Source organism: Camellia sinensis, chromosome 4 (genome assembly GCF_055761805.1).
Source record: "Camellia sinensis isolate YWXY chromosome 4, ASM5576180v1, whole genome shotgun sequence".
In the NCBI taxonomy this organism is placed as follows: Eukaryota; Viridiplantae; Streptophyta; class Magnoliopsida; order Ericales; family Theaceae; genus Camellia; species Camellia sinensis.
This window is the reverse complement of record NC_138964.1, coordinates 44,824,455-44,896,543: the sequence shown is the minus strand read 5'-3', so window position 1 is coordinate 44,896,543 and position 72,089 is coordinate 44,824,455. Positions and strand designations below refer to the sequence as shown.

Sequence of the window (72,089 nt, the reverse complement as noted above, 5' to 3'; positions counted from 1 at the left end):
TGCACAATGCAATGCAACCTAGGCATGCGAGCTAAGGATGCAACATGGAAATGCAATGTGTACATGCAAGTATGCAAGCAACCATGCGAGGTGAGCATGCAAACAAGCAAAGAGATGGACTTAAACATGATTAGGCAACTCTCAAACAAGCCTAAATCAGTGGCCAAAGTGCTCAAACATGGAGGCCAACGCACGCACACACATGCACATGTTAAAGGGCTAATACTTAAGCACAAAAGGGCAACTCTCAAGCACACTTGAAAGAGGCATAACATGGACAATTAGCATGTAAATTAAGCTTTGAAAATCATGCAAGAACATGGTGCCAAACCAACCCAAACAATGCAATCAAGGTATGCAAACAAAGTCCAAGATTCAAAGCAAGCTAAAGGGGTATTGAACCACACTTAACAAGACCAAACATTGCATGAATTCAATGACCCAAAACAGAGTTCTAGCGCATAAAACAAAGCCCAAAAGATTACTTAAATGGCATCTAAATGACTTGAATTCAAAAGCATGCACAATGACCAAAACATGGAGCATGCAACACAAGCCTTTGACACATCAAAGGGACCATGAAATGCAAGCATACAAGCATACTAAGTGGACTGAAATGACATGGAAAACGGTCCCAACCCACTAAATCAAAGCAAGTAATGCATGTTATACACTCACACCCTTAAGGCCAACAAGCCAAAATGCAGAGGGGCTATACAATGCATGCCAAAGTCGACCCAAACAAATAAGGACAGACCTTAATCATGGCAAAATAAACATGAAAGCTTCACAAAGCCAAGCCTAAAACATGCTAGAACAATGGTTTACAACCTAAGGCATGTTAAGGCAACAAAATGGCATTACAAGGCATGTATGCTAAGCAAGCATGGTGTACCAAAACCAACTTAAAACAATACTATTTCATGGCAAAATAAGCATAAATAATAGCTAAGGCATGGTCAACAAGAGCCTAAGCTAGGTGCTACCTCAAGAAGCAAAAATGGTCCTTTTCAAGGACAACAAGGAGAGGGGGTGGCCCTCTCCTTCTTGGAACCTCAAGGCACCATCCTTACCACTGAAATCCCTCAAGATTTCAGTGGTGAGGAGGCCCAAACACCAAGGTCCCGGAGCTCACACAAAATAGCACAAAACAAGGGCCAAACAAGGCTTAAGAGGGGTCAAACAACCCCAAAGCTTAAAACACTCTTAGAAAACTATTTAGAGGCCTTAAAAATAGAACTTTTATGTATTATATGCAAAGCCAAAAAACAGTTGCAAGATAGGCAAAAGTAGTGTGCAAAAAAAAAATGGGGTAAAAAGGGACTAGTTTCTTACCCTTGAAGTCCTCCTTCACAAATGATGATCTTGTTGCCTCCTTGAGCTCAAATCCAGTCAAGAACACCAAGAACAACCCTCTGGTCCCTTAACAACCAAGAGAAAGTGTAACACTATATGTTTGTGTGCAATAGTATGGACAAACACACACTAGACACACACAAGAGAGAGATATAGAGATAAGAAATATGTATCAACCCTAACCCTAATCCAGAACTCCCTCTGAAATTTTTGTAACCCTAATGCCAAGGGAGGAAGCTTCTTCTTATAGGCAACTCCCTCTTGTAAGGCTTCCAAAACAAGCCATCCAAGAGGGAAATCCCTCCATACACGTGTATGGAGGGGAGCAGAGTGGGTGCCAACTATCACAGCTGGCACAAAATATCTACTAAAAGTAGATGAACAGTGATCGGCCATTCAAAATTGCCATTTTGGCAAAATAAATGGCTGACCGGCAACAAAGAGTGCTGACCGGCAATATACATTGCCGATGGCATAAAATCACTAGCCGGTGGCCTCAAGCCATGGCCGGTGATGTGTGGGGATGCCTCACAAGGCATTCCCTGCCCCTCCAAGGCAAAACACAAGTGTTTGGTGCAAAACCAGACACAACACGGTCGAGTCGAGAGATCCTGAGGCAAGGCGCGCAACCGAGACCTCCGGGAACTCAAGACGAATACAAACAAGGGTAATCACCAAGTGTTCCAATGGTGACGTCCAAGTCTTGAGGACGGTCAAAAATGGGGTGTCTACAATATCCTTCGAGTTCGCAATCGTATGGTGAGTCGTTCTTTCTGTGTAACCGAGCTATATGACCCACCTTTTGTAATCATCTTCCAATTAATGAAAATTTTTGATCTCTTTGCTTGATTACTGTGTGCAAAAATAGCTTGGCCTTCCCTGACCCTGCATGTTTAGCCGAACTAATTAGTTTGGCCTTACTTGATCCTGCCAACCTTCTTTGGCCGAGATACTTATCTCGGCTGACGAAATCCAAAAATTTTGTTGGTCAAACCTGCCAACCTACTTTGGCCGAGGTAACTGTCATCCCAGCCAAAGAGTGCAAAAATTTTGTTGGTCAAACCCGCCAACTTGCTTTGGCCGAGGTAACTGTCATCCCGGTCAAAGAGTGTAAAAATTTTATTGGTCAAACCGGCTAACCTGCTTTGGCCGAGGTAACTGTTATCCCGGTCAAAGAGTGCAAAAATTTTGTTGGTCAAACCTGCCAACCTACTTTGGCTGAGGTAGCTGTCATCCCGGTCAAAGAGTACAAAAATTTTGTTGGCCAAACCTGCCAACCTGCTTTGACCGAGGTAACTGTCATCCCGGTCAAAGAGTACACAAATTTTGTTGGTCAAACCTGCCAACCTGCTTTGGCCGAGGTAACTGTCATCCCGGTCGAAGAGTGCAAAAAATTTTGTTGGTTAAGCTTGCCAACCTGCTTTGGCCGAGGTAACTGTCATCCCGGTCAAAGAGTGCAAAAATTTTGTTGGTCAAGCCTGCCAACCTACTTTGGCAGAGGTAACTATTATCCCGGTCAAAGAGTCCAAAAATTTTGTTGGTCAAACCTGTCAACCTTCTTGAGCCTAGATCCTTATCTCAGCTGAAGAATAAAAAAAATGTTTATCAAACCTACCAACCTTCTTGAACCATGATCCTTATCTCGGCTGAAGAATGAAAAAAAGTGTTGGCCAAACCTGCTAACCTTCTTAAGCCTAGATCCTTATCTCAACTGAAGAATGAAAAAAGTATTGGTCAAACCTGACAACCTTCTTGAGCCTAGATCTTTATATCGGCTGAAGAATGGATAAAGTGTTAGTCAAACCTGCCAACCTTCCTGAGCCTAGATCCTTATCTCAGCGTAAGGAAGAAAAAGTATTGGTCAAACCTACCAACCTTCTTGAGCCTAGATCCTTATCTCGGCTGAAGAATGAAAAAAGTGTTGGTCAAACCTGCCAACCTTTTTTATTGCCCTCTGGTCGGGTAAAGATTTGTTTAGAAAGAGTTGGTCAAACCTGCCAACCTACTTTGCCCCTAGTTGGGAAAAGATTTTTTGTGTGGTTGGTCTTTTTTGTCGACCGTGTTAACTTTTGCCGAAGGTGTTTCATCCGACCTCGCTATTGTGTCGGACTCTGCCTTGGTGCACATCCCATCTTCCTCTACCAAGATGTATTGGTACACTCTCTCCATCAGGGCTTTCATAGTAAGAGGCAGCATCATTGTCACCCTGCTTATACTGTGCGATAACTAGGTTTATGGGGCAATCTCCAATTTGATTAAAAATCTCCCAATATCGGTCATTGTAAGATTTCAATGTTTCATTCTCTCCCATGTCTATGGAGAGCAACTGGTCAATCTCCACTAGTGTCTTGGTGTTTGTTCTAAATCTGGTCACAAATGCCTCCGCAAGTTGCACCCATGTAGCTATGTTGCCTTCTAGTAACCTCTCAAACAATGTCAAACCCAGGTCGCCTAGGATGAAGGGAAACAGGATACACATTAGAGCCTCGTTTTGTTAGTACACGGCCATAACCTGGCGAAAGTGCATATAGGGGTCCGACTTCCCTTCATAAGTTGTGAATTTAAGCTGATGGAAGCCTAAGGGTAACGGTGCGTTCTCAATTGCCAGAATGAATGACGAGCTCTGCAACCTTGCTAATACTTTGTCTGCTAGTTCGTAAGCAAGGTGTGGTACTGGCATTCCGACCTCAACACTCTCATGTGTCCTAGGCACCAACCGTTGTAGAGCTGAGACCCTATGGGGGTCGCGAGCCTAAGTGTCTTCTTTCATTCGAGCCCTTTCCTCTAGCACTGTACGCAAGTCTGCCGACCTAAGCAACTCCTTGTGCCTAGATGTCGTTTGGTATGTGTGCGAGAGACGATAACTGCTTCCCTCCATACATGACCTTTCAGTCCTCGTTCTCCCAGACCTGGAGTAACGAGTCCTAAAGGTTCTTGACTGCGTTTCGCCTATCCCGAGGCTTCTGCTTTCTATCTAAAATGGTGTAACTTGCCTGTCACGATCTTTTAAGTGGCGAGAGTGCGCTCTGCTTTTGCCCACCTCTTCTTCTGCCACCCCTTTGCCCTTTATTTGGGGCTTTATAGTCTCCATGTCAGCTACCATTCTTCTTATTACTTCGTCTTGCTCCCTTATGCGATCTTCTAGAACCTGAGGATCCATCCTCCGCCTCTGTCTATCAAGATTTTGGGAGCGGCGTAGACTTGAGCCCCTCCTTTCTCGTGTGTCTCTCCGTGGGTTCCGTCGCTAGGGATCCAATTCTGCCATGGGCGGAACAAAAGGAAAACCTTTTCGCCTCCCGCCCCCTCCAGGGTTTGCCCATCAATAGTAGAATGCAACAAGTGTTCATCGTGCGCCATTGAATTTAATTGAAGATGAAACTCAATCAAAAGGTTTGTTCTCTGAGTTTTTCCTATAGACGGCGCCAATTGTAAGAGCACGAAATAATCTGTCTCGTATAATCCTGTTGATTAAGTTTGCGCTCCTCCAAACGTCGTCGTCTTACCACCTGACAACACAAATGTAAGCTAGCCGGCAGGCGTGTGCCGGAAACCCCTTCGATGCCCAAGTCAACAAATAGACAATAGACATAAAAGCTCTGTGTATTTGAGAATAAGAATTGTGATACTTGTACATAGATCGTGCCATGAGCTTTTATAGATTCCCCCTAGCACAATCCTAGTAGGACTCCTACTCTCCTTATAAGAAGTCCTCCTAAGAATCACACTTCCAAGGATAATGCCTATCCTGATAACACCCTACTCACTACCAACCAAGTGAGATGGTTTGCACAATCCTAGTAGGACTCTACTCTCCTTAGCAAAGTCCTCCTAGAAGTCTCATTTCCAAGGATAAAGATTATCCTTAAAACACCCTCATCACTGCAAGCTAAGTGAGATGGCCACACCTTCATGCTCAGATATACATTCCTGACCGAGCTGCCTCATCTCTGTCCCATACGGTTCGGGCCGTATGACTGGAAGCTGATCTACTGAATGGCACCCTACCGAGCTACACATAGCTCGGCCCTCTCCATTGACAACACCTCGGTCCAATAAAGGACTACCATTAGATAGCTTGGTCTAGGCTCTGGCAACCCATCTCTGACCGGCCTAGTGTCTTCTTTGCCTAAGATTGAGCTACACCAGCTCTTATCTCAACCTATTGCCCGGTCCAACTCCCAAAGAAGATTTTTTCTAGCTCGGCCCAATTTGTTCACAAATTACCCTCTCAATGTTTATTAGTAGGAAAATTATATGGTGTATCATAAGCAATTCTAATTATGACATTTTGTGTTACTTGATTATGACCTATTGTTGGATTAATTATGACTTATCATTGTAAATTTTTTTTTTTTATAGATATGACTCATTGTAATTTGAAAGGCAACTTCAGCAGTGTATTATATATTTTAGGTTTTATTACACTTTTCACTCTTGTAATTTGATTTAAATTTTATTTTAATCCGTATAGTTTTAATTTAAATAATCTAGTTCTCATATTTTAAGTTTAGTTTTATTTTGGTCGTTTCATCTAAATTGAAGATTAAAATTAACAATTTTGGAACACTTATCAATTTTTTAAGGTTTCAATTTGGTTCTTTCGTTTAAATTGAATGTTAAAAGTAATAATTTTGGAACATTTATCATATTTCTAAGTTGTACACGAAGACAAAATTATCAAAAATTTAGACGGAATAACCAAATTAAAACTAGACTTAAAGTGTAGAGATCAATGGTATGTTTGGTTTGTGTTTTGAGATAAATTTTAAAAAAAAAAAGATTGGGGAGAGAGTTTAATTTATTTATTTTTTTTGTTTGGTTGTATATTTTGAAAATAGTTTTGGAGTTTAGGATGATTTGATATTTTGTTATAGTTGAGTAGATATGTGTGAGAGAAAAAGTGATTGAGAATGAGAGAGAAGAGAGAAAAAGTGATTGATTGATGTGTAATAGAGAGAAGTAATTTTAGAATTTTTTTGAGAAAATTTGTAACCAAACATGTTTTTGAAAATTTTCGTCCAAAAACATGTTTCAAGACACAAACCAAACACACAAATTATTCAAATTGAAACTAAGGCAAACTTTACTTTACCCCCTTGTGATCTGGACAATATGTGGCAGGCCCCCCCTAACATTTAGAAATGACCACATAATCCTCTTGTGATTTGTGGACTGAAGTGCACTGTTAGGATCGTTAACGATTTAATAAAAAAACTAAAATACTCTTGTATTTTTGACATTTTTTTGGAAGATAAAATGTACTCTAACCCCTTGTGCTTATTTTATGTGCAATTTATCTCCTTGAAATTTGAAAATGAATATATAACCCTCTTATGTTATATGTTTCACACTTGCTGTTAAGTTGGATGAAATGTTTAACGGTGTTTAACGGTGCACTTCAGTCCACAAATCACGTGGGAGTTATGTGGTTATTTCCAAACGTTAGAGGAAACCCGCACATAACCCAAACTCCATGGGGTAATGTCACGACCCAAACCCGCCCCTAAAAGTTTGATCCATGACCGGCCTGTACGTAGGCCTCAAAACAGAAATTTTAGAATAATATTTAACCACATACGGGGCCTTAAGCGGAAGCAATAGCAATAAAAGGCAACATCCATTGAGCTTGTGCATACATGACGGCTTAATTAATTTAGCATTTAAGTACATTCCCATAATTACATATACAATCACAGAATTATGCAAATCTCACACAAACTTAAATAAGACTCCAAAATTTACATAACTCCCAGTAATCAAAATTAAGGCCTCAACACGGAGGCGTACCCCAGGCGGCTTGGCAAACAGGTTGACCCCAATACAATTCTAGTGTCAATCCCCGATGGCTCACCTACATAAACATACATAAAAACAGAGTGAGCAAGGCTCAATGAATAATAGTACGTGATAATCTAATAACTAACTTGAATCACAAGGTATATAAATGCAGAGAACTTGTAGTTAATCTGATTCTGTACTAATTTCAGAACGGCCTTAGGCCCAGTCTTTAAACAGAATGGCTTTAAGCCCTTGAACAGAGTGGCATTAAGCCCTTTAACAGAGTGGCATTAAGCCCTTAAACAGAATGGCATTAAGCCCTTTTTATGCATGTATGAACTCAAGAGGTGGCTCGCACGGATTCTAGAGGTGACTCGCATTGCAGCACTTAGTTCCGTGCAGCACTTTGTTTCATACTAACAGATCATACAGAATGGCCATAGGCCCAGATGTCACAGATTGGTCATAGGCCTCTTAACTTTCACAGAACGGCCATAGGCCTCTTAACTTTCACAGAACGGCCATAGGCCTCAGTTCATATATGTATGGACTCAAGAAGTGGCTTGTACGGATTCTAGAGGTGACTCGTATATCAACACTTAGTTCCGTACAGTACTTTGTTCCATACCGGAAATCCTCAGGTCTTAAAGACCGAATCATCCATGTGGTGTCATAGTATAGCATAACATACATGAACCACGGTATTATTACCCCCGAGCAAGGGCCATAAGACCACGGTATTTTTATCCTGGGGCAAGGGCCTTGTGCTAAGGATGCCATGAATACTTATATATATGTGGACAATCATTCATTTACATTCTTTGAATCATTCACATAGTTACATAATTGACATACGATAACAAAATGCTAATGGCCGTCATTAGCTGTAAGTAGTGCGTATGTTACAGATGGACACAGTTGTCTTACATATAATTGAGCATTAATAATAATTGTTTACAGAAACACATGCGTCATTACAGTACTATTCATGAGAGCGGACCAATTCACACCATAACATGGGTCATATAACAATGTTGTTGATATTCAATTCTTTGACGTATAAGGCAACCCATGGTTCTATCCGATTATTCATTTCGATTAGCCATCCTAGGCAGATAGCTATGTCATAAAGCATGCGTCGAATTAACCAGATTATAGGAGTCCATAATGGGACATTCAAAATATCATGTTTCCATAAGCGGGGTTTACATTCCCAATTCCTTTTTCATTAATCAATTGCACAGTATTAATAATTCGTATGTAATTCTTATACGGAGTAATAAGTAGCTTACAGGTTGTAGCACATTAATGCTAACTATTAATCGTAACCAGAATGCAGAGTAGTACCAGAGTCATGCCGATGTACACAAAGTCTTTCAACGTTCTTACCGATTTCCAAACAACATAAACGTTAACGTAATAACTTGTAAAGAACAGAGTTAATAATAAGAATTATTAACGGTAGCAAACATACGATTACAGTACTACTACTCACAGTGATCAGCTCCCGGTAGTAATGGGACGATGTCCTCGTCTCGACCTACAAGTATAGTGCACAACACATAATATGAGATTACACTCAATCCTTTACTTATTCTCTTTGATCATTCAATCAATTAGCCATGGTGGTACTAAGCTCATTATTCTTTAATAAGTTATAATCCATGTCTCAGAAAACAAGAGAAATCGATGGGAAATAGTTTAGGTGAAGAAATGGTACAAAACTGGTTGATAGAAAGTGAACAGTCGTCACTAATTTGAGCATAACTATTTTTGTATTTAGAATTTGGGAGTGAGACCACCACCATTGGAAACTAGACTTCCGGGGCTTGATTTTAGGCTCAAGAAGCATTCAAAACGGAGTCCTGAGGCAACAGATATGCTTGTTCAAAGTTGGCTGAAGTGAGCTGTCTCCCGCACGTGCAGGAAACAGAGCCGCACGTGCGGCCCTGGACAGTTTGCAGTCCGAAAATGGCTGAAAAAAATGAGACTTCTCATTTTCAAAATCAAACCTCAATTTCATGTAAATCAAAGCCCAAAACCCTTTAATACATGATAAATTTCATATTATTAATCTCCATCAAACATCATAACCTCAAAATATTATTCAATTCCCAAGCACATGAACACAAGAGTACCAAATAGCCATAGTTGGGGTTCAAAGTTCACATCTTCCATATCAATCCTTGATTTCATGTAATTGATGCTTTAAACATAAGGATTCAAGCTAGATGATCATACCTTAGTTCTATCCTTGTCTTTCTCTTAGCTTTCTTCAATTTCTCCCAAGCTTCCTATGGGTGATCTTCTTTTTCTTTCTTTAATTCCCTTCAAGCATCTTCAAAACCCCATGAGTGTTGAGTTTCCTCTTAGAAAAGCTTGCCTCTTTTTCTCTCATTCTCTCTCACGGTTCTCTTTTCTCTCCCCCAAATATTTTATTTGACTTCCAAATGATAAGTTCACCACTCACATAGCATAACCATATATATATATAACAAACACCTAAGCTTTTAACAATAGGAAGAGTCAAATACGCCCTTACGAATCGTGCAAAGTCAAATTTCAATTAAACGTCCCTGATGGCTATAAAAATTGTGTTGATCATAAATATGTCCCATGTTCTGATTTCCGAAGCCTCTAAGGCCTTCAATTTGCAGTACCAAGTTAACCACCCAAACGTGCATTAACGAATCAGACAAATTAGATTTCCAATTAATTTTCCCAAATAGTTCTAAAAATATCCATTAACACATCCAAGTCCTCAATTGTGATTTCTGAACCCGTAAAGGTCGGTAATTTCAATTTTAAAGTCGTGGCTCAACAGATAATTCCTCAATTTGAACGGATACCATTAAATTAAAATGCATTAACCCATAAGGCCATAAAGGTAATCTCTAATACGGATTTTGGGGTCGTTACAGGTAAAGTGAAGTTTGCAAACTATAGGAATTAAAGTGAAATTTCAATCAAACTATTAGGGTGAAAAGTGTAACTAACCCTATATTTTATTAATGTTGAAATTTAGTATGGTAAACATAAAAATTAGGATAAAATTAATTTTATTCCCTTGTGGTTAATAGGGGTAGACAAACATGGGGTCGGGCTGATTTCGGGCCAGAACGACACTACATAATTAGGTATTTTGTATTTGTTCAAGTCTGACCCAGTTCTAACATTGGGCCTTTATGATATGTCTAAACCCGGTCCAAAAAATAATTATAAATCTTGAACTCACCCATCGGGCTGTATGTTAAAAAAAAGTTAAATCATTCCATAAATAAATTCAATCACACATTATATTTATTAAATAAATATATTGACATCATTATAAATTCAAGGATTTTGTGTACAAATTCAAGGATTTCTTAAATAAATTCAATTACACTTCACCATAAATATAAGTTTCAATAAAATCAACAAAAATAAAGTCTAGATCCTAACCAAAAAAATATATATTTTAATGTATTATAAATAATTAATTAATTTAATAGCACGCCGGCCAGGCCAGGCTGGATTGGAAGTATAAATTCCAAACCCAACCCATTAATATTTCGGGCTGAAAATGTCAGTACAGCCTGGCCTCATGGGTAACCTTCTTAACTCCTAGAAAAATAAGGCTAAGCCGAGTAGGTTGGCTAGGCTGATGGGCTGATGTCTACCCCTAATGGTTAAAGGCTTGAGCAATTTACCCTTTTATTATTCAAATATAAGTAGAGACTTTCCCTATAAACTAGAGCAAAATTGCAATATTAATTTCGTTAAAGTTAACAAGAAAAAGTCATTTATATCCTCCTTCGTCTTCTTTTACATTATTCTTGCATATATATATAATTTTAAACCTTATAAGTATCAATTTAACTCCAATTTACTACCTTTTAAACTTAATTTGAAACACTTATCAATTTTCTAAACTTAATTAGAAATTATATTCATTCAACTCTTAAACTTAATTTCAAATTTAATGGTGTTTAATTCCACTAATTTTGGTGGTCAATTAGAATCTAGGTTGGAGATATGTGAGTCCATATCTACAAGACAATCACATATGTGCTTATGGACGATCCTTCTGCTAACAATAGATTACAAAAACAAAAAAGTAAAATAAACATGCAAATGAATTGAAACTGAAAAATTTTCAAATTTGTTTGATGTTCTATCTCCTTGAGGCAGGGTTGGTTCAGGGTAGAGAAGGCAACGGGGGTGGTTTAGGAGGGGAGATGTGGTGGCAATGGTGGAGAGAGACTAGAGAAGGGATGTACTTGCTATTAAGTTTCAAATCTTCATTTTTGGATTTTTCATTTGTGCTTGATTTTATCTTGCATTTCACTGATAGATAAATCCTAGGCCATGGAAGCTTCTCAACTCTTGTTTTTCATGGAGTTTAAATGGTTGTTCTCCTTGGTTTTCTACTCCAAGGATGGAGGGTGAGGTTCAGTTTTCTACTTTGTTGTATCTAAATTTAATTGAAAAGAAAAAAAAATGCATGAGAGAAAAAAAAAACTAACTACCTTGTACATAATTACACTGTAGAAATTATAGAATAATGTACAATTATAACTATTTTTAAATATGATAAATTTCACTTTGTACTCTTATCTTTTTGTCTATGTACAGATTACTCATCTCATTTGAAAATAATCACATAACCCTTTGTGATTTGTGAACGAAAATGAACCGTTAAATATTCTTAACAGTAAATGTGAAACACATGCCAAATATAAAGAGATTATATACTCATTTTCAAAATTTAAGGAGCATATGAAATCAAGGATAAGGGGTTAAAGTGTATTTTGCTTCCGAAGCAAATAACAAAAATATCCATAGTTCAGATACCTAGATTACTTATATATAAGAATATTTTTGTCTTTTTTATTAAATTTTTAATTGACCTAATGGTGTATTTCAGTTTATAAATTACAAAAGGGCTATACGATTATTTTCAAATAAGAGGAGTGTAATCCGCATATAGATCAAAATAAAATTTGGCCTTTCAAATAAAATAGATGGCTACTTTCTGTTGGACAATCTTCACTGTACTTAAATAAATTAATTCTGTTTGGGTACCGACAAACAAAATACAAAAGAAAAATAGGAAAGGAAAGAGAATGTATGATTACAAAAATCAAACCAACAAATAAAATAAATAAATAAATAAAAACAGATTTTTATTTTGTTACAAAAAACAAAATCAAAAATTTGATTTAAATAAATAAAAAATTAAACAGGAAAAGTATTAACTTACTTGATTAATTTCTTCGAATAATAATCTGATCAAGTCCACTGTTAGACACTGTGTCCTTAAGACAGATTCGTCCTCTCCAAGATGCTTTTAGAATGTGGACGTCTATCTCCCAAAATGAAATGATCAATAGCAAACAATAGCAGCGCTACAAATTGTTTGCCCAATGAACACACTAAGTGTTTACACTATTTCTCATAGAAATTATATGCAGCAAAATGCAGGGAATTTTAGCAGAGGAGAAGTATGAAAAATTGGAGTAGAAAACCAAATGAGGGACTGGTCTATTTATATAGATGAAGTGATGGCTTGGTGGCTGCTCAATTTGAATCTAACAGGTAGCAAATCTGTTTTGAACAGATACAGCACCTGTTCAGTTTGAATTTGAATAGATAACCGAATTTTATTTGAATCTCAAATAGTTAAAATAGTTTTGGGTTTGAATCGGACAGATTCGAATCTGTCTGTACAAAATTCTAAAGAGATGCAACAATTTTGAATTCAAAAATTGAAATTTACCAAAAAATAAAATTGAATTCAAATGTTTTTAGCCCAAAAAGATTAGTATTGAGCCGGACAAGCCCAACCCAACCTCACACCACGCGCCCAAGCCCAGGCCCAGCCCGTCCAACCGGTGGCGGCGCGTGTGTGGTGATTTTTGGGTTCAATGGGTCTAACCCATTTTGCCCATAACCTCCCTCTCTACAAAACTTGGGTACCCCTTGGGGCACACCCCAAGTTCCAATCCCATGCCCTATAAACCCACTCAAAACTTCCCACCAAATCAATGTGGGACAAGCCATTTTTCAACCTTTAAGGATTTTTCACCAAAACTCAATTTTCATGGAGCACACTTTGGCTTCAATTTCTCATTCACTCGATAATGGTTTTGAGCAAGCAAATATACCACATGAATCACAACGCAGCATAGAACGCGTTACCACTTTGACCTGCGAAAATCGACACACGGGTCCCACCTAAATAATAGACCAAAGTTAGGAAAAAATTTTGTTTTACCTAGAATTTTCCAACCATTTCTAACACTTTCTACCTCCAACCGCATCCATAAGGTTCCAAATATACACAACAGCAATGACTTCTAGCTACGGAAAGCAAGAAAAAAGAGACAAACTATGGAAAAACAAGAAAAACTATCAACTCAATGGATTAATGGCTACTTTCTACCCCCATCCACATCCATGAGGACTTATTACATAATTATAACAAGTATGGAACGAGAACAAAGCTAAAAATGAAGATCAAGAGAGAGAAAAATGGTAAAAAGTTCAAGAGTTTCATCTCTTGAAGATAATGAACTCCTTGGTTCCCAAACTCTTTCTTGGTACCCTCAAGGTCCTTTGGATGTGTCTTAGATTGTCTAAGATTCTCAGCAAGAAACTTAGAATCAAACTTTTATGGAGTTTGAATGGTTGAAGTTTGGAAAATATGGTTGAAGATGAAGAACAATGAGGGTAGCTCTTAATCTCTCTCTTAAGCCTTGGGTAAAACTTTTAACCTGCTATAATGGACGTTCGAGCTCTATTTATAGAGTTTCTGACGTAAATATCTAAGATATTTGTGGAAACTTCGCAGACAAGGTCAAATTTCTTGGAAATGCTCTATTTTCGGACAATTCAACCACTCGTACCTGTTTGTGTCTGGCCGAATGTATTTTCATGTGGCCATGATATGTTGTCCAGCCAGGTAGAAAATACATCATTGGATCAACAAGGTAAAGGTAACATGAGTTGAAAGGAGAAATATGTACTCTAGAGGATTTTACCCCTTCCATTCATTCACATTATATCTTTTGCTCGGTCTGTTTGAAAGAAAACCACACTTTGAGGTGGGCCTTAGGGACATTTTGGATATGTTTGGAATTACGCAACCAAATTCATTTTGAAAAAGGGTTTTCCCACCAGTGGAAAAGCATTTTGGCCAAAACAAATGCTTGGTTAGGTTCAAGGCTTGAATCTCGAGTTTCTTGGAACCCATAAGATTAACATATCTCTGTTTTCATCATTGGGTATCTAAGAAAAAGCGCCTAAGTCATAAGGCTGGTCAAAATGGAGTGTCTACACCAGCATAAGCACCTCAAGTGCACAAATTATGGCTTACTGATTCGCTGCAAGTTTCCTATTGTAAACCCCAAATCAAATATCCTTTTAACTAGGGATGGCCACGGGGCAAGTTAGGAGTGGGTTTGTCATCCCTCACCCCCACCCTCGCGTTCAAACCCCACTCTCGCCCCAACCCTACTATGGTTGAAATTTTTCAACCCCATCCTCGCCCCACGAATACCCATGGAAACTCAATACCCGCAGATGCCCGACCACATTTCAAATAGTCAAAAAAATTGAGAACTATTTAAATCCTTAACACACTAAATAATTCATCTTGTTTCCATATATATAAACAATGAGACTTTTAGGATTATTATTTATTTATATTTAAATAGAACCATAGACTTTTATTATTCCGTTATTATATCTAATTATATTATATTTATTTATATATATTATTAATTATATCGGATCAGCTTTAGATCGGGGGGCAATACCCGCCCCCACCCCACCCCCATTGTGGGTGACCAAAATATAATTCACCCCCAACCTATATAAGTGTCGGGTTTGGTAAAATCTGTCCCATTCGAGCAGGTATGGGCGGGCCCCCATGAATTAGTTTGAAATGGCCATCCCTACTCTTTCCCCTAATGAAAATGATTTGAAGAATGTGAAAGACAACACCACAATCCCAATTTGGATTATTCTGGTGTCATGTTGCCGAACAAACTAGATTTTTCCAATTATCTGTTGCCACACGTTTACAGATTTACTTTCCATATATATAAACAATGAGACTTTTAGGATTATTATTTATTTATATTTAAATAGAACCATAGACTTTTAGTATTCTGTTATTACATCTAATTATATTATATATATTATTAATTATATCAGTCAGATTTAGATCGGGGGAAGCAATACCCGTCCCCATCCCACCCCCGTTGCAGGTGACCAAAATATAATTCTCTCCCGCCGTATATAAGTGTCGGGTTTGGTAAAATCCACCCCATTCGAGCAGGTATGGACGGGCCCCCATGAATTAGTTTGAAATGGCCATCCCTACGTTTTACCCTAATGAAAATGATTTGAAAAATGTGGAAGACAACACCACAATCTCAATTTGGATTATTCTGGTGTCATGTTGCCGGACAAACTAGATTTTTCCAATTATCTGTTGCCGCACGTTTACAGATTTACTTTCCTTAAAATATCTAGCATCTATTAAAATATGAAGTGTACAAACATCTATAAAATTATTTATAAAATCTATCAATACAATTATCTTCAAATCTGTCAATAAAAGCATCTATAAAGACACACTAAGATATTATCACAATCCATCTATGTTGATAGTTCCAGTAGTTACTACATCAGAGCTGAAAAGTGTACGAAATTGATCAATACGAGTAGTATATGCTTTTTTCCATCCATTAGCACACGAGTGATGAAAGCGCATCCAATTATTTGCTATCGGAGGTACTGGATGACCAAGAAACAGATAAATCTAATAAACCTCATCTGTATAGTCCATTAACAATGCACTGGCCTTACTAAAATGAGTAGAAACATAATCCTTCAAAAAAAAAAATGTTAGAAAAATGAAACTAGAAATGTTTGGCAGTAAGTAACTAGACATGTACTTTTTGTTCGGCAGTAGGTTACTGAAACAAGTATTTTTTGTTTGGTAGTGGGTTATTAGATATGTATTTTTTGTTCGACAGTGTGATTCTAGGCTATTTGATTTTGTTTGGTTCTGGTACTTTGAACAAAAGCCGAACAACTCTCGTAAAAAATGAAATGAAAACATAAAAAGAAAGGAAAAAACTCACCATTTTACTTTTTGCTGATCATTCACACCATTTCTTCGTCCATTACTTTCTTCTATGATCAAAACACTATGATTCTTATTTTTTTTGAAAGTAAATGTACAGTAGAGAAGAAGAATAAAAAAGGAAGAAAATAAGTAAGGATTAAAGTGTAATGGGTATAAAGAGATAATCATATCTATTTAATTTTTTTATTTTGTCCTTAAAGGTAATTTCACATATGGGTAAAATTAAATAAAAAAAATCTCAAATAGAGGGTGTGAAGAGGGAAAATTCTATTTCCACACGCCAAATTACCTTAGTCCATACACTTAGGGGGTGTTTGGCATGTGCTAAAATAGTCAATGAAAGAGGTTGAGTCGCCAGATGAGAGGGGCCCTAAAGAGGAAGGGAGAGGACGACTTTGCTTAAGAACAGAATACTTACCTCAGCCACTATCGCCTACCCGATGCTGCTCATGGCTTTATGGTATATGAGACTTCGCTACCTTTTGCCTTTATAGTAGTAGGGGCTAGCCAGCCGTTACCTTCATTTCAGGGACTTCCTTTCACCATAAGTATTAGAGTTCTAAAGGAAAGAAGATATCTATTAAAAAGGAAGGGAATCGCACCTAAACATGAAACTCAATAGGCTGCTACCGAAATGCGCGACCGATGTCCCTATCCATTTGCTTTCTAGCTTGAATCCAATAGCTTTGCTTTATAGAAAAAGGGGCTTGCTTTCCTTCCTTTAAAGGACAAGGCTTTCCAAAGAGTTACTTACTCACAAGCATTAGAGTTATAAGAAGAGCTCAGCTAGTCTACTAACTTCTTTTATAAGTCTATTAACTTTTTTTATTATCTTATTTGGGTCAAAATCATCTTATTTGGGTTATATCACTTCTCTACTACATTAGTTCAAACCCAACCCATAGTTTTCATTTTTTTCGTAGAAAGTCAAAAAAGTATACTTATTTAGATCATCCTAATACCCCCTTAATGAATATTTTGTATATTACATTTTTGTCCTAAAATAAAAATACCAAAATGCCCTCATATTTCCAACAAAAAACCTAAGTTATTGTTGTCGTTACCCCCTCCCCAACCCTTTGCCTCCGGTCGTCGTCCCTCCACAGTTTCCCCTCTTTCTTGCCACCTCCATTAACAACTACACTTACTACCAACAGCAACCCAGACACTGTCGTCCTAACCCTAACATTGCTACACACCACTATTGTCGTCGCCACCGCCGCCATCAAACCATCGTTTCTCCTCCCAACCTTCCTCCTTCTCCAGCAACCTTTTTTAGCCCTCTTCCTAACTCCCGTTGTTCATTATCATTGAGATTGCTCTGTTATTGGTTGCAATCGCGATTGCACCGTCTTCACACCAGCACCCCCTCGCAGCATCTTTCTCACCCCTATAGCCAACCTCACCTTTCATCTCTTCTCCTTCTCTTTAAACCCTAGATCTGGGTTTTTCAAATCTCCCTTTCTGTTAGTAATGACGGTCGAGACTGTTATCGGTTGTCGGCGGTAGAGATAGGGCTACGATAGTAGAGGAAGACGACAGCCAGAGGTGGCAGTTGGGGACAACTGGAGGTGATAGAGATTGGTGGTAATGGTGGTGTGAAGAATGAAGGAGATAACGACATTTTTGGTAGAATAAGTTGTGTATTAAGTAGAAAATGAGATTTCAAATTTATTAAGTGTGTGTTTTGAGAAATGATGTACACAAAGAACATTTGATGTGTGAAAATAGAATCTCCTTGTGAAAAGATAAATGTGTTGTGTAAGTAAAATTTGCCTTTTTATTTACCCACAAAAGAAATTTTCACTCGAGGTTGATCCCACCTTCTGTCCTTAAAATATACTCTATTGCCTTGAGAGAGGGAATGAGAGAGAGAGAAAGTCTACCCATTGATCAAGTGCAGCTTGAAAATGTGAATGGATTAGGTTCAGTAATTTAGATAATTAAACATATAATTTAAAATTTATCAACAACTTTACAAATCAACCCAACTTGCCAAATTGCTTTGCACTTGTCCACACATAAACCTAACTCTAATACTATTAATAAGATGACATCCATCCCTCATTTTACTACATATATTCCTTTGCCTACTTTCATTGTTTTGCATATTAATTTGATTAGCCTCGTGTATTTTATTAACTTGCAAATTTTGTATTGAAATTGGTAATAAATAGAAAAATTTGATTAGATTTGTGAAGAAAATCAAGGATCATATTTATGACTATCCATTGAAACGTCAATAGAAATAAGAAAATATAAAAAAAATTAGCATTTAAATATAATTTTTATATCTTTATTACACATTTTGTACATACTTTTTACACATCTATCAAGATTTTTAACAATCTAAACATGACCATTTAAATCATTTTTCAAAATTTGAAGTTGTAGCCTCACTAAAGTTGTATATTAAAGTTGTATTCTCATGGCTTTTTCCATCTGAAAAAAAAAAAAAAAAAAAAAAACTCACATAATCTATTTAAACTGCTAATTTAAATCCCTCAACATATTAATGGGTTATTTTGAGAATGGGAAGAATTGGAGTGGGTTAGGGGTTAGGGCTTACCCAATTCGACCCGACCCGACTTGATCTGAAAATGAACCGCCCAACACCATTGAATATCTATACTATCATCTTCTATACTATTATTAAGTGAAGGCTTAAATTGATTTAGTAAAATTTTATTCTCCTCATACTACGTGGCAACTTTATATATATTAAAATAAAGGGTAAATTACACTTGCCTCCCCTGAGGTTTCTGACAAATACAGGGACCTCCCCTGTGGTTTCAATAATTACAATAATCTCCCTTACTTTACCTGACATTCTCTAGATTCCCCCAATCTTTTAATTTTGCACAAACAACGTTACTTAGTTATACAAAATGACCAAATTGCCCTTTCATTTGAACACAAAAAGACCAAATACCCTTTAATTCCTATATCTCTCATACCTACCTCACTAACATCATACTCTGTCCCCCTTTTTCCTTCATCTTGCCTCCTCTGCCCCTCCGTTCTCTCGTAAGCATCTCCGATCTTAGATCTGTGACAACTGTGGCTCCGAACCCGTCTCTGTCCGTTACGCCACCAACAACCTCCTCCTCTACAACGACTGCGACTAGGACGCCTACGACAGCTACTCTGTCTCCACCTCACACAATCGCAGTCCCGTCGAGGGTCTCTCGGGATCTCCCTCTACTCTCGAGCTCGTTTCAGCTTGGGGTGTCATCTCGTTGTCAAATTCCACAGCTTCGAAGCTTCGATCTCTACCTTCTTCACCGGTATTGAAGCCGCGACTATTGCTGCCGCCGCAGGCCGTTTCTTCTTCTCCTTTGAACCTTCCCTCAAAATCGCATCTTTAATCTTATTAGCCACAGTCTGGAGATCGAACATGTCACGACTCCATTCCGCCCCTAATAGAATGGTGCCGTGATGGCCAGTAATCTAAGATTACCAAAGGCCAACTTATAAGGATTCACACACAATCAAAGTATACATATGGGGCTTACAAGTGCGGAAGCGATAAGATTCAATCTAATTAGTTCATAAGAGCTGTGCATAGATTAAATGAAATGACATACATCTTAACATGGTCTATAAATTGAATACAGATAAAAGTAAAGTACATATTACATCTTGATCAAAAGGCTTCTCAAGCCGACATATACAAAAGAGGTGAAATACAAAGCCAAGAAGCATAATCTTCAAGATGCTAGCAAAAGTATGAATCCAAACATCATGCAAAACACATCTAGGCGTCATCGCCTTCTTGCTCGTCACCTACATATATATAAGGAGAGGGTGAGCTTGGATACTCAGTGAATGATATTAGAAATAAAGGTTTGCATGACTGATAATCAAGATCTTTATTAAACAATACATAACATATCTTGTACAAAATCAAAGGATGAACCCAGTCCATCTGTCAAATCTTTCAAAGCTTCAAGGGATGCTTACTAGCATCAATATGACATTCCGGACAAACAAACCTACGCGGAAAACCATTGGTGGCAAAACAAGGGTGCAGTTGCATTATAGTCCCCTGGTACTAAGGACTTTTAAAACAAGGGTGCGGTTGCATTATAGTCCCCTAGCACTAAGGACTTTCCCAGAATATCATCAAAACAATATAATACTAGATACAAAACTAGGGACAATCATTCATGCTTAATCAAATACTTTTCTAAAAACGAATTAAGGCTTTATCAAAACTTTATAACATAACTTTATTAAAAATACCACTCACATAGCTCTTTGGGTGAGAGGATTACAAGCAAGGATCCAAGGCCTACAAGCACATAATAAATTCCACTGAATGCATTTCAAGAAGACAAGAAGAGATGCTTAAAGATGGATATGAAATGCACCCTTAGAACCAGCTTTACATGACAGGAAATGATCTCAGCATTTCTTTCAAAACTAGGTCAAGTCAAAACAAAACATGCTGGAAGTTAAAACACTGCTTTTCATCTCAGAAAACATGTTGGGTACCAACCAGGTCTTGGCCGAGGTCCCACACCTCTTGGCCGAGGTATGGTCCCGATGACCACATTCAAGGGGAAATGAAGTCGGGAAAACCTGGGTTTCCCTTTGAAGAACACGAAGAACATGAATGCAAAAATCATAACTTGTTACTGCAAAATCTGAGATTTCATAGCATGAGTTCAAAAACATGGACCTGGGTACCCATACTTGAAGATCTTATGAAAACAAATACAAAAACATGGATCTTGATACAAACTTTCGGATCAAAACATGGTTTTATTTCAAGAACACAAGAACATCATTTTCTCTTTCTAAAACCGAACTTTAAAGCAATGCATGGCTCATGAATCATGCTAGATCATACAATGCGGTCAGATGAACGTAAAGAACAACAAGAGCATATCAAGAATCTAACCTCAAAATACGGATCTAATACTTCAAGATGTGAAGATCAAGCTTGGAAATCTATTCTCACTCTAAGAACTTCTTCATCTTCTTCCTAGAGCTTCTCTCTCTACCATGCAAAATATGACACACAATGATATGTTTTCTCTCACTGTCAGCTGACTTAACCCTCTGCTAGAGCACGTGGCACTGCTGGATTGGGTTTCCTAAAAAAAGTGACTGAATGACAAGACAAGAGCATGACGAAGGGTGTTCAGCAAGTAAGGTGACATGGGCACTCCGGCAGGTAAGGACCTCGGATTAGGACAAGGCTTCGGCAAGTAAGGTCTCAATGATCTCGGCTAGGAAGGTTAACACTTGGCCTAGCTGTGCCACACCTCGCCCTAGATGTGCCACACTTCGCCCTAGGTCATACCAATCCATGAACAAGATCACCAGGTGCAGGGATCAAAGATTTAGGATGTCTAGGTGATAATATCTCGGCCTAGATGATACACATCTCGGCCTAGGTGATGCACACTTCGGCCTGGATGACGACATCTCAGCCAATATGCCAGGGTGAAGGTGGAGGTCAGCCAAAGTGATTCCAAGATGGTCCTAGGTGTAAAAGGTCCAAAGGTGTGACCTAGGCTTAAGATGACCTCGGCTACACACACCAAGCAAGGGATAAGACGTACAAACAATACTCAGCCAAAACACATAGGTACAAAACAAGACGGAAACCTTACGTTAGGCAAAACAAGTCAAAACCACAAGTGCAAGCTTAACAAAACAAAACATGCAGATGCACATGAGCATGACTAAGACGAGAATCAGGGTCACTACAGAACAACAGCTTGGTCCTAAACGCTTCGATTCTCTAGTCTCTGTCACTCGATTTCCTCCGCTTCTCCGTTGGCGATGGTGACTTCTCGAACTCTTCCTTCCGACACGGCGTGATCAAACCCTATATATGTCAAACATAAAACAGAGAATTGAATCAATATATATCACACACACAGACACACACATATATATACCTTTATATATATATATATATGTATTTAATCAATATATATATCACACACATATATATACATATATGTATACATAAATATCTTACATATATATACCTTTATGTATATTTCTGATTTTGTGGGAGGTTCTGCAATCGTAAATGGGTTGGTATTGATGATGACAGGAGTAGAAGGTGAATTAGAAGGCAGTGAAGCTGTAGAAGTTGGATGAATTAGAAAGCAATAAGGGTATTTTTAACAATTCATAATTTATAATGAGTGACATCAGTACTTTCTGTTAGATCTTCTAACGGCAGTCACGTTTGGGGAAATCTTGATATTGTTAGGTAAGGTAAGGGAAGTTACTGTAATTATTCAAATTACATGGGAGGTTTCTATATTTGTCAAAAACCTCAGGGGAAGTAAATGTAATTTATCCTAAAATAAAAATAAAAATAAAAATTAATTTAGTGAAGTCTCCTCATACTAGGTGGCAACATTATATATATTAAAATAAAAAAATTATCATACAAAGCGTAAATAAATTTTAAACCTAAGGCATTGGATTTCATTAAATACATACTAATCACTTAACCAATATACAAATTATAATATTAAATTTATTATTATTTATTTTTAGTGTAAATTACAAACACACCTCTTAAGATTTACTTAAATTATAAATTATTCCTGTGATTTTAGAAATTATATTATACCTCCTAAGGTTTCTAATTTCATAACAAATAGGTCATTTTTTAATAAATCATCAAGTTAATAAACAGTTTTTAATAATATTAAAATTTTACTTCAATTAATAATTCAGATAATTTTATTATTGTATAGGTAGACAATTAGAAATTTTATATTTTCAATTAATTCTATTAAATAAAAAATTCTGACAAAAATTATTTGTAATTTTCTAACAAGAAATAATTCATGTCTTAAACGAATTTCATAGGCTGTATTTGGTGCCGTTTGGTAACACTTTACATTTTCAGTTTTCTGTTTATATTTACAAAAGTTTTAAAAACTCAAATAAAAACTTGTTTGGTAAATTTTTGATTTATAAATCAGTGGTCTCAGTTTATAAATTTGGCCAAAAAATATAAACTCAAAAAATGTGTTTCCGTTTTGAGTTTTGAGGTTTTTTTTTTTTTACCACCCAACACTAGCCACCACCTGCTACTATTTTTCACCACCGTCTTCCGCCATCACCACCTACCCCCCACCACCACTTGCCACCACCACTCACTACCCACTTGCCACCACCATCCACTACCCATTACCACTAGCCACCACCAACTTGCCACCCACTCGCCACCACCACCATCACTACCATCACGACCCACCTGCCATCCACCTGCCACCACTCATCACCCGCCACCACCACTCACCACCCACCTGCCACCACCATCCACCACCTGCCACCACCAGCTACCCACCACCACCAGCCACTTGCCACCCACCCGCCACCATCACCCACCACAACCACCACCACCATCACCCACGACCCACCCGCCACTACCACCCACCACCAACCACCACCACCACTACCACTATCACGACCATCACCTACTCGCTACCACCCGTCACCGTCACCCACCCACCCACTACCACCACCACCCGTCACCTACCCACCACTACCCGCCACCACCCGCCATCCGCCACCCACCTGCTACCACTCGCCACTGTCACCACCACCACCACCACCACCCACTCGCTATCACCAACCACCCGCCACCGTCACCCACCCACCATCACCACCCATCACCTACCCGCCACCACCCACTACCTGCCACCCACCTACCACTACCACCTACCACCCGCCGCCACCACCACCCACTCGCTACTACCACCACCACCACCACCCACTCGTTATCACCAACCACCCGCCACCGTCACCCACCCACCATCACCACCCATCACCTACCCGCCACCATCCACCACCTGCCACCCACCCATCATCACCACCCATCACCTACCCGCTACCACCCACCACCTGCCACCCACCTACCATCACCACCTACCACCCGCCGCCACCACCACCCACTCGCTACTACCCACCACCGTCACCCAACCACCCACCACCACCACCACCACCCGCTACCACCTACCACCACCTATCCGCCATCCGCCACCCACCTGCCACCACCACCCACCATCCGCCACCGCCGCCGCCACCACCACCACCACCACCCACTCGCTACCATCCACCACCCACCCACCCACCACCACCATCCACCTACCTACCACAACCACCCGCTACCCACCACCCACCGTCACCATCCACCTACCTACCACAACCACCCGCTACCCACCACCCACCGTCACCACTTTTCACCGCCGTCTTCCGCCGCCACTTGCCATTTCTCACTCTTTTTATATTTTTAATTTTTAAAAAATATTTTATTAATTATCAAATGCATTTGTAATTTATATTTTTTTAAAAATAAATAAAAATCAATTTATAAAAATTTTATAAATATAAATTTAAAACGTGAAGTTTACCGAGCAGACCGTAATTCTTATTTTTATTATACTTCATAATTCTCCCTAGTATTGATCATCCGAGTGAGCAACGTTCCTCGAGTAAACCATTAGGGCTTGATTTGCTTCTTCAAATTTCAAACCATCCCCAACTTTTTTTCCAGCGAATCGCAGCGCAGAGGTATTTCTTCAAAGGAACCGTTCAATCTGTGTTCTTCACTACTCTCTCTCTCTCTCTCTCTCTATACATATATATATATATATATATATATGTATAAATGTATCATTGTAGTAGCATATCATAGATCAGCAACAACAGCAACAAAAGAATCAAGTTGTTATTACTTGAATTCTAAGCAAGAAAAGGTCCGGGGACATGACGACGACTGGGCGGGTGAGCAAAGCAGCAGTTGAGGAGGAGATGGAGCTCGATCTGGATGCGTTTCTGGTTGGCTCACCGACTACCAGCGACGAAGACGATGACCAACTCCTTCACATCCCTCGTCGAACCGTCGACGAAATCCTCAACGATTCCTCCTCCTCCTCCTCCACCTCACCTTCTACTTCCTTCAATCACTCCTTCCTTCGACCTCCTCCTCATCCACATCATGAGGACAATTCTAATACTAATACTAATACTAATACTAATACTAATAATAAGCCCTCCTCTTCCTCCTCTCGATTCGATGATGATGATGAGGCCCTTAACTCGATTCCTTCCCATTCCCACTCCAATTCCAAATTTAAATTTAGTCGGATGGAATCGGGTGGAGATTCTTTTTATTTAGGTGGTCGGAGTAATTTGTTGTTCGGCGGCGTTGGCGTTAGGTCAACTGCGAAGCCTGGTGCTGCACTTGCTGCTGCCGCTGCTGCGTCCCGATCCATTCCCACTCCTCATGCTACTGCACTTCTTAAATCCAGAAGAGAGACAATTGGTGCTCTGCGTAATGTTTTAGAAGACAACAACACTCCTCCACAGCAAGAATTGACTTCAAAAACTAGTGCTGATTCCGATGCCTGTGCTGCTCAACCTGAGGCCTCTGCTGTCTCCAATGATGATGGTTCCAATGGTGTTGCTTCTTCTGAGATTAGTCACAAGTCATCATCATCATCAGAAGAAGATGTTCCATGGGATAATTATAAATCTGCAGTGCCGGTGGATGGGGAGGCTTTGACAGACTGTGACAGACAGGAGGAAGAACTAGCAAAACAAGCATCTCAAGTGCACAAATTATGGGTTAATGATTCGCAACAAGTTTCCTATATTAAACCCCAAATCAAATCTCCTCTTAACCCTGATGAAGATGATTTGAAGAATGTGGAAGACAACACCACAATCTCAATTGGCAATGATTTCAAAGATGACCACCATGTCCCATCATCATCTCCATCAGGGAATGAAAATAATGGTGTTATTTCAGAATTTGTTGAAGATATAGAAAAGGGGATCGCTTCTTCTACTGGCTCTGATGATGATGGAGGAACAAGTATTGAGGAGGAGGAATTGACAACTGTAATAATGTCGGAAACGTCTCAACTTGAGAATGCCGTGCCTGGTTCTAGAGATGAAGAGAGTCGTACTACTACTACTGCTAGTTCCAAAAATAATGTTGTGGATCTGGTTGAGGGCGGAATTAGTCAATGGGAGGAGAGCAAGAGTGGTGGTGCTAAAAGGACTGAAAAGAAATCGCACCCTTCCCTTAATCCCCTTGAATTAGCTGAAGAACTTGAGAAGAAACATGCCTTCAGTGGTTTGGATCGGGAAAATGATATTGCTGCTCAACCAATGAGACTTGAGGGAGTCCGGAGGGGGTCAACTGCTCTCGGATACTTCGATGTTGATGCCAGCAACACTATCACTCGGACCATCTCATCTCAGGCATTCAGGCGGGATCAGGGATCCCCACAAGTTGTGGCCGTTCATCTCAACTTGATTGCTGTGGGAATGTCAAAAGGGGTGATTCTCGTTGTGCCCAGTAAATACACTCCTCATTGTGCTGACAACATGGATGCAAAGGTTACTTACATCTTCATTCACTCATGTCTTTTCTCAATTTATTTATTTAAGGATTTGGCTTTAGTTTTTGTATTTTTAGGCATTGCCCCCAAGAACATCTCTTCTGTGTTGCTGTGCCTTACTCTAGCTAAAAATAAATAGGTTTTGACAAATACAGTCAATTGTATACATCCATCCAAGAGGGTAACAAAGATAATTACTTTACAGAAATCAAAGTGGCAATGAATTTCCCTTCTTCAGTGGGGAATCTCCAGTACTCAAAATCTTACCTGTCAAGCAAAGTTTGAGTTTTAATGATGATGGCATAGTGTGCATGATTTTTGCATTTTGATCTTTTTAATAGAATTAGCTATGCTCCTGCTAAACTATGTTAAACATATGCCAGATGTTGATGCTTGGATCACAAGGGGATAATTCTCATTCCGCAGTAACAGCCATGTGCTTCAATCATCAGGGAGACCTACTCTTCTCAGGATATGGTGATGGACATGTTACTGTTTGGGATGTGCAGAAGGGATCTGCGGTAAAAGTTGTTACTGGTATACATGATGCACCTGTAGTACATATGTTATATCTGGGACAGGATTCCCAAGGTACTCGCCAAGTTAGTCGACAGTTTAGGGTAGTTAGTGGTGATAGTAAGGGTTTGGTTTGGTTGATTACTTTCTCAGTGGTTCCATGGCTCAATAGATTTTCCTTTAATAACACGGTAAATCCCTTCTTTTGTCTTAATAATATGCTGCCTATTTGGAGGATTCTTTTAAATACTTGTTCTGAATTGATAGCGAACAGATTATACTACTCAGGTTAGATTACCTTGTTTATGACTACTGAAACAGTGCCTTCTTGATGGTCGAACAACGGGCAAAGTATTATGTGCTTCTCCACTGCTTTCTGATGAATATTGTGGAGGTGCTTTGATGTCCTCCCAGGGGAATGCTCCAGGTTCAAGCAATAGTATTGGTAGCATGATGGGAGGTGTGCTTGGGGGAGATGCTGGTTGGAAACTCTTAAATGAAAAGTCTTCTTCAGTTGAAGAAGGGGTGGTCATATTTGCCACTTACCAAAGTGCTCTGGTGGTATGAAGCTTTTAAAAAATTGCATTGTTTAAAACACTTTCTGTCTATTGAATTGGCGACTTGCTGTTGGTTTTTCTGGTTTTCTATGTATTAATGTCATGGATATTTGCTATAGGCAAGGGTGAGTCCTAGTGTTGTGGTCTATGCTCAACTTTCAAAGCCTGATGGGGTTCGGGAAGGTTCCATGCCATACACTGCTTGGAAATGTATGGGGCAGCAAAATGGTTCTTCCACTGGTATGTATTAATGTGTTTCATGGAATGTCATATTGAATGTTCTGAGATATGATATTGTTGCAGAAAATGTGCCAGTGGAAGCATCAGAAAAGGTTTCACTGCTAGCAATTGCTTGGGATCGTAAAGTTCAGGTTGCAAAATTGGTCCAATCAGAATTGAAAATATATGGGAAATGGACACTTGAAAGCTCAGCAATAGGTGTAGCATGGTTGGATGACCAGGTATTTTTTGTTTTGAATTCTATTGTTTTGCTTGTTTGTTTGTCCTTTGTTAGGTATTAAATAAATTGGCTTTTAATTCTTTGTCGGGGTTGTTTTCTCATGTTTTTTTTTGTGTATAATGAGAAAGGCTTGTTTGGATTGTTGATCAGAATAGAAGGGATAACAATAATAATGATTTTATTCTTGTCCAGATGTTGGTGGTTCTCACATCAAATGGACAACTTTGTTTGTTTGCAAAAGATGGAACTGTGATTCACCAGACAAGTTTTGCCATTGATGGATCTATAGGAGACGATCTTGTTGCTTATCATACCCACTTTACAAATATCTTTGGAAACCCTGAGAAAGCTTATCACAAATGTATAGCTGTAAGAGGGGCTACTATATATATACTTGGGTCAATGCATCTAGTTGTTTGCCGCCTTCTCCCATGGAAAGAACGAATACAAGTTTTGCGGAAGGCAGGCGATTGGATGGGTGCATTGAACATGGCGATGACACTTTATGATGGTCAAGCCCATGGTGTTATTGACCTTCCTAGAACCCTGGATGCTGTACAGGATGCCATTATGCCCTACTTGGTAGAGTTGCTCTTGTCATATGTAGATGAAGTATTTTCTTATATATCAGTGGCATTCTGCAACCAAATTGGAAAGCTGGAACCATTGGATGACTCAGAGAGGCGAGCTAGTTCTGTCCATTCAGAGATCAAAGAGCAATTCGCCCGTGTTGGTGGTGTTGCTGTTGAATTCTGTGTTCATATCAAGAGAACTGATGTCCTCTTTGATGAAATTCTTTCCAAATTTGTGGCGGTTCGACATAGAGGTACATCCATGGTGTTGATGCTTCATGTTGAAAACCCTGGCTGATTTCTAAATTTTGCTGATCTCTGGGTAAATATTTATAAATGTCTGATGATGAGTCACTTTTCAAATACTCATTATCAAAATTCTGATCAAATTATGAATAGGTTGACAAAATAAGTTGATTATGTCTTTCCAAGGTGATAAAAACAACTAATGATCTAAAAGTGGCCTCTTGAATGACAGCATAAAAAAAATTTCATGCCATGTTCAAAATTGAAGGGAATTTTTCTACCATACAATACAAATCTTTAGACATTCTTAACACCATATTTTGCAAGTACTCACCCCTAATCATCCTCATGAAGTATTCACATTTCCCCCTTGTAATGTTGTTTTTCATCTTCCTTTCCTCACTGGTTCTCCCAATTCTACTGAAGTATGACAGACGATAATTTTTCTGTAATGTTTTACCCACCTTAAAAGTACATATCAAAAAGGGAAAGAAAATCCCTATCACAAATTCTTTTGAGAATGAGCAGGATCCTGTAGGAAAAAAAATTGCAGAAGTTTTGTTCCAATTTATTTATTTTGTTTATTTATTTTTTTGCAGAAATAACACAAGTTTATCGTAATTGGCTAAGTTAGTGTTTCTTATGTTGAAAGTTCTCTAAACAAACCTAAATATGCATAAGGGCAAACCCAAAAAAAATGCAAATTGGCATTAATTAGTAATCCTCATGACAATTCTTATCAATAAACTCCTTTTTTTTTTTTTGGTCAAATACTATAGAAGTGAAAATGTTGGATCTTAAAGTGATTTTGGATAATAGCAAGAGCTTCTTTGTAGATATTTTTGGAGGGTTGAATAATTGATTGTGCAAATGCCTAATGGGCTTTCTTTATTTACCATAGATTTTCTTGTACCACACATTCCTTTTGCCAGTTTTATCAGTATCATATTTGATATATCATTAAGTAAATAAGAAAACACAAATTGAATTTAGCTTTCTTTTGCGCTCTGAGAGTGGTTAGATTCATATTAACACATTCAGCTGCAAATTATTTCAGTGCACTGTGAATACTTCCTTATATATCGCCAAAAATGGTGATAGTTCTTATAATAAACTGTGTGGTACCTTCAAATACACTTAATCCTAATATGCCAAAATTTATTTTTTTGCTTCTACAGACACATTTTTGGAGCTTTTGGAGCCATATATATTGAGAGACATGCTTGGTTCCCTACCTCCTGAGGTACTGCTTACTTTGATGTGTTTATACTTTACGAAAGCTAACCAATAGACTCTAATTTTTATTTTATTTTATGTTAATCTGTTTATTTTACATTTTTCTTTTGGGGCAAAGATTATGCAAGCGCTGGTGGAGCATTATAGCACAAAAGGTTGGCTGCAGCGGGTTGAACAATGTGTTCTCCATATGGACATTTCTTCCTTGGATTTCAATCAGGTCATTTTGCATTCATATGTCACAGGTTCTGTCATTTGTTTTTTTCAAATCGATCAATACCCATTGACAAATACATAGTAGAATTTATATGTTATTTCTTAATACCTATGAAGCATGGAGATGGAGGCATGCTGGAATAGATTTGACATGGTGCCAACAAGTCTGTGTGCCAATTTCGAAAATTATGATTTGTATATGGCAACACGTTTGTATCTTATATAATGATTCTCATGACATTGTTGGTTATATACGTTATATTAAGGCATAAAAATCATTCTTTAAGAATCTAATATTCCATTTTCATATGAGGAAATTGAAGGTCGTGTTCATAAACAGGTTGTGTTCATAAACATCGATGTAGAAAGAAATTCAGCTTGATTTATTGTAATCATATCTTGCTTCTTTCAGAAATAGTCCTAGTATTTACTTGCATTTGTACTATTTGTACTTTAATGCCAAACTAGAAAGGCAAAATTGCAAGATTCAATGAGTGGTGGATATGACCTTGAATATCTTATCTGTATAAAATATGACGATATTATTTTTGAATTATGAATGTCTCTATATTATCAGCCATGTGCACTGGAAGTATCCATTAAGAGTCCGGATCCCATTTACATGTGCTTCATAGCTTCTATCATTCATCATACTTCTCTTCTTCATTCTTTTTCCCTTGATAAATATTGATATTTTCTGCATGATTGGTTGGTAATTTTGTATCTCGTCTTGTAGGTTGTCCGGTTATGTCGGGAGCACAGATTGTATGGTGCACTGGTATATTTGTTTAATAGAGGTTTAGATGATTTCAGGGCTCCTTTAGAGGAGCTCCTGATTGTTTTACAAAATAGCCAAAGAGAGAGCGCTGCTGCCCTTGGGTATGTTGCTTGATAAAGTCAAGTTTTCTAATTAATAGATAATGGAACACGTTGGGGTACTATATTTGCTACTATGTTTGGTCATTTTCTGCAATGTTATTATTTTTCTATTTATAAAAAACACATTTTTCCGTATATATGAATGTGTGTGTGTAGGAAAGAAAAATAGGGAATTTGAGCTCCTGGTGTCAAGTTTGAAGACCAATGGTGTACCGTTTGGCCCACAAGGCTGGCAATTTCTTCTTTTTTCCCCATCATTGTTGATAATTCTTCTTGACTTGTAGATTTGTGTTTTCTTATTTGAACTTAAAGACTGCTTTTTATTCAGAAAATAGTAATTATTATTATTTTTTTAAAATTGGGGAGTTATAATGAAATTTATGTCTGTAATTTGTTGCAAAGTTGTGTTGAGTTAAATTTATAATATAAGTTTCTGGGAGAACAGATGCCAGCTATTCTAAGTTTAGCCACCCTGTTAAAAGTAGGCTTCAATGGGGGCCACTGTGAAATTTAATCTACCTGAACTCAACATGCTGACCATCATGCAGCTTTGATCAATAAAATTTCTTGCTGAATGATGATTTGGCCTGCCAGGGTGGTGTTTTGGGTAGGACTTCTGGAAATGAAATTGTACCCTGGCCTAGTGGTGTGGCATAAATGTTCACTTCACAGTACTGTGTGATGCAAGAGATTTTTGCCCCTCCATATGAGAAACTTCAGAGGAATTTTTTAAATAAAAAATTATATTGGATACAATATATTGTTGGTTTTGTGGTACCATTTCAGAGTGGTCACTTACTATCATGGCCTGTTGAAACAGGTACCGGATGCTTGTTTACCTGAAGTACTGCTTTTCTGGTCTTGCTTTTCCACCAGGTATGGTTTTAGGATAACATTACTAAACTCTGACGATTTGAACAATTTCATGAGAATTTTGCACAATTTAGCTCGTCTTGATGGTGCTAATCTTCTATTTTCTTTACCCAATAGGGGAAAAAGAAAAGGAAAAAAAAAAAATGCATCTTGAAATTTATTATTCATGTGATGTTTGATTGTTTTGTGAGTATTGAAATTAATTAGCTTCTTATGTGAGGAATTGCATTATCTGAATGAATAATTAAGGTCTACAAGACGTGGGAGCGATCTACTTGATTCTGCTGCTTGTTTTATTAAGACAATTGAAATGGAGTCCAATAGTAGATACTTTCTCTTTCAAAGATGGCTAATGCTTTTGAACTTTCATTCTGATAATCTCTGTGGTATGTACAAATGTAACACTAATGTCTTACGGTTTTATTTGTTCCTTTTTGCTACGTAATTTTATGTACTTAAGAGGCTTTTATTGGGTGCTTTTGCCAGTGTTGTGTAGAGAGCATTGTTTTACAGCATTAATTGTTCATTTTGGAATGAGGGAAATGATGGAGGAGAATGGTGTAATTTTGATATTGCACTAAAAGATGTGGTAACTTTCCCTTTTCACTTGTAGAGGTAATCGCTCTAAAGGTTAAGTGTTGAAGGCAGGCGTGAACTATCATCTAAAATTCTGGTAACTTCTAAGAATTCGAATTGATGTTTGTCTATTGTCAACGAAGACTAACATTATAAGTACACTTGGAAGTTCCTAGGTGTACTCCATGTCAAATTTGTTGGAGAGAAGAAGAGAATGATCAGAAGTGAGGAAGAAGGTACCATCTCTTGAAAGGACAATAAAAACCAAGAATAAAATCCCAAAAGAGAAATCCCTGAGGTAGTCGAACTTCTTTTAGTTGCGAAGCTTTCTTGGCCCATGAAATCCAATGGAAAATATCAACCAACTTTGTAGAAAAGTGACTCAAGTCCTTCACTATGTTACACGGACTTAGGTATGGATATCGGGTGTGGGTGCGTATCTAGAGGTCAGACACTTCAAAATTAAAAATTGAGGATGCGTGGATATGGATCTAAATTTGGATACGGGTACGGGAATATGTTAACTAGTTTTTTTAAAAAAAAATATATTTATTATATGAAGATGAGTTAAAAAAAAAACTAAGGAATAACAGATTTTGTTATAAAAAAAGAAGAAGATATAAATAACAAATAAAAATTATAAAAATCATTTTAGATATAAAATAAATTATATTATATATGATAAAATAAGTTATTTTTATTTTAGACATAAAAATTATATTATTTATGATATATCATATTATACAAATTTTTTTGGGTGAATAATATTATATAATATGAATATGAATAATATTATATATTATTATATTAATGCAATTTATATTATATAATATAAATGTAATTAAAAAGATGAGAAAAGAGAAAGATTGAGAGAAGAGTAGACAAAAAAAGAAGAGAGAAGTTGACAAAAGAAGAGAGAGAGAGAGTAGAGGGAGATCGAGATCGAGAGACAAGAGGAGAGGAAGAGAGAGATCGAGAGAAGACAGAGAAGACAGAGAAGGAGATCGAGCGAAAGTTGAAGTTGTCGAAGCCGGCGACCAAAGGGATCAAAGTTAGCGACCGATGTCTTCGCCCTTTCGAACAGCAACCGGGTTCTCTCTTGCTCTCTCCTCTTCCATTTCTTTTGCCATATCTGTTTGTAAATAGCCGTATCCCGCACCCGTGCTCGTGTCGTGTCGTGTCGACATAGGTACCTCCGAAAATCTAAAGAGTCCGCGTAACTTAGGTCCTCCATAACAGCCCATAACTTTTTGAATAAATTAGTCTTATGGAGTAGATGCCATGGCCTTAACAATCACATGGAAGATCTCTAGACCTAAAGCGCAAGCCAAGTACTTCATCCTTCACATTGCTGGTGATGATTGAACTCTTTTGAGAATTATTAACAAATTTTAGGAAGAGAGAACTTTCTTCTCAAGCACACTAGAACCATCCGATGACCTAAGAATGAAGAAAAAGTTAAACATTTTATCAATCTATTACATTTATTCAGATATACTACGTGGCATGGCCACATAACTCCAAGATGGCATCCATAGAACATGGTACCGAGTGTCAATCTCGTGAAATGGCACATAGATGGTGCCCTTGCCTGGAACCAAGGCACTTATATAAGACCCAAACAGCTCAGGCATCCCTTGGATCGAGTGACGAGTCTCTGCTCAAGTGGTTGTCTCCTCCTCTTGTGGACAACATGCTTGATGCTCCCAGCTCAACAGAGTAACCCCTTGATTGAGCATGTTCCTCCGCATTCCTATCTTCTCAAGGTCTTGGCATGTTCATTCTCCAGTTGATTATGCCCTCTCCAATACACCTGCTTGGATCTCCAACCTTGGCTTGACCAGTTATCTCCTACCAAGTGGTGTTCTTCTGAGCAAGCCTCCTATCCACAAGACAAAATAATTTGTTACGGACAATCACACATATCTAGTGAAGATAATGGCTTAGGAACCCCTATGTAGGATCATCATAGGATCTGTGGCTTGCCTGTCTCGCCCCTTGGAGTGGCTCAATATTGATTGGCCTTGGAGAGAGACTTTGATCAAAACATTTGACATCTTGAAGAAAGTATCATTCTTACAATTGAAGCATTGTGATACGACCCCCAAGTCATGATCACTAAGGGTGTAATCGGCTTGGTTCGGTCGGGGTTTTGGATAAAATTTCTACCAAACCAAACACCTCAGTTTTGTGCTCGTGTGTACTGAAACAAACTGCATAGAGTAGGCGCTCAAACCAAACCAAACCAAACCAATGAGTGTTGTGTTGGTTCAGTACGATTTGGTTTACTCAGAGCTAAGATATTAAAAGCAATAACTTCCCCAACCCAGCAAACAATCAAATTGACACAATGTACATATATATATGTCTACACAAATTGAAAATAAGAGGGGAAATTGATGGAAGCAAGAACTTGATATGAGACCTAGGAGAGGACTTTGGATTGGAGGAAATGGGCAAGACTTATCTTCTCTCGTACACGTCATTGTTAACTATGAACCCATGATTTGGAGCCGGTGAACCTTAAGAAATCTAGACGTGATTGCTAATGAACCTCAAGAGGAAGAAATCAATCAAATTCGCTAGCTAATGATTGTTGTTATAATATTTTGTCATTGATGTTCAAATCACCTAGATGCTGCTGCAATTTACATGTAGTTGGCCCTAAGGAAAAAAACTGCCAAGGAGCGGAGGCTTTGGCTTTGTTTTTTCTTCTGCAATTCTGGAGGAGACAGCTCAGCAGGGAAAGAAGATAAGAGGTAAAGAAACTTACAAATCAAAGAGGGGTACAAAGATAACATAGCAAAAAGAAGGGAGAACATGAGAAGAGATAAATAAAAGAAAATGAGAGAGAGAGAGAGAGAGAGAGAGAGAGAGAGAGAGAGAGAGTTCTTTGCTTTGTTCATAAGTCTAAAATTATTGTTTATATGTATATAATTCTAATCTCTGAGATGAATAGAGAGGTGTACTTTGGGAAGTGGGAACAACATTAATAATAATCTTAAAGATAAATGGATAGAGAGAGAATGATTGATTGATTGTTACATTTATTATACATAACAATATGAAATGAATAGTAAATATTGGTCAAATTTGGTTTAAAATTTTGAAAAATGTAAATCAAACTAAAAATTGGTTTTTTTCATATGGAAAACCGAACTGATTAAACCTAATAAAATAACCAACTGTAATTGACTGGTTCAGTGAATTTCCTTTGCTTCAATTGGTTTGGCTGTTTTTCTTGGAGATGGAGTTGGAAAACATCTGGGTTATTATACCAAGGGGTTAAGCCACCTATCTCCCAATGTGAGATATTGCGCTCGATTGTGCTGACCTCATGTTTCGACTCCCCTATATGAGGAGACCTCTATGCATGCAAAACAATATAAGCTATCAACTTTCTTCTTGCAAGCTTAAAATCTCTCTCTCTCTCTCTCCTGCGATCCTCTCTCCTTCTAGGGTTGCCTCAGGTCTCACCTCTTCCACCTCTAGTGGTTCCTTGCCATGTTCCCAGAAGAACCCACTCCGGCCAATTCAGAGCCAACCTTCCACAATCAATAGCTTCCTTAGTGATTTCATCAACTACGAGTGTCAACTACATTGAAACAAATCTAGTGAACTTCAACTCCTTTCTTGGTTTTGATGGCAACTCTTAAATTTGTCTTCTTTAAAAAGATGTTTCTTTGTTTCAGGCTGAGTCATCTTTCCCCTTTGACAACTGCTCTCTGGGGACCTTGAACAATGAAAAATGTAGGGATAATGACTAGTGAGGACTTAATAAGAATATTTTTTTCCTAGAAAGGTGTGGCCCTTTATTCGACAACACTAGGTGTTTAGATTTCTTTTACTCCACAAGATTCTAGAACTTAAGAACCAATATATTCCTTTGTTTTGGGTACACCAAGGTTCTTGAGTGGCCAGCCGTGGCATAATTATATTTGGGTAAATTAAACTCACCACCCTTGAGTTTTGAAAAAAGTGAGACATTGGGACGGATTTAGAAGGTGGTTCAAACTGGGTTTGAATGACTTAAATTTATTCTAAAGATATGAGAACTTAAAATTGTTTGAAGGAGATGTTTCCTTTCAATTACTTGAACTTAACAATTTTATAGCAGCATCCCCACTTTTTTGTTTTTTAAATCCAGATTATATGGCTTCTTTATTGATTATTTGTTCAGTGTATACTTTTGTCTTTGATAAATAGAACAATTAGTGAATCTTGACTACAATTTAGAATTTTCTTGTTTTAAAAATTTGTTATATATTTGCAAATTTAAGTTCATTATTTTTTTATTATCTTAAAAAAGCTCTTTAAATATAAAAGATATTAATAAAGTGTGTATAGACTACATAACAAACACCCAACCAATGAGCAGGAAAGATTTTATTTATTTATAAAAAAATGAAAAGATTAATGTAGCAGAGGGTGGCAGGAAAGAGACCAAAACTTAAAGAGCTAGTTTTATGATATAAAGTGGAATATAGGAATCCTTTGGGGGGGGGGGGGGGTGTTACATATAGTTTACATAAACACTGTGAATCTTGTATATATTTACACAGTTTCTAAAAATTTTGCAAGGGCGGGGCGGGTATGGGGTTGAAACATTCGACCCATAGCAGGGGTGGGTTTTATCCACGGGGGCGGGGGTGGGGAATGGCAAACCCGCCCCGTGGCCATCCCTAGTTTTGATAGCTTTAACCTTACTAGAATGGAGACTAGTGTCATTATACCAAACCTGTGGGGTAATTATATTTTTATCAAACCTCAGGGGAGATGAGTGTAATTTACCCATTATATTAATATATACTGTATTTCTCATGGACCATAACCTCTTCTAAGCTAGCCCCTCAACCACAAAGCTTTTATCTAGATGAATGAGACAGATATAAAGCTTCTTAGAGGGAAAGGCTTCAAGGGAAATAATAAATTCACTGGCAAATTATTTATCAAAAAATAAAAACTTGGAATTCCCCTTTCACAAATAACCCACAAACCTTGCTCTCAAGCTAGCGAAGAGACAAGGGAGAGCTTCCTTTGACAATACCCCTAGGAACACAGGAAGGCGCTGTTTGGGAAGTTTGGTTTTCGGTTTTTTTTTTTTGTTTTTTTCCACTAAAAGACAAATTGGTTACAAAACCAAAAAAAACCAATCCAAACAAAATATCACATCAAATTCCATAATCATTTCACTTTTTATCTCACAAACATCACATCCAACCACAAAAAAACCCAACTATCTTCCCAAACACAAAATTTTTTTTCTCTAATAATATCTTACAACTAAAAAAACTTACAAAAAAACACACTTCCCAAACACCCACGAAATCTCTTCAGCTGCCCCATTAACAAGGATTTCATGTTGAAAGGGATGCATACTCTGATACCAATTTCCATTTGGATATTCATCAAGAATAATAGGAAAACTCCAGTGAATTTTGTTGCTGATCAAAAACAAAAAAAAGAAAAAAGAAAAAAGAAAACTCCAATTAACATGTTCATGCTTCTTCCAAAAACTAGCCTTACGGTCTTATCTTGTTTTTGAAAATTTATTTTTTAATAAATGTGACCCATCTAATAAAAGCTTGCAAATTTGTCAAGTGCGTTATTGGTCTTGGTGACCCATCTGAAGATTGTTCCTGGATGATTGTCCTTGGTGATCCTCAACTGCAATGTAGTATTAAGCTCAAAGTTGTCAAGTGCATTATTGTTTCCCAAAGCTCATCTGCTTCCTCTGAAATACATGTTTGAGAAGCAATATTGTTTTGTTAGTATTTTGGTAAACGCAAAGCAGCAAAAACCCATGGAACTATTAGACATTTTGAAGCATTAAAATTTTATTTTTGCATGCCAGCTTTCAAAACGTATATGGTTGTGTATTATGGTGCTTGAAGCTATTTAATTTTTCTGCTTGATCGTCATTATTATTATTTTTATTTTCAGGATAACATTATGGAATTGATTGAGCAACAATTGAGAGTTACAGCATTTGTTTTGCAGGACATGGAACTCTCCCCCCTATACGCTTGCCATCTCTTAGGACAGAGCTTGTGCAGTTTCTATTAGAGGCTTCAAATGCTCCTAAATCATGCATAGTCACAAGCTCCTTATCCACAGGAGCATACCTTAACCTGTACCATTTCTTAGAGTTGGATACTGAGGCTACCTTAGATGTTTTGAGATGTGCATTTGTTGAAGATGAAATCCCAATATCTGACTATTCGTTGGATGATTCAGCCAATGGAAATGTGGAGGCTGAAAAAGAAAATGATTCAATGCCTGCAGGTCAAAATGGCTTGGTCCAAAAAATGGTAGATGCTCTTATTCATGTTCTTGACAAGGGCACCTTCCAAACAGACAAGTCTACCGGCAGTGGTGATATTGAATTGGTAGAAGTTTGGCCTTCAAAGAAAGACATAGGTCATACATTTGAGTTTATTGCGTACTACATTTCCCGTAAAAAAGCTATTGCTTCTAATAGTACACTGACTCGGATTCTTGAGTATTATACATTTGACATTAATCATCCACCAAGTGTCTCAAAGCAGAATATTCAGGCTTTAAGGAAACGAGAGAAGCAGATGCTTGCCCTTTTGGAAGTAGTGCCTGAAACTGACTGGGATGCATCTTATGTATTACACCTATGTGAAAGATCTCAATTTTACCAGGTATGTGTACGATATCAGAGCTCTATACTCTCTCTCTCTCTCCCTGGGTGTGCAGTGCACCTGCACCTGTCTGTGCTTTCATGTTTACGCTTATGTAAATGTTTTTTGAATTATTATGTTTTCATTTCTAGGTTTGTGGATTAATTCATGCCATCAGACATCAGTATATTTCTGCTTTGGATAGCTACATGAAAGATTTCGACGAACCTATTCATGCCTTTTCCTTTATCAATGATACATTGGAACAGCTGAGTGACACTGAAGCTGATTCTTTCCGTTCAGCAGTCATTTTTCGAATTCCAGATCTGATTAACTTAAGCAGGTGATATGCTTTGATAAGTATGGAGCTATCATGGATCCTGGTTTCACATGTTCAGTTATATGTAGGATTTTCTGCTGTGAAGCTAATGCTTTTCTGATGAATGTTATGCTTTTCTTACCTTTTACAGAGAGGGTGCATTCTTTCTGATTACTACCCATTTCAGTAGGGAAAGTCAACATATTTTATCTGAACTGCACTCTCACCCCAAAAGCCTTTTCCTTTACCTAAAGACAGTTTTTGAGGTTCACTTATCCGGAACCCTCAACTTTTCTTGTTTAAGAAAAGACGAGACTCTGGAATTTCCAATTGGAAGAAGAGCAAGGGATCAGTTAGTGGAGGCATACTTAGAAAGGATCTCTGAATTCCCAAAGTTCCTGCGTAACAATCCAGTTCAAGTGACTGATGATATGATTGAGCTTTATCTGGAGGTGAACATTTCAGCATTTCTATATGTAATAATAATTTAAATAGTGGATAATGTGTGTCTTCCTTGTGTGTTTAATGTGATTGTGTTGAGTCATGTGATATTGTCTGTGTTTCTTAATTATTTTATTTTATTTATAATTTATGTTATTAATTGTTGAGATCTCAATTCTAAGAAGTATTATCCTTGGAATTTCGTTGGCTACTCAAATAATCTTGCTTCTTTGTCAGCTCATTCGAGGACCATACTTTTAGTTTGTGCAATTTCAAATTACTTCTTCTCAGCCCTGCCATCTTTTTTGCCTGTTATACCGCAGATGGCTCGGTTGTGGACCTAGTTGAGTATGGACATTATGGACACTTTATATGCTCTGTCAGACTGGAAACTCTGTTTCTCACTCCCCTTCTTTTTGTTAGAACTATCAACATAATCATAGAGCTCATTTTAGCATAAATGGATTGCTCATGATTGATTCTAAACACTCAGCTTTCTCTACTTCATCTTCAATATCTTGAATTGCTTATTATTAAATGAAGAAAGAGTACAAAAGGATACAACAAAGGATAAGAAGTCCACTTAAAAAGAAAGGAGAAAAATGAAAAACTGTCATATCATCGATAACTGCTTCCGGTTTAGGTGGACGTCCTAGCAAATAAACACCCACAAGAATTAGCTTATCGACTCCCCGAACAATACTATAAGAATTGGTACTGAACATCCCCTGTAATTGTACATGCTCCCATAGCAATAACATATTTTGGTTTAGGCATTTGCTCTTATAGTCTCACTAAAGGAGTCATTTTCATTATTATTGTTCTGGATAAAATTGGTGATCCTATTAACTTGTCCCGACCTAGGATAATAAACTCATGAGCTTGGTCTTGCTTTACTGTCAAGAAATGAAAGAAGACTTCCATCTCTAAGTTTAACTCAGATGTAGCTCCCGTCTTTTTGGGTGTGAAGCAGTGTCTAACCAAAATACCCAACAAGTGCATTGGATTGATGATAAAATAGAATTCTGGGTTCCAAATTGTGATTCGATTGATGATGAAGAAAGAGAATTTGTGGTTCAGTTCTCCATATTAACAACTGAGAATATGGGTTGATCAAATTCTATCGAGTCAAACTCACTGATTATTTATTGAAGAATGGCTTTGGTTTCCAAATGATTGAACAACTAGGAGCAATTTATTTATGATAGTTAGTTGATAGTCATAAAAAGACCCCATTTGATGGGACTTAAGGTTTAGTTTGGTTTGGTTAGGTTAGGTTAGGTTAGGTTAGTTGGTAGTCATAAAAAGAACCTAATGAATTATGAGTTCAATACACTCCGTTTAGGGGGAAGACATTAGAACAAAAAGATCCATTAGATAATGAACTATTAGTTCTAAGCCATCTGTGGAGATTAATCAACAATTTGAAGTACTTTTCTTGTGTATTCTTGATAAACTAGCCTTCATATATAATTGTAGGAAGATTTGTTTGGGAAGTAAGATGCCTCTTGGACGTCTCTTCATCTGCAAATAATTCTCGATGTGAAAACACTTAGATGAAGGGCTGATCTTGGAAAAGGAAAAAGAGTGGATTTGTAGGTTGCCCAATGAATTGAAAATTATGTATCACACACCACATTCTAGTCTCCAAAAATAAACAAAACAAAGGAATTCCCTTGAATGGGAATAATATTGTAGCCCAAAAAGAAGACAATAACAATTCTATCCTATAAATCTTATAATCCTTCAAATTTATCTTCAAAAATCTTTGCATTCCTTTCCCACCAAATCACCCAAAACTTACACAAATTACACAATCCCAAAGCACTCAAGCCTTCTTGTTAAGACCATCCTCTGTAGTCAATCAACAACATTTGAATACAAGTAGATGGTGCCACCCAATAAATCTCCACCAACGGAAATTATTTGTACCATAAAGCTGTAGCATTGAACAATGCCGAAGGCAAGAAAAAAAAAAAAAAGAAGGAAAAGAATGAAAATAAAAAGATCTATGCTTTTGACTGTCCCTATAAAGTGCTCCAATTTTCTCTTATAACTTATTGCTACATGTTGATTTCAAAGCTCTCTTGAAGCACTTATTGAGTTGTGTAGCACTTAAAATTTTAAATTATGCATTTTACTTTTGCAGCTATTATGTCAGTATGAACGCAATTCAGTTCTCAAGTTCTTGGAGACCTTTGAAAGCTATAGGGTGGAACACTGTTTACGGCTGTGCCAGGAATATGGGATCATAGATGCCGCTGCATTCTTATTGGAAAGGGTTGGTGATGTTGGGAACTCCCTTCTTCTTACCCTTTCTAGTCTCAATGACAAATTCATCATGCTTGATACTGCTGTGGAAAGTCTAGTTTCTGATGCTGGTATAGAGCACTTCAGTGCTACATTAAAGAAGGAAGAGGTTCGCAGAAATGTCTCATTTTTTGTTTTCAAATGGAAAGTCAAAAAATTGAATTTAAATTTTATTTTTGATTTTCCTCTTGCAGGTGAATGACATTCTTGAAATATTACATGCCTGTATTGGATTGTGCCAGCGAAACACCCCTAGATTGGATCCCGAGGAGTCAGAATCCCTCTGGTTTTTGTTGCTTGATTCGTAAGCCCAACACACATCTCCAGTAGGCTCGTTTTCTTTAGTTTCATGTTTGCTAGAATTGAAATAAAATAGCAGATCAAGAGCAAGTTCTATCTTCATGACAACATGTTGTCTTGGTCTCTTGGACATGAAATTTGAATCATAAGTTCAATGGCTGATGGAAGTCTTTGCACCAATACTTCTGTTTAACCTGCTAATAGTAATTTCAAAATGTAGATTAGTTTAATTTTAGATACATCGTACTGCATATTGCTTGTCCTCCTAAAACTGTAGCCATGTCCAACGAAATAGTAAGGTGGGTGTGTTGGTGTGGGAGGTTTTAGATTGGGAGAATTTGTTGAGGGAAGGTGTTGCTACAGGAATTCTAGATATGTGGGATAGCATGATTATCTTTTATTGATGAGATGGAACTTATCAATCTTCCTTTGATAGGAGGGATTTTGAATGGAGTCCAATAACACTAGGGCAATCCCTCCATGTCTTAGATTGATCAAATTTTGGTTTCTATTGATTGGGAGGAGCATTTCTCTAAGGTGGTGCAAATACCTCTTCTTGCTTGAGAGGGGAGGTATTAGAAGAATGCAAACTCTTTTCAGATTAAAGGGGATAGGAACACACCTTCCTTGCAAGAATCTCTTACTAGAGGTGACTTTTCCACGATTTTGTGATTCAAAGTAAGAATTTTGTTATTGTTAGTGAACTGTTGTTGTTAGTGAACTGTTATTTTTATAATGAGAATTTACTATGCTTATGTTTAACAATTTAAGTGGTAATGTAATATAGACATTTAGCATGTATATTACAACTAAGCAACAAAAATATTTCTTATGATTTATTTACATATGAAATACATTAATGTCAACCTTAGACTCTTCTATATGTCATGCTCCTGATTTTTCCCCTGCCTTTGCACCTACATCATGCAACTAAGGAACGCATGTTTCTTCCATAAGGTGGCTATTGTTCATGGATGGAGCAACCTTATTGACAAAGTCAAAATTGGTAATTGTATCTTGCAAGTGGAGGAAAGAGTGAGAAAGGATTGCTAATTCCTATGAGGAGCTCAACTCTAAAAGGAGGGAATGCGGGTCGCGAGTGAATGGTATTAATTATAGATTCATTTCCATGGAAGAGATGATATGTTTGGAAAGACCTTTCACAGATGAAGAGGTGTTCTTTGCGTTAAAGACCCTTAATGGGACAAAGCCTTTGGGCTTAATAGGATGACCACTTCTTTCAACACTATTAGAGTTCACAAGATGCGATGGAGATGATAGCTTCATTTTTTAGATGGGGGACTTCAAGAGGAGCTTGATTTCTTCGTTTGTTGCTTTAATTTCTAAGATTGGGATGCTAAGAACAGTAGGGATTTTAGACCCATCAGTCTTCTTGAGGGACTTATAAGTTGGATGAAGTGTTGGCTTACCATTTGAAGGTAGCGGTAAGGTCTCTAGCATCAACTGTTTAGTCTCTGTACTTGCTTGAGCGGTGGTATCATTCCCAACTTTGTATTTGAGCTTACCTCTAGGCTCATCATTCAAATGCACTTAAGTTTGGGATGAGGTTATTGAATGGTTTCAATGGCTTTGGAGTTATGCTTAGTAGGGATAAATAATGGAGGTACGTAGTGTCGATTAAGTATGGCATGTCATGGTGAGATTTGAAATCTTTGGAGGTGGAATTGTCTCATGGGAAAAGGTTGCGAAAAGGAATCCAGAGGGTTTGGGATGATTTTGTGGATCATATTAAATTAAAGGTTGGCAATGGTGAAAGGGTGAATTGTTGGAGCCATTAGTGATGTGGGGAGTTTTCCTTTGAGAGGTTATTTTTGGCTATCTTCAGTTTGGATAGAAATAAGGATGCGCCTGTGGTGGATTATGCTCATAGGGAGGCAATCGTACCTTTAGAAATATTCTATTGAGCAGGCATATGCAAGATTGGAATATGAATAAGTTATTGCCTTCAGTTGTTGTATGAGCTCCCAAGCTTTGTTGAGCACCAAGACACTTTTTATTGGGTTTCCTTGTCTAGAGAGAAGTTTGAGGTGAATCCATGGAGTTTTGTTCGCATATTGCGGAGCTTCTTTCCATTGGAAACGGATATAGTCGGTTGGCCCCCCCTCAAAGTTTGCCATTTTTTTTAGTTGGAAATGTAGTTTTCGAGAAGATTCTTATCATTTATAGCCTCATTAGGAGACATGCATCTACAGTTAATTGGTGTTACATGTGCAAAAGTGATGATGAGAATGACCCTCATTGGCAGAGGAATTGTGGAATTTGATTTAGTTGATGTTTGGGATGTCTTGGGCTTTCCATAGAGTAGCAGTGGTGGACCTCTTGCATTCTAGGTGATGTGGCAAGGTGGTAAAGTGCAGGAGAAGGGCATGACTTTTGATTCCTTTATGTCTTATGTGGATCATTTGGGGTGAACGTTTTTTTATTTTTTTTTAATTTTTATTTTATTGGTTGAAGCAAACTATCCTCTATATAGGCTTAAGAGTTGTTTTTTTGAAACTTGAGATATGTGAGGTGTATATATATCTTTTGGGTCTGTTTGAGATCTATGTAATATATTTTATTGTCCTTCTAAAGTCCCTTCTAAGGACAAACCCTTTTAAGGTGCCATGTTCGGTTGGAGATGAACATGTGTCGAATACTGACATTTATCGAACACTACCGAACACATGTTGTACACGCTTAGAAACATGTCCTATTATTATAAATGACAATATGATTTTGTAAATTATTACTAGTAAATAATTTTTAGATGAGAGGTATGTGGTTTAAGTCACTAATAGTCCCAATAGCTTAAGCTATTAGGAAATAGGCCCCCCAACAATATATATCAAACATCAATACTCTCCCTCACATGGAACCCCGTTTTGCACGTGGGGAAGCAATCATCAATATACATAGACAGAAGAGACAATACAAATGAAAGAGAAAGAATGCAAACGATGACCAAAGGCAAGTAGAGAGGCTTGAATCCAAGACCTCTCTCAATCAGAGCTCTGATACTATGTTAAGTAACCAATTGTCTTCAAAACTTCAGCTATTTGGAAACGGACCAACAATGTATGTCAAACTATTCAACAATTCATACATGGAAAAGAAAGAAAGGAAAAAGATTTGATAGGTACAACCTCATGTGAATCAAAGTCCCACATCACCTAGGTACTAATTTAATGTGCGCGTAAGGGCACCCTCGTCACAACGGTTAGCTTTTGAAATAAGTTCTACCTAAGACTGTGTAACATGGTATCAGAGTTAGAGTACTTGGGGATGGGTAGGTTGTATGTCCCTAGCCTGCACGTGGCAGGTGCTCGGCACCGAGTGAACTTGTTGCGCATGTAAGAGGGTGTGAAGCAAAGTCTCACATCGCCTAGGAACTAACTTAACGTGGAGTATGTAAGTGTTTTGGCTTTTGCTGTTAAGTTTTGCCCAAGACCGTGTAACATCTCCGACTTACATTGTTCTATTACTTTGTGATGTTCCCCCCTCTAATTGTTGCCATGGAAATTTTTGTAGTTAGCCTGTTATTTTTCTTCCCCAGTTCTAATAGTTGTTTAGTTTCATCTCAGGTTTTGTGAGCCTTTGATGGATTCATTTAATGAGAAAATGGTTCCTCAAGGTGAAACTTACATTGGAACACAAGCTGAACCATTGGGTGGGCAAGAGAATGAAGAGGCATGCATAATTAAGTGGAAAATCTCAAAATTCCACAAAGGTGCTCATATTTTGAGGAAATTGTTTTCTCAATTCATCAAAGAGATTGTTGAGGGAATGATTGGATACATTCGCCTTCCCATTATCATGTCAAAGCTCCTCTCTGATAATGGTAGCCAAGAATTTGGTGATTTTAAAGTTACCATATTGGGAATGCTTGGGACATACGGTTTTGAGAGAAGAATTCTGGTATGTGTACTACTACTACTACTACTACTACTACTTTTCCCTTTTTGTGTCACTTGTATTTTTATTTCAACTTTAGCTTATCCAGCCTCTGTTCTTAGACAAGGAGATAGAATAATCTAATCCACTTCAGAGAAAATAACCTTAATTTGTATTTAGTATATATGTGAATACATGTACATTGTATTTTTTTGTTTTTGGCCGTTCTGCTATATGTCAATAACTAGGTGTAATCTCTAACTTCATGTACATGTAGTACCCCTGGTGGGTGCATAGCTGTTATTCTATTTATAAATCTGTGTTTATGACTTTATTTACTTCATACAAAAGGATAGATTGAAATGAAAACCAATCTATATCTTCCAGACATCATCAGTCTGATTCTGTAGTTTCCATATTGACCTGTTCCTCTTGTTAATTTAGGACACTGCCAAATCCTTGATTGAGGATGATACATTCTATACCATGAGCTTGCTCAAGAAGGGGGCTTCCCATGGTTATGCTCCCCGGAGTCTTCTATGCTGTATCTGCAATTGCCTTCTCACCAAGAATTCTTCTGGCTCTAGCATTCGAGTTTTCAATTGTGGTCATGCAACACATCTCCAGTGTGAACTTCAAGAAAATGAGACATCGCACACGGGCTCCTCAGCTGGATGCCCTGTTTGTTTGCCCAAGAAGAAGGGTCAGAGGTCTAGAAGTAAGACAGTGCTTTCGGAAAATGGATTAGTGAGCAAGCCTCGATCAAGACCACAACAAGCTCATGGAACTATTTCTCTATACCCACATGAAAGTGAGGCATTTGAGAATCCACATGGGTATCAACAAATTTCAAGGGTAATTTAATACTTAATTGTCTTATCTTCATTCTTTCTACTTTAGTTGTTTTGTTTTGTTTTGTTTTTGAGTGTGTGTGTATTGATGACTCATGAAGATGAACTTGGGTGCGACAGTTTGATATCTTGACGAATCTTCAGAAAGACCAGAGATTGATCCAAATAGAAAACATGCCTCAGTTAAGGCTCTCACCGCCAGCTGTTTATCATGAAAAGGTTAAGAAAGGGATGGATCTGCATACGGGTGAAAGTAGCAGTGGTCTTGCAAGGGTAGAAAAACCATATAAAAGCAGGCAACTTAGAGACCTAAAAGTGAAGGGGTCATCTATTAGATTACCTTTGAAATCAAACATTTTTGGTGAGTTACATTACCATTCTGTGATTTAAATTGCTAAATTATGTGTTTTGCTTCTCTGACATATGGAGGCTTTTCTAGGCAAGGAGAGGTCAAGTAAGCGGTGAAACAATTATCGTATATTATACATCAACATCATTGAGGATGAGATTTTTATCAAGGCAATCTACCGGCAGATGAATGGCTTGGATCAAAATAAATAGTCAGAAGAGTTGGAAGTAGCCATTTTAACCTTTATATTTTGTTGTCATCATCATGTTTGTTTTCGTGGTGTCCAGGCTTGTAAATTGTTGTATGTAACATAGGGAAAAAAAAAAGTTTTCACAACGAATACTGTATAGAAAATCAATCAATCAATCAATGGAGGGAATATTTTAGATTTTGCTCGAGAGATGAGATGCTTTTACTTAAATGGACTCAAATTGATTAGTACTGTGTTAATTCCGATAGCTGGATGGATCATGGATGTGCAGGCACCAGATAAATTACAAAAAAAAATGTAGCAATAATGACCTTTATAAATGTGTACAGGAGAGGATTTTCTACAAAATTCTGACAGAGGTGCCAAAGCCCCTAAGCCTCATCCAAAGTTAATCTCTCTCTATCTCTCTATGTATTCGAAACTGTAATCCATATCTATAGGAAGAAACACAACACCACCAAACCAATATGTGTTCAGCTTTCTCTGCAACTAAAATCATCCAACCCCGACCTCGCAAATCCACCACCTCCAGATCTCCCGATATAGGTGGATTTATTATTTAATAGGTCTTGTGAGAATTAATAGCGGTTTTCATCAAACATTATTAAAAAAAAATGTCAGTAATTATTAATTTTAAGCGACAATTTGAAAATTGTTATAAAAAATGTCATTAATTATAAGTTTTAGCGCTAGTTTAAAAAACTATTACAAAAAAGCTATTAATTTTTAACTTTTAATGACAGTTTGAAAAATTCGTTACAGAAAAAATGTCACTAATTGTAATAATTTATAAAAATTGTGAAAAAAAAATCATTAATTGTCAATTTTTAGTGACATGCAAATTATTGTCACAAAGAATTATTTTTAGCGATGATTTTACTATAATTTATTTCTAATAGGATTTGATAGAAATTAAGTTTAACTATTATGATAAATTGGTAGTTTGTCCAAAATCTAATAAATACCCACTCTAGTCCCCCCATCACCATTTTTATAAGCATTCAATAGCTTTTCATTTAGCAGTTAACCATCATTGTATATGCACCAGTTCTAAAAATCTGCCTCAAATCAACATAAAGCTCTCTTTGGTTGCCAACTGAGCTATATTGCTCAGTGGTGTTGCATTATAATTGTAAATGTGCGATAAGATATCAATATGGTTTTGTTGGTTGACTTAACGTTCACCCTCGTCTGCATCACGTTGCTTTTGTATTATTGCAAATGATATTAATTGGTGTATAGTATAGGATGGCAGAAATGATAAGAGTTCTTTTTTTTTTCTTGACTTCCACGCCATATCAGTGAGTGATAGGAGGAAAAAAAAAAAAAAAAAAAACAAAAAACAAAAAATTGATCAATCCCAATACGTTGAAGGTGATGGGGTCAAGAAAAAAGGGGTCTCAACCTTTTTCTTATTGGATAATATGTAATTTATTATATTTTATTTTTAGGTTAGACTTAAAAACAGGTAGAGGAATATAGTCTTAGGAGCCATCATAAGAATGGTCAGCAGCCAATGATCGGGAATCGAAACACCGGCATGACTGCACAAATGCTAAGCTAACATTTGGCTTTGCCTCTTCCGCAAAGACAACTACGAAAAAATATATGATTTAGTGGCATTAACTTAGTGACAGAAATGGGGTGGCTATTGTATGGAACAAAACAATCATTGTTGTATGGTCACATGGCCCATTTAGAGGCTCATTTCAATAATTTAAACCATTCACTTTTTAGAGTAAACTGAGTAGAATATACCTGCAAAAATTCAAATTGGTTGAACATCGTTAACTATTTCATCGAATTGCATTTGTATTTAATTTTATACTTCAAATCACATTTGCCATTTATTTTTGTAGATACAAATGCAACTTAATGAAATAGTTAACGATGTTTGATCAACTTGAATTTTTGTGAGTGTGTTCTACTTGGCATACTCTAAAAAGTGAACGATTTGGATTATCAAAAAGGACCTAATATGGGCCCATATAACCGCACAACAGTGACTGATAAGCTCCCATATAGCAGCTACCTTATCACTGTGACGTGAAAATATGATCTAGTGGCATGTTATGGTTCAATGTCATTTTTTCATGCAGTGCCATGAAAATATTATCTAATAACAAATTTTAAAATGTCATTGACATTTCATTATACGTCATTAGATTACTTTAAATCTAATATATATATATATATCAATTTTTGGACATACCATTAGATAACTCTAATAAATCTAGGAAGCAACTTACCTCCAATTTGAGATCGGACTAGACGGTATTGTTCGGCCAGCGAGGGCCCACCACGGGTCCCATTTTGATAATCCGAACCGTTCAATATGTAGAACTCGTACTTCCAGAACCTGAAAACAACCAACCCAGCAGTGGAGTGATACTACAAAATGAGTATCACACACAAGTCACAGTGCAAAATGGCTTGATTGTTGTTTAATGAGAGAGAGTCAGTATGGAAAAAACAAAAAATCTACGTTGTTTTTTTTTTTTTTGATTACCCATATCCCATATTATATCAGATATATAAGATATCTATGTCATCTATCCATATCAGTTGATATGATAGATATAGATATCCTGAGTGGTTATCCAAATAGGTTTTCAATTCAAATTTAAACTTATTTAGATAAGGTTCAAAAGGTTCAAAGAAGGGTCATGCCACATGAGCGCCTAATTTCTAACATCTCCCACTCGCACATGATTTGGCATGACACTGCCACATCTTTATTTCAATCTCCCCAAAAAATGAACAATCTCATACTAGCCAATGCACCGTGCGACCGCTGAGAACACTTGCATGTGGGAGCTTTATACTAGAAACTCAATATGAGTCAGTATAGAGACATCAACCCAAAATGAACAGAAATAGTGTCTCATGTACCCAGACCCATCTAGCTACATCGGTCCAAAAACATCTCTAATCCCTCAAAGAGCCTGTTTGACTCTCCTAGGTCCCGCATTATATTCACACCCAATTAGCATCCCATAGAGAGTGATGTGAGTTGTCGATAGTGAATATAGAGCATAAATGTAGAACTAGATGATCTTCCCTTCACCCTCATATCATTCAATTTGAAATTGACCGCTTTCCTAGTAATGTCCCTTAAAGTCGAATCATACATGACCGCAGGCAACATACCAAAGTAGCTAAACATCAACTCCTCATCTTATGACATAGTCAAAGGTCACAAAAGGCACAAAGTGAAGTCATTTAAGGAAAAAAATGACTTTTAGGACTTACACGGTGAAGAAGCAGGGATCTATTCTTTCACCTCGCTAACGGGTCGATAAGCACGTGCAGTACGAATGCATGCTATAGTGGAGTAACTCTTCCAAAGAGACACCATATAGATCTTAGTCTAGTCGCTCTTAAGCGCACAAGTCGCTTCCTAGCGTCTAACTCGAATTCTCTATTTGCTCGCCTCTCAGGCATCAAATGAGATCTCGCATCTGGCTATCCATAACAGGCACATCATGAAAAAGCGGGTACTCTCATATCCATGGTCGGTCTCTAACAAGACCTCATCTTGGTTCCAACCAAGGCGACATAGCTAGTGGATAATACAATAAGCCACTAGTCTCATCCTTACTCGCTACCTAGCGCTAAGGGCGATTGCTCGTGTGAGCGAGCCAATCTTGCCTGCTAACATCAATTTAATTATTTTGTGTATGCTAATTCAAAAACCATTGCAAAAAGTAGTAAACATAAATGTGTAATAGAAACAAATATGAATACTAATGGCATAAATATCCCAAAAAATATGAGTTCAACTGAATACACATAAATATATCACCACCTACGTAGTTCTAAAGCCCTAACATGAGTAAGATAAACATCTCTAGCAATGGGCTTAGTCAAAGGGTCCGCAACCATGCGACTCGTAGGGATGTGCTCCAGGATCACTTCTTTCTGCGCCACAATGTCTCTGATAAAGTTCAACCTCACATTAATGTGTTTGGTTCTGCCGTGGTATTTAGGATCCTTAGCGTAAGCAAGTGCAGCCATGCTGTCACAATGGATAGTCATAGGGTTTGAAATGTGTGTGACAACATCCAAATGCTAAAGGAATCTCCTTAACCAAACTGCTTCCTGAACAGCAGATGAACAAGCCACAAACTCAGCCTCCATAGTCGATAAGGCGATACAGGATTGCTTCTTACTGCTCCAAGAAATAGCACCATCACTAAGCATGAAAGCATATCCTCAAGTAGACTTACGCTCGTCTAAGTCTCCTCCCCAGTCAGCATCACAATAGCCAACTAGATGTAGATCTGAACTTTGGTAGCAAAGTGTGTAACCTACAGTCCCTCTAAGATATCGTAATATCCTCTTAACTACTTTCCAATGAGCTGGTCCTGGGTTGAATTGGTAACGACTCACCAATCCGACTGCATAACAAATGTCAAAGCGCGTACACATCATAGCATACATCAAGCTTCCAATAACATTTGCATAGGGAACACGGGCCATCTTTTCATTCTCTTCTTGAGTCTTAGGACCCATATCAAGGCTTAGGCTCTCGCCTTTTGCAACAGGAGTGTCAATAGATTTGCAGCTCTGCATTTGGAATCGCTCTAGGATAGTCTTAATGTAAGTCTCTTGAGACAAACCAAGAAGTCTCCTAGAGTGATCCCTAAGGATCTTAACACCGAGCACATAGCTCGCTTCACCCATGTCTTTCATCTTAAATGTAGAGAACAACCACCTTTTAGTGGAGACAATCATCTCCTTGTCATTTCCAGCCAATAATATGTCATCTACATATAATGACAATATCAGAAAAATGTCCTTGGACTGCTTAACGTACACACAGTGATCTTCATCGATCATCGTAAACCCATTAGGAACAATGGCTCGATGAAATCTCAAATTCCACTGTCTGGATGATTGCTTTAATCCATAAATTGATTGTTGAAGCTTGCAAACTTTGCGCTCCTGACCTACTACCATAAAGCCTTTTGGTTGATCCATATAGATCTCTTCATCCAATTCTCCATTGATAAATGCAGTCATAACGTCCATTTGATATAGCTCTAAGTCCAACTGAGCTACTATGGCCAGGATTAGGCGAATAGAGGCAAACCTTACAACTGGTGAAAAAGTTTCCTCATAGTCCACACCCTCTCGTTAGGTGTAACCTTTCGCCACTAGGAGAGCCTTATACCTTTCTATGGAACCATCCACTTTGCACTTGATTTTGAGAACCCATTTGTTCCCAATAGTCTTGCGCCCTAGCGGCAAATCAACCAAGTCCCATACATGATTTTTCTTCATGGACTCTATTTCTTCATCCATTGTAGTACTCCATTCTTTACTAGCAGGGAATGAGAGAGCCTCTTTGAGATTCTTAGGCTCCATCTCATCACTCGGAGCAATCATGAATGTTTTCCCTTCAATCTCAAAACGACGACGGGGTATAGCACCACGTTTACTTCTACGTAGTTGTGAATCTTGAGAATCCTCATCCATTGGATCTAATCCATGGACAGGTAGATCGCTCCCACTGTCCCTAGGAGCTTGAGAGATTATCTCTTTATTCTCTACTAGGCTACTAGGTGCGCCTTCAAGTGATCCTCCATCTCATAGAGTTCTACTTCTCTAGTTACCTCACCTTTGCTAGGGAAATCCTCTTCTAGGAAATCCACATCTCGTGACTCAATTTCAGTCACACTTCCATCCGGATGCTCCCCAATAAACACATAGCCCTTAGAATGCTTATTATAGCGAATGAAGATACACTTCTTTCCTCTACGGCCCAACTTCCCAAACTTATGAGAAGCGTTGTGTATGTAAGCTGCCGAACCCCAAGGCCGCAAATTGCCCAAATTAGGCTTTTTGCCAGTCCACATCTCATATGGGGTGGAATGAACTGATTTGGAGGGCACACGGTTAAGGACGTAGGCAACAGTCAACAAAACATCTCCCCAATAAGAAATGGGAAGATTAACTTGCGCCATCATTGATCTAACCATATCAAGCAATGTGCGATTCCTTCTCTCCGCTACACCATTTTGCTGCGGAGTCCTAGGAATTGTCAATTGCCTGATAACTCCTTTTTCCTCACAGAGCACTTTAAATTGCTCAAATAGATACTCATGTCCTCGGCCAGTCCTTAGAGCCTTAATGCTCTTGTCTAATTGATTCTCAACCTCATTAACATACCGTCTAAAGCAATCCAATGCTTCTGACTTGTGAGAAATCAAATAGACATGACCAAAACGCGTGCAATCATCTATAAATGTGATGAAATAAGGGGCTCCATGCCTTGCCCTCACATTCATTGGTCCACATATATCATAATGAATAAGTTGTAATGGGATAGATGCCCTTATGGCTTTCCCAAATAGTTTCCTTGTTGCCTTACCAGCAAGACAGTGCTCACAAGTAGCCAAAGTGACTCTAGCGAGTGGGCCTAAAAGACCTTCTCTAGCTAATCTAGTCATCCTGTCTTGCCCTATGTGGCCTAATCTAGCATGCCATCTCATAGAATCATTATCACAAAAGGATGCAATATTAGAAACAGAGCCATTGACATTTTTATTAAAACTAGAATCATCCACATCCAAAACTAAAAAACCATATGAAAGATAACCAAAACCATAAAAAATTGTTCCCAAATAAATGCTAACACCATTATTCTCAAAACAAAAGCTAAAACCAAGGCTCATCATGCTAATAACTGAAACTAAGTTTCGCCGAATATCCGGAGCATAAAGAACATCATGAAGATACAAGGTGCGCCCTCGTCGCATTTCCTGCTTGTATGTGCCAATGCCAAGCACCTCCACACTGAACTCGTTCCCCATGTAAACTTTTCTGCTCCCAGCAGGTACTCGGTGATACTCAACGAACCCTACTCTGTCCCTCGCAATGTGGTCTGTTGCTCTGGAGTTTACAACCCAAAAATGAGGAGAATGAGCAATTAATGCTTGACTAGACACAAAGCATTAAATGCGAGAAATTAAGTAAGGGAGTACCTTCTTCTGCTTAGGGCAATCCCGAGTGAAGTGTCCTTCTTTGTTACAGTTAAAGCATGTCAATTTAGCCTTTACCTTCTTGCCACCTCTCTTGCCCTTACGCTTGAAATTTCTAGCGCCATTGGGCTTTAGCACATCTGCTGCTTGCTTCTTAGGGGCTCTTTTTGCTTTTCCACGTTTGAACTGAGAAGTCCTACATGAACTCGACTCAACCACCATAGCAGAACCATCAGACTTAGCCGTCTCAAGGCGCTCAGCCTCTAGCTCCAAATGACGCGATATGTCTTCGAATGTTTTCACACTCTCATTATGCAACATGTTCTGCTTCATCTGCTCCCAAGAATTTGGCAGAGGGCGAATCACAGCTTGTACTTGCTGCTCTTGAGTCAAATTGTGCCCAGCAGCCGCAAGCTCACGTATCATGACTGACATGACCCTCAAATGCTGCTTCATAGAGTGATGCGCCCTTTTTTGATAGGAGTCAAACTTCATAGTCAGCCCATGTAGCTTTGCCAAAAAGGTAATACCAAACTTTTGCTTGAGAGCTTCCCACATCTCAAATGCAGTCGGGTAATGCTCAAACTCACTAATCAAGTCGTTGTGCATGCTGCTCAACATAGTAAAGCGCGCACACCGATCTTTGTTACGCCAAGTCTAAAAGACTTCAAGATCACGACGATGTTGAGCTATATTTCCCTGCTCTGGCTCAACCATCACTTGTTCAAGTGTGGTCAACACTTCTTGCTCATTGAAGAGGTATTGGATCTTACGGTGCCATATATCATAATTGTCGCCATCCAATTTCTCTCCCTTAGTTAAGTCTACCACCACTGTCTTAGCAGCCATTTCTACATACAGAGTAAACAAATGCGCAGGGGATATTAACGATAGCAACACAAAAAATTATTTTGCAGCAAAAAAACTAAATTAAATAATGATAATATTACACATGTCTCAAGATCAAAAATTTGCTATGCTCGTAATCATCTCTTGCGCCTCTAGTGATAATTATCAAAATTTAATTTAATTCTATGCGCAAAAAAAAAATCAATCTCCCACTACTTATGGCATATACAAAGCATGATAAATTCCATACAATAGCATCTTAATGTAAATTTACAAATAATTGATGCTATATTCATTTAATAATGGAATTCAAATAAAAAAATAAAAAAATAATCATGCTTCTTTAATTGCAACATATTATAAACCCTAAAAAAATATGCTGTATTCAATATTTAAATTATGCCATAATAAAATGTACATCATTTTGAAATTTTCTAAAATTTTTCTGGAATTCTAAATAACTAATAAACACACAAAAAATTAGAAATAAAAATTCCAGAATCTAATAAACTGAAACAATTATACCAGTAAATAGTGAAACTTTTCAGTAGTCTACAATAAAAATTTCAACCCTAGAAAATTATTCATGCAACACCAGAAGCATTTTAAAGAATAAATAATGAATTATTATCACAGAAAAAATATTTTTTATTTTCATAAAATTTTCAAAATTTTACAGAATATAGAAAATTTAATTCTGAGTCTAACAGTACCAACCACGCATAAAACAAATCTATAACGAATTAATTATGACCATTTAACGCGATTCAGAATTTAAAACAAAACAAATAGTGCCTTAGTACCAGCAGCCAAGCCAGCCAAGTCGCGGAGGAAAAATGGCACGGCTCAACGCGCGGCTTAGCAGGCGGCTCAGCGCACGTCGCGAGCGTGTGCATCGCGGACGGGGCGCGTGTGGACAGCGTGGCTGACGCGCGCGTGATGGTGCGTAGAGGCGCGTGTGAAGCGCGTCTGGTGCGTGGCAGCGCGTGGAAGCTGCTGACGGTGTCAGATGGCGCGTACGGCCCACGCGTCGCCTTTCAGGGTGTTTTCTGGTCCAATTTCGGTACTGTCGGACTTCATTTTTCAAAATAAAAACATTTATGGTCTCAAAAATGACATTTAATGAACATAAAAAATGAGATTTTTTACATCCTCAATCTAATAAGAGTGGAAGTGCAGAAACCCTGCACTTCATCTTCCTCCTTCATTAATTTTCATTCATAAAATGTGTATATATTTATATAAAATTATACACATGATTTAAAAAGTAAGCACGAAAATACCCATACATGCTCTGATACCAATGTAAATCAAAGTATAACGCAACGGATGAAAAATTTCAGAATCATACCTTTCAGCAGAGCCTGAAGTGAAGAATCTTGTGGGTAAATCACGTGCTTCCAGAATCCGAACAACCAACTCAGCAGTAGAGTGATATTACAAAATGAGTATCACACGCATAAGTTACAGTGCAAAATGGCTTGATTGTTGTTTAATGAGAGAGAGTCCGTATGGGAAAAACAAAAAACCTACGTTGTTTTTTTTTTTTTTTTGATTACCCATATCCCATATCATATCAGATATATAGGATATCTATGTCATCTATCCATATTAGTTGATATGATAGATATAGATATCCTGAGTGGTTATCCAAATAGGTTTTCAATTCAAATTTAAACTTATTTGGATAAGGTTCAAATGGTTCAAAGAAGGGTCATGCCACATGAGCGTCCAATTTCTAATAGAAAGAAACTTGAAAGAAAATGTATGTAGATGTATTCCATTTTACATAGTTTGGGTATTTTTCAATTAGTCTTTACATGTTTGATAAAATGCCTCAAAGGGGTGCAGTCATATATGTGTCTACTTTTATTTTATTTTTTTAAAACTTTATTTGACATGTGTGGTGTAATTTGCTAATTTTACTGATTACTCTATGTTTTTTCAGTTATAAAATATTTTAATAAATTGAAGGAGGCTGACAAGGTAATTGTTGGAGGATAAACTATGCAACAAAGTACAATTGCAGAAATCAAAGCACAAATGGGTGTTATCTTACATGCCAATGAGATATGAAAAATCATGGGGATCTTTCAAGAGTGTTATAGCAAAACTTGAAGTCAGTGCAAAGAAATCAACATTTTTGTTTATCCAAATGGGATTGACATACTTATAATTGTTTAAGATAGATGAAAGTTGTAATTTCTTATTTAAAATATGTTTAGTTAGGTTACAAGTGGTTGTTTTTATTGTATTTTGTTAATTTCATGAATATTGTAATTGCATTATATAAATGAAATTTTATTTTCTCGTGTATAAAAGAAAATGATTGTTAAAATTGATGTTGTAAATTTATTTTATTTTATTTTTAGTGGCCGTCACAAATGCCACTAATGCTCTGCTTGTTTTTGTTGGAACAATCTTCTGTGTAAATAAAATAAATTAAAACTAATTCAAACAAAATAAATAAATAACATACCGAATTTATTTATCGAACCAAATTAAAAATAAAAGACCAAGTCGAGTGTGTGACACTCTGTTCTTAAGACAAATTTGCCCCGCTACAGTGCTTCCGGTTGAGTGGCGTCTATCTCCCAGGATACAATGATCTTCACAAACTTGTAGTAGCACTCCACACAAATTTGTACGACGAACTAGAACCTTGTGTTTTTATACTCTCTTTAATTTATTCTATATCTAATATGAAGAATAGTGCAAAAGTAGAAAATTCTGGACAGCAATGAGACAATTATTTCAGACTGTTTTTTTAATCCTTAAACACTGCTGGAATGTTGGTATTTAAAGGCAACTACAATTGACCCGAACAGGTGCATTATGGAAATGAACAGGTGCAAAACTGGACAGATTCAGATTTTGAATTCAAACAAATTTAGTGACCGTTACATACTGTAACTGCAGCACAGTTTCAGACAGGTTTGAACCTGTTACAACAGATATAAATACTGTTTCAAAACTGTAACTGTTTGGGCAGTTAAGCAATTTGAAACTGTCCAACAGATTAAAAACTATTTGGAATTTTCGGACTAAATAGACAGAAAAACAATTCTATTATTTGGCAGAAATTTCATTTAAAATTCAAATAAATTTTGTCCAAAAAATTAATATTAGAACTGACCCGACCCACACTCGGCTCGGTCGAACGGGCGGCAGTGCGCTCGTGTGTGTGGTGGTTTTGGGCTAAGGTTCACTTTGTTCATAACTCCTCATTTCTACAAACTTGGGGTGCCCCTTGGGGCCCAACCCAAGTGTTGTAGGCTAGAGCTTATATACACAAAAAAACTCTCTTAAAGTTTTAATGTGGGACAACCCATTAAAAGGAAACCCACATGTAAATCTTTAAATATCCATTCCGCGAACCCGAAAACGACGCCATGTTCCCATTCACTCATAAATGGTTTTGACGAACCGTCATCACCGTGTGACTTACCACGCGACAAGGAATACTTAACCTCTTCGGATCCGCCCCAAAAGACGTTCGGGGCCCACTCAATTTTGGGCTCAAAGTTGGCCCAAAATATGCCTATATTAAACTATTTTTCCAACAGTTTTGGTGGAAAGCATTTTGCATAAAATATTATTTGCATTTTCTAACGTTTGGTACAATAGAAAACAAAAGTCAATGGTAAACATTTTCTTAAGTCAATGTAAAACAAATCTATTTGGACAAAAAATGTTTTCCACTTTCAGAAGGCAAATTTTTGTTTCCAAACCAAAGTTTTATCAGTACCATCACATTACCACTATTATCATCACCTCCACCACAACCAATGTTTTGAAATCCGGACCCCTGGAAAAGGGACCGGGTGGACGGGTCATCAGTTCAACCGTCGAGTCAAAGCGGTTGAACCGTGACATCATAATTAATATTATATAATTATAAATTATAAATAAATAAAAATATATATAAATACTCAAATAAAAATAAAAATTGTTGTATAGTATTTATTAATAATATTTAATAAAGTCATAATTGATAAAAAAAAGTCACTTGTTTTAAAGAAATTAAATTTTCTAAACATTCCCTCCAAACAAATTGATTGAATGCTAGGTTTAATTTTGGAGGAAAATGAAATTTTCAACTCTCCCTTCAATCAATATGTTTCAAATAATTTGATTGAATCCCACATAGAATTTTGTAGATTCTCTTTGAAAAATCTTTTCCTATAAATAGGAATAGACTCTCATAATTTTCTCAAACTTTCAATGAGACTTTTCCTTATTAGAGGAGACTCTTGAAATAAGAATTTGTAGTCAAAATTTTGAAATATTTTTATATAATATATATATATATATATACATAAATATATAAGAAAGAAAGAAGGAAAGAAAAAAAAATAGAAAACATCAACGGTCCAACCCACCGAACCCGGTCCGGGTCATCGGTTTTCGGTTTTCCATTTCTAGGCCAGTTTTGATCCTACTCTGATTTTAGGGGGTTGACCGGACCGGAGCAAGGCCCGGTTCCCGGTCCAACTGGTTCGACCAGCCGGTCTGGTCCGAGTTTCAAAACATTGGCCACAACCATCATCACCACCGCCACCACCTTCTCCAGCTTACAGCCACTGCTACTACCACCTCTATCTCATTATTACCACAGGACCCCCACACCGCCACTGTTGCTGCCGCCACAACCACCGCAACACCTCCACCTTCGCCATACCACCGCCACTGCCATCACCACTAATGTGACCATCAATACATTAGTTTTAAGAATGCAAAAAAGTTTTTCACAAAAAATATTTTCTAGAAAATATTTTATGTCGAAGCAAACAAAGCATAAATGTGGTATTTGAGTACCCACCAAAGTGACACTACTAAGAAATTTGGCGGCATTCAAAAAAGGCGCAAAATATACACGTACGTGCCACAAATGGTGTCTAGAATGACACTTGGTATTGTGGCATTTATGAGTGTCACTAACCTAGAGTTACATGGGTATCAGTGACACTTATTAAAAATGCCACTAGAAATATTTTCCTGTCACATTTTTTATTGCTACTATCCGTATTTGTTGTTGTCTAAACAATAACAGTGTCTGCTTAGGTCTTAGTGAGTGTATATTGATACTTTTTTCTTGTTTCTTTCTTTCTTTCTTTCTTTCTTTCTTTCTTTATTCTGTGGGGAATATACGTATTTTTTCTTTAATTCAATATATATTTTTTTTATTTTCTTTCTGCATGTAATTTTTGTATCACTCAACTGAAAAGAAAATGCATGGTAAAGGTTTAGTGAAATTTTGTACATCTCTGCATTTTGTGAGTTCACGAACTGGGAAAAATGGATATCTGCAATGTTCAAACTTGTATTTTGCTGAAAATTGCCTGTTATTTTGGCCACGTCTAGGGCAAAAAAAGTGACGAGTGGGTTGGTGAGGTTTGAAAATAGTCAAAAGTGAAATATAAATGTATAGTAATCAAAAAAAGTTAGTAATTTAAAAAAAATTGTAATTGAGAAATTTCACAATTTTTTCTTCAAAATTTTATATTGAATATATTATTTGATAAATCTTCTCAAATAGGTTCTAAAAATAAAAAATTTATTAAAAAATAAATAAATATGTGCAATGCCTCCTAGAGCTAGGGGTGAGCATCGTGTCGTGTTGGATCGTATTCGTGCCGTGTCATCTCGGGTTCGTGTTGGAATTAACTCAACACTAACCCGACCCGTTTATTATTTTGTATTATTGTGTCGTGTTATTTTCGTTCCATGTCCACTTCGTGTCATGTTAAAATTTTTATTATTAACTAAAAATATCAAATGTATGAAAAATATTTGAAAATTTCTTCACAAGTTAAATTTAATGAAACTAGTCTCTATTAAATGAAAATATTTATAAAAATATTTGATTTCAACTTAATTTTATTCTCTTAATTTATAAAAATTATATTTTATTATTATATTTTTTTACTAGATTAACTCAAATAATAGACAAAAAATACATTAAATTCAATTAAAAGCAAAAACAAAACCTATATTAAACTAAAAATCATATTTTACATATTTTTTAATAAAATACCAGAAAAATTATATTTTATTGATAAAAAATTGCAAAGAAAATGAGATACAAATAGATCAGGCTGAGACACGAATATCTTATTTTCTTTAAGGAGATCAAGCCCACTGCTGTAGGAAGAACCCAAATACCGATGCAATAGTCACAAAACTATGACTTGTCCCCTCCAGGATACAACAGCCCGACCACTTGTCGTATGGTTTAGGCTAACTCTGCATAAGATGGTGAACCCAAAGCTCCATCAATAAAAACATCATTCTTTGTTAGTAATCTCTCTTGTACAGAAAATAGTTGATGTGTTGGTGTAGAAAAGAGTAGATGAGAGGAACTATTTATAGGCCACTAAGACCTTACAAATTACACAAAAAATAATGACCATTAAACAAGAGAAAATAGAGAGACTCCAAATAATAAAGTGAAAATGGAGAGACTCCAAATAATAACTCACCACCAAGTTCATGAATTCTAATTAACCTCCATTCATGAACAAGATAAGATTCATGAATAAAACAAAAGAAGATTCATGAACAAAAATATATAAATAAATAAATAAAAGATATTAAAATGGTCCAACAATCTGCCACTCATTTTAATATCAACGAGGATAAGAGAGATTACCAAACAAAGATAGACTAGTATGCATCATGAATGTGTTCTCTACATTGAACCTTCATTAGTGAAACAACAACCTCTACTCCAGAGTCAGTAGTGGTCTCAGACTTGAACTATGACTGCTTAGGGGAAATAAAGAATTACTGCTCACACATAATAATCCAGATGTTGACATGAGCTTTAATAGCTAGCACATTACGGCTTTATGCTAATCCCAGTTTTCATGAGCATATTTGAGAAAAAGCCTTGTTCTCATAGAAAGTAACCCCACTTTTATGCTCACATAGGTGAAATCTGTCAAGGATGTTCCTGTAATTGACACATCCCACTCAATAAGAGCTATAGAATTTCATTAAGAGTATAAAAACTTAACACTCCAACATTACCGGACAAATGCACTTACATCATAGGGATGGATAACAAAATATTAAAGAGTACATGTTTACAACCACCATATGATTCGTTCTTCCCATTAAACCTAGTTATAGGGTCTCTGGTTCCTACGTTGGGTATCCTCATACATGGTTTATGATTTTATAGACTTTAAACCCATCCCCCTCGATGTATTCCAGACCTTATCTCTCGCTAAGGCCTTGGTTAATGGATCCGCAAGATTATCACAAGATTTTACATAATTCACAGTTATGATGCCATTACTCAAATAGGATCTCACATTACTGTGTTTCCTTCAAATAGGTCTGGATTTACCATTATAAAAATGATTGTTCACTCTACCAATAACAGCAGTGCTATCACAATGAATTAACACAGAAGGAATTGGTTTTTCTCAAAAAGGGATTTCTTGTAACAAATCTTTCAACCAATTTGCTTCCTCACATGCTGAAGCTAACGCTATAAGCTCAGCTTCCATTGTAGAATTAGCAATTATAGTCTGTTTTTTAAACTTCCACATATAGCACTGCTACTCAAGGTAAAAATAAAACCCGAGGTAGAAAGAGAATCACCTGACAAAGTGTTCCAATCGGCATCACTATATCCCTCAAGTACTGTAGGATACTTGTTATAAAACAAACTATAATTTTTGGTCCCAGATAAATATCTCATAATTCTTCCCATGACTAGCCAATGATCTCGACTTAGTTTGCTAGTAAACCTGCTAAGTACTCCAACAGCATATGCAATGTCAGGTCTAGTACAGTCAGTAGCATATCTCAAACTACCAATCATGCTAGTATATTCCTTTTGATTAATCACTTCTTTTTCATTTGTTACAACAGATAAATGTATGCTTGCATCAAAAGGAGTAGCAACATGTTTACAATCTAGAAAATTATATTTCTTTAAAATTTTCTCAACATAATGCGACTGATCAAGAAAAATACCATCATTAGTCTTGGTAATTTTAATTCCCAAAATAAAATTGGCTTCACCAAGATCTTTCATATCAAAGTGGCTATTAAGCATATTGCTAGTCTCATTTATAATATGCAAATTATAGCCAAAGATAAGTAGATCATCCACATATAGGCTAATAATCACATGTGCATTCTCACAAGTTTTATAATATAAGCACTTATCACATTCATTAGTCTTATAGCTATTTCAAGCATGCAGGAATCAAATTTCTCATGCCACTGTTTAGGAGCTTGTTTTAAGCCATAAAGGGATTTAGTTAGCTTACACACCTTGCTTTCTTGGCTAGGCTCCACAAAGCCTTCGGGCTGGTCCATGTAAATCTCATAATCTAGATCTCCATTTAAAAATGCTATTTTCACATCCATTTGATGAATTTTTAAATCATGAATTGCAGCCATTACTATCAACAGTCTAATGGATGTAACTCTAGTAACCGGAGAAAAAGTATCAAAGAAATCAAGATCAACTCGTTGCTTAAAACCTTTAACGACAAGCCTCACTTTATATTTATCTATAGTTTCATCCGGTTTAAGTTTTTTACGAATGACCCATTTACACCCAATAGTTTTACAACCTGGAGTTAAATCCACTAGCTTCCATGCTTTATTTGAAAGTAGTAAATCTATCTCATCACTTACAGCCTCTCTCTAGAAAATAGCATCAGGTGATGATAAAGCTTCTTGCACCGTAAGAGGAATTTCTTCCACATTGTAAAGATAATAGTCAGGGCCAAAATCTTTTTCAACTCTAGCTCGTTTACTCCTCCTTGGTTGGATTTGAGAATATTCTAGTTCTTGAAAAACTTGAGATAGAGTAGAAGAGTTAGGCATGGATCAAATATTTTCAGAAATTATTTGGCTCCCACTGTTTCTAGATTTGAAAGGAAATTTATTTTCATGAAAAATAGCATCACCTGATTCAAAAATAATATTATTTTTCATATCACAAAATCTATAGGCTGTACTATGCAATGCATACCTAAGAAAAGCACAGATGGTAGCTGGCTCACCCAATTTAGGTCGTTTAGGATCTGCAAGCCTCACAAAAGCTAAACAACCCCAAACCCTCAAATAACCTAGATTTGGTTTATGCCCCCGCCACAACTCATAAGGTACAATTTTAGTCTTTTTGTGTGGCGCTCTATTTATCACATGGCAAGCTGTCAAAATAGCCTCGCCCCAAAGATATGAGGGAGCACCTGAATCAATAAGTATAGCATTCGTTAAGTCAATTAACGTTCTATTTTTTCTTTCAGCTACGTCATTAGATGAAGGTAAATATGGTGGAGTAGTCTCATGAATAATTTCTAAAGACTGAACAAAAGAGTTGAATCCAAGAGATTCATACTCTCGACCTCTATCACTTCTAATTCTTTTAATCTTTTTACCGAATTGATTATCCACTTCAAGAACGAATTCTTTAAATTTCTCAAAAGCATCACTTTTATTTTTTAATAAATATACGTTTGTATATTTTGAAAAATCATCAATAAAAGTGATAAAATATCGGTTATCACCCCGAGTTAAAATTCCTTCAAAGTCACACAAATCAGTATGAAATAATTCTAGCAATTCGGTATTTTTTCTAACACTTTTATGAGGCCTCTTGGTAATTTTTGCTTTACTGCAAACTTCACATTTCTCAATTTTTTTTTGTCACTTTAGGAATTAAATCTAAACTACTCATGATTCTCACATATTTACTGTTAATATGATACAAGCCAGCATACCAAAAATTAATAGAAGACAAAGTGTAAGTGGTGTCATAGTAATAATCAATTAATCAACAAGGAATTTTAAGAGATAAAAATGACATTTATATATATCTGTATTGTAGGAAGACACTTTTGCTTCATGTGCCTCGTGGTCTTATTCATTCATCTCCTCGGTTGGGATTTTGTTTGGATTCTTCTCAGTAAGAACATATGCAACTTTCAAAAGGTTAAGGTAAAAAAGAACTTTTCATTTCCACCTCTTAAAATGAACTCCTTTGAACTTGAAAGGCATGTTGAGATCTCCAATTCCATCATTGGTTTTTTTGGCACTTGTTCCATGTTTGATCTCCTTAAAATTGTTGGTGAAAATACCAGAAAAATTATATTTTATTGATAAAAAATTGCAAAGAAAATGAGATACAAATAGATCAGGCTGAGGCATGGATATCTTATTTTCTTTAAGAAGATCAAGCCCACTGCGGTAGGAAGAATACAAATACCGATGTAGCAGTCACAAAACTATGACTTGTCCCTTCCAGGATACAACAGCCCGACCACTTGTCGTGTGATTTAGGCCAACTCTGCATAAGATGGTGAACCCAAAGCTTCATCAATAAAAACACTCTTCTTTGCTAGTAATCTCTCTTGTATAGAAAATAGTTGATGTGTTGGTGTAGAAAAGAATAGATGAGAGGAACTATTTATAGGCCGCTAGGACCTTACAAATTACACCAAAAATAATGACCATTAAACAAGAGAAAATGGAGAGCCTCCAAATAATAAAGTGAAAATGGAGAGACTACAAATAATAACTCACCACCAAGTTCATGAATTCTAATTAACCTCCATTCATGAAGAAGATATGATTCATGAATAAAACAAAAGAAGATTCATGAACAAAAATATATAAATAAATAAATAAAAGATATTAAAATGATCCAACAGATGTAATTGCGTAAGAGATTACAAAATTTCATGATACTCTTTAGGGAAAAGAATATTAAATGTGTAACTAATTCTTCATTATACGGGTTATCCGTATCAATTTTATGTTATGTACAGATTTGATACTAACCCGATCTGTTTAATATTTGTGTTGTCGGGTCGTGTCATATACGTATTTGTATTAGGAAATAGTAAATCCTAACCCACTAATTTTGTGTACGGTTTGAGTTATGTTATCGTGTTGCGTCGCAAATTCCCACCCTTATTTACAGCCTTTGCTCATAGTCCCACAACCCACCCCCATTCGTTCGTAGCCTCACAACCCTAGCCTACCGCCAACAACTCTGATTGTAAATGTGACAATAGATCACAATCGCTATCACAATGGCAATCGAGAGAGAGAGAGAGAGAGAGAGAGAGAGAGAGAGAGAGACGCGAGTGGATGGGTGAGGATAGGTTAAGTAGTGGCGACATGATATGAGAGGACGATGAAGGCTATAGATATGGAGGCGAGGTGTAAGGGTGGCAGTAGTGCGATGAAGATGGTGAGGAGAATTGCAGGAGCTAAAAGGGGAGGCGAAAATGGACGACGGAGATGATGAGACAATAGCGGTGGGTGGCAGCTAGAGTTAGGGTTTGTGATGAGAGAAATTGAGGGTAGTTTAGTATTATTTGCAAAATATTGGTGTGGATTGAGAGAAACTAATAAATTCAAGATGTGTGTAGTGTGAACTAAGAAAGTAGTGTGCACTGAGATAATCACTGTTGTGCAAATAGAACTACTCTTAGTGTTATAGCCATAGTGACAATTTAGTAAAATTTGCTAAAAAGAAAATGTTGAGAATATGTCTTAAGTGTTAAAATATAAGATGTTGAGAATATGTCTTTAAGTGTTAAAATATAAGAACAGAAAGTGAAACTGTGATACCCCTGTTCCGTAATATGCTAATCGGTCCTTAATTTAAATATGATTATGTGTTTGATATAATTTTGTGTGCCAATTATGTGAATATATGTGATTTTGAAGTTCTATCTGTTCACCGTAGGAATATCTGTTTGAATAATCTTTTTTGGAAATTAAATTGAGGGCCTTACCGGCCACAGAACCCGTAATTGATTTCGCCATTGTGATTGGCATAATTTTTAGAGCCTACGGTGAAATTTAATTGAAAAATTGATTCGGACCAGATTAAACTGAGTCAAGTGATGAATTAGTGCCCAATTATTTTATTCTTATTATATTGACTTAGTGGGATTTGTTGTGTATTAGCATTACACCTCATTTCTCTCCCTTAGATGATTTAGGATGATCAAACTCTAAGAAAAGAAAAGAGAGGGTCGGCTGTTAGAGAGAGAGGGAGAGAATTTGGGTGATTTTGGCTCAAGATTTGGGGAACTTCAAGATTAAGCCCAAGATTTTGTTATAGTTTGGGAGATTGAACTCTTGGGTAAGTGAACTCATGGATTTTAGTTTGTAAATTACAAACTCAAGATTTATTAATGGCCAAGAACACGAGTTAGTTGATTATAAGAAAATTGAATTGGTTTTGTTGAATTGGAGGCCGTTATGTGCATGCATGTAAGAAAGTACCTTGAATTTGCATGTTTGAGCATGAAAATGTATAATCCATGTACAATTTTAATTGAAGCTCATGTTATAATCATCATTTGTGCTATCTAAGTTGAGAATGTGGCTAATTTATTTCATGCATGTACAATTTGAGAAGATATGAACTTGAATGCATGAATTTGTTATGTTAGTGTTGAGTTTGACACATTTTGGGGCATGCATGTAGATGAATCAAGAAATTGAGCTTCATAGTGTTATAATCTTGCATTGGTGCCATGTTAGTATGATTATATGTGAACTTTGAGCCTTAGAGTGCATGAAAAATTGGTTGGAAAATCGTGTTGGAGCTCAAGAACTTAATCTGGAAATCCCAGATTTTTGACGTCCGCTCGAGCGGGGGAAGTGCCGCTCGAGCGGGAAAATCGTGCTCCCAGCACTTTTGGCAGACATGGTGCCCGCTTGAGCGGGGGAATTAACGCTCGAGCGGGGATCTATGTAGACAGGAAGTCCGCTCGAGCGGCCAAGTTCACGCTCGAGCTGGAATTTGAGGTAACCAGCACTTTTGCAGGCTTAAGGGTCCGCTCGAGCGGGGACCCTGTTTTCTGAAACTCTGAAAATGCATTCTATGTTATATTTTTCCGTTCTGTTTCACTTGTAAGCACTCTTAGGCATCCATTGAGCATTGTAAATGAGTTAACGAGTTAAGAATAAAGCCTAAAGAGGAATATGTGACTTAAAGAACGGATTGAACTGTTAGTGACCCTTTTGTGTTCATGAAATATGTAGGGTCAAGCTCCAGGGCAAATCCACAAGCCGATCACTGTGAGTAATATCGATATTTGAATGATTGTGAATGTCCAATTATTATTCCTTTATAAGCTTTATGAGTTGCTAATTGGGATTGTGGACCAAAGTCTGACAGGAATAAACATAAATGGACCGAAGGTCGTTTTGACCTATATGAATGGACCGAAGGTCGTTTTGACATATATGAATGAACCGAAGGTCGTTTTGACGTAAACGAATGGGCCGAAGGTCGTTTTGACACGAATGTATGGGTCGAAGGCCGTTTTGACGTAAACAAATGGACCAAAGGTCATTTTGACAGAAATGAATGGACCGAAGGTCGTTTTGACATACACGAATGGACTTAAGGTCGTTTTGACATGAATGAGTAGGCCGACGGCCATTTTGACACGAATGTATGGGCCGAAGGCCATTTTGACGTAAACGAATGGGCTAAAGGCCATTTTGACAGAAATGAATGGGCCGAAGGCCGTTTTGACATAAATGAATGGGCCGAAGGCCGTTTTGACGTGAATGGAAATCTAAATGGGCCAAAGGCCCGAATGTTTGGAACTACAGTCACTTGATTTGAATTTCGTATAGTTATATATCTGTTAAATAGAAATATGAATTGGGCCCAAGGCCGTTTGGAACATGTTGTTCTACATTGTTATGTAACTTATGTATTTGATTTGATATTATTCACTGGGCTTTCGCTCATGCTCATTCATGTGTTTGTAGGTGAGCCAAGAGAAGTCCAGACCCAGTCTTAGTGAAGTCTGTATGGAACAACTAAGGTTTTGAGAGAGTCAGCCCTTGTGTCTCACGCACAAGACCCGTCTTCGCCCTTTTGTTATGTATTTACATTTTGTCAGGTTGGCGAAATTTTGAATACGTCTGTATATAGTTTTCATGGGTTGACTTAGTTTGGATGATCCTGTCTGTATAGAATATTATGTCATTACACTTTTTGTTGTGAGTTATTAACATATATACATATGGGATGTTATGGTGTGCATATAAGCACGGCTCTATGGACAACGTTTTAAATTTGCTTCCGTTTGGCCCCTTTTACTCGGATGAGTCTTGTCTTATTTGGTTTGAGGCCGTAGGTAATCTCGTGATTACTGGCCGGTTATGGCCTTAACCCATAGGGGCGGGTTCGGGTCATGACAGAAACCTAACTAGTTGATTTTTAACTATACTATTAGTTGATTTTTGTGTGTGTCTCGATTATTATTGATTTTACAAGCTTGGCTCGAATTATTGACTTATGACCATTATTATGATCGGGTAAGCTTGATGAAGGGAGTAGTAACCACTATATACGAGTATACCCCCAAAGACTACGCAATTTAGAGGAACTTTCAAGGTTGAAGATGTAGTTTTTATCTAACATGTAACTCGAGGTGAGAAGGAAGCATGATTAGGGTAGGATCTAATATTATCTTACGGCTCAGTCACAGTACATGTTGATGAGATTGGATTTATTGCCTTGTTGGTAAGTTCTTGACTTCTTGTTAGCCATTATCAATTTTGGGTTTATTTATTTTATTTTATTTAATTAAACAAAATAGACTTAATGGAGGTAAGTATTAACTTTGCAATCCTGCACTTTACATCAAATCTTAATTTGGCCTCTACACATCAAATTGTGACACTTAACCTCCTGTATTTTTGGTCAAATGTCACTTTGGCCCTTCTATTAGCCTTATTAACAATAGAGGTTAGTCACATGAAAAGCATGTGAGGATAAATTACACATTGCACCCTTGCACTTTACATAAAATCTTATTTTAGTCCCTACACATCAAAATTGTGACACTTAACCCTTTGCACTTTTGGTCAAGTGTCACATTGGCCCTTCTGTTAATAGTGAAGTTAACAGAAGTTATCCTTCAGGGAGCTAAGTGTCACAATTTGATGTGTAGGGACTAAAATGAGATCTTGTGTAAAGTGCAGGAGTACAAAATGTAATTTACCCATATTAAAATTCGAAACTTGTGCATTGCATTTGCATTATATATTCTATCATTGTACCCATTTGTTTACAAAAGGAACGAGATTATTGTCGACTAGGTGTCATTACTTACCTCTTACCTTTCGGGTGCAAATGAGTGGCTGCACGCGTGACGGTCAAGTTTGATTTATTTTGAGCGCATAATTTAGACCATAGGATAATTGGGATTGCATGCCTTATTTTGATTTTGTTGGATTAAATATAATTATTTAATGGTCAATAACTTAACATTTTATTTACTATTTTATGTATGTTGTACATTCATTTATGAGAAAATGTGTCAAATGAGAATGAGTCAAGCACAGCGATTCAAAGAATGAATTACATAAAATAAAATATTCTAATAGAAAACCTTACGTTTAGATTAATTATATTTTGCCTAATTAACTTAAAGTTTTCAAAATCAAGATGTGACATTAAAATCTTGGCTCAACCATGGTTACATTCACACATTCACCAAAATCTAAATATCATTTTAAAATACTAAATTTAGTTTCACTTATATTCAACACATAAAAATCAAAGTGATAATACAGTAAAGATTACTTGCTGGAATTTAAACATTTTCACAAAATTCAAAGGGATAATATGTGATTGTGATAATCAAAGTGATTACGTCCACACATTGTAGGGTCATTATTTAGTAATCTCGGAATATGGACATGTGGTATTCTATAGTATTATGATTGGTGGAGAAAGTGGATAGGTGGGATATTGTGTTGGGTGATTGGGAAACATGAAAGGACATATTGAATGATGATTCGTTAGGGAATACAAACACGTGATACTCCGAGAATATTAAATATTTTCCCCACATTGTACTATTATAATCATTGGTGACATTGATCTCAACTGCATTGAATATTAAATTTGCATAATAACTATTATATCCATTACTCACTCCTATTAGCTACTAGGCCAACCATTGATATATGTGGAATGCAAAGGAATGCAAGTAAGAATTTCCTGTAATAAGTATTAGGAACAAATCCAGTCTATAACAGTAAGAGGTCATACATTTAAAGATACTAATTTTAGTGTTATTTACAAATTCATAGTATAATTAAGTTTTC

General features: G+C 37.1%; 1 protein-coding gene across 4 annotated transcripts; it reads left to right on the top strand.

Annotated features, from left to right (window-relative positions):
* Nucleotides 1-23,314: 23,314 nt before the first annotated feature.
* SETH5 (transducin family protein / WD-40 repeat family protein) lies at nucleotides 23,315-48,312 on the top strand. Of its 4 annotated transcripts, none has more exons than XR_014366407.1 (19): nucleotides 23,315-26,668; nucleotides 27,054-27,377; nucleotides 27,508-27,747; nucleotides 27,863-27,983; nucleotides 28,047-28,204; nucleotides 28,396-29,029; nucleotides 30,200-30,264; nucleotides 30,376-30,477; nucleotides 31,210-31,352; nucleotides 32,173-32,228; nucleotides 38,802-39,469; nucleotides 39,601-39,791; nucleotides 39,919-40,219; nucleotides 42,358-42,627; nucleotides 42,713-42,822; nucleotides 46,403-46,736; nucleotides 47,157-47,567; nucleotides 47,665-47,924; nucleotides 48,003-48,312. XR_014366407.1 is itself a non-coding variant. In XM_028217650.2 (19 exons), exons 1-19 carry the CDS (start codon nucleotides 25,028-25,030, stop codon nucleotides 48,026-48,028), a joined length of 6,036 nt encoding a protein of 2,011 aa, XP_028073451.2. In that variant the 5' UTR covers nucleotides 23,315-25,027; the 3' UTR covers nucleotides 48,029-48,312. The 4 variants fall into 4 exon arrangements, 1 of the variants encoding a protein (XP_028073451.2); XR_014366408.1 differs by having other exon boundaries at nucleotides 46,392-46,736; nucleotides 47,684-47,924; XR_014366409.1 differs by having other exon boundaries at nucleotides 46,392-46,736.
* The last annotated feature ends 23,777 nt before the right edge of the window (nucleotides 48,313-72,089 follow it).

Excerpts from the sequence above, each read along its gene's own strand:
- SETH5 (XM_028217650.2), top strand. The coding sequence starts at position 25,028 with ATGACGACGACTGGGCGGGTGAGCAAAGCAGCAGTTGAGGAGGAGATG. Across the intron at positions 27,378-27,507 it reads GATTTTCCTTTAATAACACG|TGCCTTCTTGATGGTCGAAC; the intron begins GTAAATCCCTTC and ends CTACTGAAACAG. Across the intron at positions 27,748-27,862 it reads CTTACCAAAGTGCTCTGGTG|GCAAGGGTGAGTCCTAGTGT; the intron begins GTATGAAGCTTT and ends TATTTGCTATAG.